At 47.9% G+C, this 60,948-nt stretch overlaps 1 protein-coding gene across 1 annotated transcript; it reads left to right on the forward strand.

The window, feature by feature from the left end:
* Positions 1–23,232: 23,232 nt before the first annotated feature.
* On the forward strand, positions 23,233–59,520 carry LOC122395539 (homeotic protein proboscipedia). The gene is made up of 3 exons (XM_043393188.1): positions 23,233–23,761; positions 57,405–57,547; positions 57,625–59,520. Exons 1-3 carry the CDS (start codon positions 23,233–23,235, stop codon positions 59,509–59,511), a joined length of 2,559 nt encoding a protein of 852 aa, XP_043249123.1. The 3' UTR covers positions 59,512–59,520.
* The last annotated feature ends 1,428 nt before the right edge of the window (positions 59,521–60,948 follow it).

Genomic DNA, 60,948 nt, shown 5'->3' on the forward strand with positions numbered 1-60,948 from the left:
CTACTCGAAATCTAATACAACATTGCAGTGGCGATACATTGCAAGCCCACGTTGCAATTCTCATTTGTAAGTTGAATAAACGTTCGTTAACTCTTTGCAGTAGTCGGCTCCAATGGCCGCCTGGAAAATTTGTTGCACCACTCTGATCGTTTGCTCGAGTCATCCTTGTTAACCACCGTCTTTTAGACCGTTTCTACTGTGCACGAAAGGCAAAAGTCGGAACGGTTTCGATTTCTTGGGCTCGGTGTCCCCGGTTGATTATCGATAATCGCGTAACCGGAAGGGCCAGTTTCCCTCGACGGTTACAAAAGCTTTCCAAAGGACGGGACGGTCTCGAGCGAGAACGGGAGGAACGTAGGGTCGAGAGAGAAACGGAATCGGTCGCATTTGCAAGTAGATTATCATTCCGAGAAGAACCGAGACTTCCTTCTGGCCCGAAAACAACTGGGCAACGTCTTTGCGGCTGACGTTTGACAAATAAGAAACGGGGTCCAGCCGTATCATTACCCATCCTTCGCGGTGGATTCGTCCCTGGACGGGGCCGGAGCATCCTCCAAAAACTCTTTCGGCGATCTAATAACGTCGAGGACGCGCCGCCTCATTAGTCAAGTCCGAGCTGCTCACCCTCCGGCTCTCACCCTATTACAGGCGGCTACATGTAACCGGTACCACGCTACAACCTGTATACCCCCGTCGCACGAGCGAACCTGCCTCTCTTTTTCCCTCTCGGGATCAACGGAAACACCGGAAGGTTCTACTCGATCCGTGTGAAATCCTTCCATAGGCTCGTCCACAACACCGCCATGAACGAAAAACTACCCATTTTCGTTTCTGTTCTCCAGGATCACGAGCGTCTAATCCACCTCCTGAACGCTACGCACAAACTGGTTTAGAACCAGAACTATTACCACCGACGTGCAGGGGTACTTAAGTGAAATCCAAGTACTGTAATCTTCGCGATAAATTTCTTTGGACGCTAAAACCTCGATTCCATGTATCCCAAGCACTCCGATACATCGACACCGGGTGAAGTTGATCGACGAAAAGGATTCGTTACATCGGCCAGAGGCGATTTTATTACATTTATAGAAATATTACGCGAGACAAAGTTATTTTACGTTTCCAGGGTAAGAGCATACATCACGTTTCCTTTGTAACAAATGCTTTCGGACGTGAGAAATCGTCTCCATAGTTTATACCAGGAGAGATTCAGATTAGATTAAAGGGCATTGAGTACACACGGGGTAGTATGACCAAATGCAATCAATCGTATCATTAAATTACACGTTGCTCGACATCCAGAAAACCGCCGGCTGATGTGACTCGCGAACGAATTTAACGCGCGGTCGACCTATTAGAAGAATTTGTTTAAAAACGATAAGTGGGACGCCATTCTTTGATACAGACGCAACAAACACGCAGTCCTCGTGCCGCATGCGAAACGAACCGTCAGATGCTGCTTAATTACTTTATTGTTAGATGCGTTATTTGTTCGGGGCGTTGACCTTTCGATGATGTGGGTTGCAAAGAAAATTAAACACGTTTTGTATTTGTTAAATCGTGGTTAATTCAGGGAACGTTTTAAAAATTCCAATACCGTGCTCAAGAGTTGCCCGGCAATTTTTTAAACGTGGCTATTTGAGTTTCTTCGCGTTTCCGAGACCGCACGAGCGCCGAGTGTGTTCCACGCGATGCAACGCTTCTTGATTTCCTAAGCAATTTCGCGGTTTCAAGTGATTTCGCGATTCCAAACGATTTCAAGCAATTTCATTAAGCGATTTCATCTGAAAATTTTATTAAAGTGATTTCACTGATTTCACACCGATTTCATTGGTAGGTGCTCGAGCGATTCCGCGAGCAGCCTCCGATGCCGCTTGCACGTAAGTGAAAATTTATGTGTGCAAAGAAACTCTCGATAAGAAAAGAGTTGCAGCAGATTAGCGCGGCCTGAAGAGGACCACTAAGGATAATCGAAATTTCACATCACGATAAACGTTTATAAAGAAGAAACATTATCGTAGGCGAGCCATTAATCAACCTAATAATCCCTGCAACCTTTGAAACCGACATTTTGTATCAAAATTTTTTGTCCGACGCATCCTATGATACCCATTTGCTTCCATCTCTACGGTGTACAATACTTCGAAAATATTTTTAACTATTATAAATAGACTGCGGATCTTCGTGCAAATTCATATTTTTATTAATAAAATTAATGTAATTGGAGCTTTGTAGAGGGTTGTCTCAACCCCTAGATATAATAATTCGTACCTTACTTGAAGTATTTCTTATATTCTTGCATATTAACTAAATTCTGTAGCTTTTTGAAAATTAAAATTTCTCATAAATGCATAAACATCCGCTCGAACCCTGCACGATCAGTGGAAAATAGTTTTTCGGTGGTCACGTTCCTCGTTCGATCGTTCGACTACCGAAGAAGTTGACTATAACGATTAAATCGAAGATCAACGGCGACTATGGATGGGTTCGTAGCGAACGTTTTATTTTCGAAGGTCGTTAAATCTCGTCGCCGCGGAGGCAATCGCGCCGAAATATCGAGGACGCTTCGAATCCACATTGGGGTTGCCGAAGGTGGTGCAGAAGTAGGAGGGCGTGGGTGGCGCGGAAAGGGAAAGAAACGAGAGAAAAAGGGAGGAAAAGAGCGGGGTTTGGTAGGTAGGACACGTCCGTGGGACCGACGCCAATGTATGCTACCCGCATAAACTAACAGCCGCATCGGATTTTACATAAAATTCTGGCGAGAGCCGTGATTTCAGGAGATGGACGGGGAGACGTGACGGACCAACGAGCAGTCATCGGTTACAACGGAAACGGTTACCGGGCAGTCGGCTTGAATTATGATTACGGATTACGCGTCGTTGCATTTCCACATCCACTTCCACGTCGTTCCTTTATTTTCCACGGTTTTGTCAAACAACGCGCATCTGTTTCAAAATCAGTCTCCTAAACGCGCTCCTTTGAACAGTCTCGCGAGGGGGTAGAAAGAGAAAACAAGATTTTCGTGATAAAATAAGAGAACAGAGGCCCTCGATGTTGCGGCAATCAGATTCCTTCGAAACGTTAAGAATTCCGCGCAACGAGTGACCGAGATCCCGCGAACTCATAAACGGCCGGAAGCGCAACGCTGCGAGCGATTCCGTATCCCGGAGAACGCGAATTTGCATGAAATTGCCGGCGTCCAAGTACAAATTACGCGATCAGGTCCGATCGAGCGTCACGTAACCGCCGTATTGCAACCACCCCTGGCGCGCTATTTAATTGTAAACCGTTTCGAGAATCCTCTGTTCGACGGCGGGGGGTTGGACAGTCTCGGTTTGAAAAAGAAACGCAAGGAAAACGGAAACTCGTACAGAGTGGAACGCGAAGGGTTAGGAGAAAAAAGAAGTCAGAGAAGGGAGAGGGTCCCGGTTGCCACGATCTCACGGACCAGGGCGAACGGATGGATGGATGTGAATGCGATTGTTTAATTGGGGAAACGGTACGTGGCGCGTATAGACGAAACTGCTGGAGCAGAAGCCCATCCATCACCTACGCGGAGATCGTTGCGACCAGCGACGGCCCCATTCGACGCGGCTTCTTGCAAGTCCCGACCGAATTGAAAATTCGTGAGCCTCGAGTCGCTTCGATTGCTCCAAGGGTGCTTCCAGAGCCCCATCGCGTGCCACCAGAGGGGTAGTTTTAAACATAAGTATATAGAAACAAGCGATCCATGACATAAAGAATTTTTATCGGGGCAAGGAGCTCTGATTAATCATCTTCGAGAGGCTCTTGTTTATCGTAGTCCGTGAACGATTAGTTTTGTACGTGATTGCGAATTGATATCGAAAATGGAGTACAGAATCGGAGGAAGGTGAGAAAAAAAAATATTCGCAAGAGGGGCCGAGATCACGTTGACGTTTGACGTCGCCGCCGGCCACTGACAGTGCTCCTCTCCTGTTCCGATCCTCTGACAGGGCGCCGTTGAAAAATGATGCGCCCGTCGGTGCCTCGGCTAAAAGCACAAAATAGTTTTTCACTCTCGGAAAAACACGGCTTTTTGTCGACATCGACGACCCTGAATCTGCCGGCGAGATCCGTCTCTTCATTTTTCTTCGAATATTCTCGAACCGTGGCGTAATTTCGTCGCCTCGTCGAAAATAAACATACGGAGAAATATCGAGGAGAGAAATGAGAAGAGTATGTAGAGTCCGCGTCGATTATTTTCAGCAGATTTTAAGTCGACTCGGGTCCAGGGACAATGGCGACGACGGAGACGCTCTCCGCGTCGGACTTCTGCCTAGCTCGTGACGCCACAAATGGTACTCGGGGACGAGGAACCCTTCCGGAGAGACATTTAACTCGTTCCCGTTAAATACGCGAAATTAATGCGGCGCCCCGATATGGTTTGGAAACTTTTACGGATGGAGGGTGACGATGCTTGCTGACGCTGTGTACAAAGGGGGTTGGTAAACTTTTTCTAAAACAGTATGGGTCAAAATGTGTTAGCCTTGTAAGCCTAACCCAGGCTCAAAACAATGACGAGCAACTTCGTGCAAGGAAGATCGAAGAAATCCAATGTAAAAGCCATCGATGGCGCAACAGTCGCGGAGAAAAAGCAAATTGAAAACACGGAGAAATCCGCGCGACTAAACGATTCGTTGGAGAGGGCGGAGGGTGGTTTGAGCGTCGTGCGAGGGGATGAAGGACGGAAACGGTCCGTGGAGGTCCGAAAAGGGCGAGAGAGGACCGTGGGACGCAGTATTTCTTGTTGGCCCGCGGTGTATGCTCCCTGGTCAAACAGTGTGTCGCCTTTGGTATTTATCGGGCAAGTTCTCACCTCAGGCTCATTTGTCTTTTCGCCGCGGGGAGTTGTCCAGGAGGGGTTAAACCCGGGAGGTGATCTCGACGGCGTGGAAGGAAAGAGGTCTTCGCGCAGAGCTACCAAAAGCTCGGCAACTGACCTCTCCGGCCCGGATTGTTCCGTTCCGACCGCTCGCTTCGGTGACCGCGTGTCCGCTATTCACACAAGCGCGAGCGCGGCCGAGTTCGACCGGAGTTACAGTCGTCGCCAGGGGTTGGAAACGTACAAGGTGGTTTACGGATCCCTGTTACGGAGCTGTTCGATATTTTCTAGATTTCGTCGTATTCGCAACTTTGACGAACCGTGATTTTTTTCAAGAACGTGCGCTCGAAATATTCGACTCAGGTAGAAGGGTGTCGTGCAAAGGGACGTCTTTTGTTCTATGGTCCGAACAAAAGCTCGACAATCCCGCTCGTAAACGCACTTTACGAAAAACCCCGGGGGTTATTAAATTTATGGCGTAGTAATCTGTACCTGGCGCCAAATCTGGCGCGTTTGTTTCACGATGGTCGACGTTTGGTTCGTTTTTCCCGAACGTTTCGATGAACGCTGGGTCGGAAAAAATCGCGTGATCGGCGCGGGAGCTTATCACATTCCGTCTCACCTTGCCCCGTTATCGAGGCGATCGCGTACACATGCACGCGTCGCATGCAAACCGCGGCTTTCTTTTCCACGGTTTCGATAATAAACGGTACGCGCGTACATAATGCACGTTCAGGCCGAAGGAAAAAAGCAGATCACGCGGTACGGCGCTGGACGTTATTAATGACACGCGCCCCGGCCGCATAATATTCATTACCACAAATAGTTGATTATGTACGTTGGCTCATATTTTACCAGCGGCCGACAAAGGACGCTGCTACGCGGCGGAGGCCATGACGAATTAATCTACTGATTAAAGCAATCCCCCTGACACCACTGGCTGCTACTACACAGTTAATACGTCGCCGGGAATCAAATCTCGTCCGCCCTTTGCCGACTTTTTTTGCGGCCATCCGCGCGCATCGTTCACGCTCGGTACCGCGAATTCCGCTGCGAGATTCGCGCCTGTTCGATCGCGACGCGTGATCTCGTTAGGCTTGCCCCGTAACTGCGTTCCGACGATATCACCGGGGCCGGGCTTTGCTCCAGACGTCGAAACCGCGCCAGAGAACATCGACCCTGAGCTCTGCCCAACCAGACCCATCGCTTTCTACCCACCGACATCGCAAAACCAACGAAAACTCAACGAAACCCCAAAACTCAATCTACAATTTAACAGCAATGCTACCAGATCGAGAGAGGGTTGAAAAAATAAACAAACCATCAGAGGATCGTTAACCCCTTCTCTCGTGATTTAATTTCTGAGTGTTCGACGCAAATGTTTAAACACCGAACACTGAAGTTTCCAAAGCTATCGATGACCCGACTGGTTTCTCGCTACTTTTGCTATCCGCGTCTCGTCATAGATTTATACTATCGTTAAGTTGTTGAAACGTATAATTTGCGCGATTTGCATACGAAGTGGACGGAACGTTTACAAATTACTTTTAAATGAATCAGCGCGTTCGACGCGCAAAGCGGAATTCGCCGGGCCGATTGGTTGCGAAACGTCTGTTTTATTAAGACACGCAGCGGGATAACTTATTACAATTCACGTAACAGATTCCGTCAATGTTTATAGCCAGCGAGATTTCATCCATCACCATTTTTCAGCATATCCGCGATCATCCATCACGAACGCCCCGGAATCCTGGGGTGGGCCTGACGCGAGGCTGCCCTTCCGAGCTAACAACTTGTTCCTGTTGACACTATCGAAAGCGTAACCACTTATGGACGATCATGCACGATTTATCTCGCAAACTGATCGCGATTGTTCGCCGGGGATCGGATAAAAGGATCCTCGAATCGAACCTCGATCCTACGAAACCGACTCTAATCGTTCTGTATACGAATCGTGAAATTATAAACCCATTCGATAATCTATTCAAAGTTTCACTCTAAACTTTCTTCAAATGTTCAACTAAACAAGTACCTCCAGAGGGTAGTTTTCACCCCTGGATGATAGACATAGAAAATTATAAACAGAACTCTTTGCGAGGCAATCCAATGGCGATCAAACTTTTCTAGCCCATTTTCCAGAAGACACAAGGGTAATTTGCGTACAGTGAAACTTCCCCTAATGAAGCTTCCCTAATAACTGCTTACAGGAGCTTCTGCATAATTGATCTTGTAATTTATCGCGGATGATCGACCCGATGTCATGCGAACGAAAGCATTACAATTAACTTCGTTGCCTGATACTTTCCCTGTGTCCATTAAACAGTCAACGAAATTAAAACTACACCGTAATTTCCAGCTCGAAAATTCGTACAAAGTCCTCCTTCGTCGACGTTTCCCTCAACATTTGGACATCAGCTTATTAGCTCTCTTTGCCTAGGATTCCATCCAATTTCTGACCCAACCTATTTCACCCTTATTTTCAAAGAAAAGCGACAGAAATCGAATAAGGGCGACACCCATCGCGGTATCGGGCCCGAGATCTACCAAAAATTTGTCCAGGCGATTACGCAAGGTCGTTAACATGCACGCCGCGTCACGAACGACATTTTCGGCGATCGCTGATCCGTAGGGGTCGAAAGTTCCAAGCGAGTCGGAAGCGGTGTCCTTAAAACTTCAACCGCGAAAGAACGACGCGCACGCGAACGCGTACTTAGCGTCACGAATTGATATCGGGTCACGTGACTGGAAACATCAAAGCTTCTCTATGCACGATGCGTATACGTGTAGCGAAAGTAGCCCCTCGAAGCCGATTGGTCGAGCGGGCTGTACACGTAGCGTTTCGCGGGGCACGCCTTCTGGTCACGCGAGTCGTCTTTCTTTCAACTTCCAAAGGGGTGAAAGTTCCTTGCGTCGTTTCCCCACCCCGCGTTGAAATCCTACTTAAAATTGTACGGGGGTGGTCCCGATGTGTTCGCGAACGGGCTCAAATTCCAATTGGTTCGACCCCAATTGGCCATTTGCTACCCACCCCTTAACTGTTTTACTTGAAATACCGAGTAATGCGCGTAAAAAATTTTTAACAGTGAAAAGGACACTCGATCGTACTATATTCACTCGATAAAAGTAAAATATTTGCTATCGCTCTGCCGTCGGTGGCCTCTACCATTTTGTTGGCTTTGTGCTGTGGATCTATTTAATTTCTGGAACTTGTCCTTTATTCAGAACCGAACTGTGTCAAATTTTTTAAATATTACCTACGCAAAACACGGCGGACGAAGTCAAAAATGAATTTCATACAGAACACATTGATTTGCACGCCAGATTAAAGCTACAAAGGCTATGATAAGTGTCACGTGTGCGGAAGAAGATAGGAAAGTCGAAGTTTGTCCAGAAGTTGGTCGTCCAACCGAAAAACAGGGACCGTAAATCGATAAAAGGACATCGTCGAAGGGCGTTCGTTTGCGTATTTTCCGGGGGTGAGTCCCTCAAGGGCGAGTGTCTTGGAAATATTCTCCCTTCGCCGAGTGCAATATGTTCGGCAAACCTTGTTATTAGTTCGTATCGCTATCTCGTGATCGAGTGTGCGTCGGTTCTCCTCGTGGGCTGAAATTACACGAATAATAAGCAGCGCCGGTCGTTTCCGCGGCCGGCAACGATGGCCCAATAGCCGTCTACCTAACGAAACGACCCCAACGACGATACACGCGTAATTATATAGCAGGTTCCAGGTTCCCACCCTGCTCGCGCGGATGTATTACGCGCACGATGCTTCGAAAAAGAGATACTAGGAACGCGAGTCGTTCCCGATTCCAGATAACGCCGTGGAAAGATAGACTCTAACGAGCAGACACCGTTGACAGCTTGACTTTGTCTGGAAAGGTGTATCCGACGTCCCCATTGTCTAGTTCGATCGATTCCTCCTACGGAAAGCGGGAACAAAACTATCGAGAGATCGTTCCCTCCGACGTTTACCGCCATTTTGTACGAAAAAGAAGAGAAAATCAATCGACGGAATATATTTTATTTAGGGGTTGTTTGTATTTCAGACGACTAGACGTGGACCGTTTAAACTGTACACCACCGTCTGCTCGCAGAGCCGCGTTTAAGGAGTCAATTTTTGCAGGTTTAGCCCCTCAATCATGGCGGATGTCTTCATTTTTCTGGCCCATGGGCTGTGTTTATATCGACGTTACAAGCGCGGATTTTTTTTTCTCATGCGCGCATCTGCCTACTTAATTATATAATTGCACGGTTGTAATCGAGCTCGAACACGTATATTCGCAATTTGAGGGCATCTCGTGGTCGGAAACGATGCCAGGGACAAAAACCTCCGGAGGCATTCCTCGCAGGAAATTCCGATCCTTCGACGTGCACTTTGCGAAAGCTACAGTCTTACGCCACAGACAAAGCGCATTGTCAGTCGTTACGAACGTTGTAAACAGAAACTGTACGTTTTGCGGTGAAAGTTCAGCGCGAGTCGTACGCGTGGGAGATGTTAATGGACGTGTCCCTTATAAATAAGCAAACAAAGATGCCGTGTAAAAAACTCTCGCGCAACAATAAGAGACGACGTTGAAGACGAGAGACGAGATACGTTTCGCGTAGCCGGAGCGGAACTTATCTCTCCACGGGCTAATAGAATAGCGAACTCGTAGAGGCGGAGAGACCGCCTTCGGGGAGAAGTCAGCGTGAAACGCGGCGAAGGACCGGCTGCGGCGGTTCTTCGCGGTAGCTTCCCGTCCCCGTTTCGCGGCATTCGAATTGCAAATACCAGAATGTTTGCATGTTGTTGTCACCGCATCGGTACCCGGAGGGGACACGGAGAAGCGACGAAGAAGAAGAAGAAGAAGAAGAAGAAGCACAGGCTGCGGTGGGAGGATGAGGTGGAGGAAGAACTCCTCAAGAGGAAATGGAGAGGAACCGACTCAAGTCTCAGATAAAGACGAATAAAAATAGGCGAGCGAGCGGAGAGATAGAGGGTGCAGGATGGAGACGGCGTTTCCTGCCCAAGGAACATTAGCGCCCTCGATACTCACCCCCACACCCTTCCTCGGCCACCCTGCCGCCCACCGTTGGGAAAGGGGCCACGTTCCTCTGCCCAACCGTTCACCTTCTCTCTCCGTCTCTATCTCACCCTCTCATCCGCGTGACAGACGCAAGAGCAACCCCCTCGATTCTCTGTTTCTCGTTTGTTTATTTATTTGCTACGTTTCAACAAGACTGAGTCGTCCTCGCGGGGAGTGTGAACGTTTCATCCCTTCGCGGTGACCATATTTGTAAGATTAACCCCCGAATAATATTCACTGCACCCTGGATGCTGAGAGAGTTTCCCTGGTGCACTCGTTGAAACATGAAAATCACGTTTTTGGACAAATAATACGCGGTGACTTATGCTTGAGAATTTGATGTCCATATTATAGGGAGATTAGATTGGCGATGGCTCGAGGAATACGCGTGCGAACACTCGAGGGTGCCGTCTGAGAGGACCGGATGTCTCGCGAGATCCAGTCGCGCGATTTGTCCCGCTGTTGCTCGCGCCAAAGTTATAAAGTTCCCCCTATCTCCCGGAGAAGATACGTCTTTCGACTTTGCCTGGGGAGCGTTTATCGCGCGATCCATATTGAAAACCGTGGATGTCGGAGGAAGAATCCTCCTAGAAGTGCCTTTGAACTCCTTTGTAGCCATTTATTGAGAGATCCAGATCGGCTCCGCAAGATCTCTACATAGTCGTCGACGCTCCTAAATTCGTTTCGACAGAATTCACGGATGGTTAGAAAGTCTAGAAGACTGTACAAACGATACAAGAAACTTCAAACGAAGATAGAATTCTGACCTGGGTCCCCTCCCATCAAGGCATCACGATGCATCAGGAATGCCTTGAACCCAATTATAGAATAAAATTTAACAGAATTACCCAAAAAACAACCGCATAGAACCTTATGATTGTGGAACTATCTTGAATTCAATTTTGTACGAGCAAATGAAACTCGTCCAATTTTCGAAATGATCGGGAAACGAGACGAGTTTGTCACCGTTCGTTAAAAATGGCAGGTTCGAGGAGCGATGGGGAGGATTTCCGCGAGGATCATGGCACGAAGGAGGATGCTGGGAGGTAAACGCCGGATATTCTGGCGTCTGTCCCTATTATGGAAGCCATTTCGCTGGTCCCGGCAAGCGGACATGCTGGACGCCGCATTACGGTAATACACCCTAATAATAGAGTGGCCGTATCAAGAGAGAGAGAGGCAAACGCGTTGTCGTAGAAGAAGAGGGGCCCCGATTGGACGCCCGAGGCCCGTAATTGCGGCCGTACGATGATTATTGGCGGCGGAGGGGGCCGATCACGATCGAGACCCTGGATCTCCGGGCCCAGCCGATCGTTCTACCATTCGTACGTCCCTTTCCACGGGGCTAAACACACCCATTACACTGAAAATGCGACTTTGATGATTGGGTGCGCGCCTACGAACCCCGCGTAGCTTTCTCTCCCATCGTGATGGGCCCTGCTAAATATTTCATCGCCGATCCAACCGGCGATCGTTCGTTGAAACTATTATCCCCTCGCTGATACTCTCAATTAAATTCCTACATAAACCTGAACAGCATACGTTGCTCCGTTGCCGTTTAATTTCAATCTTCGTAACATCTTCGCTGTACACGGTTGGAAACTTCGGGCGACCGGTGTTCAAAAGTAGAACGTTTCCGAATGCGCGAGGAGCTTTGCATCCTGAAGGAGAACGTGCTCGCAAGGAGGCCATTTCTGGAAGCAACCCGGCGTAGAATTAATCCCGGCAACGAGAGGAGGATCCCAACGCGGACTTTCGCGGTCTAAAAGCTGACCCCTGACCGCGAACCACCTGCCAGCGTCATAAAGGGCAATGATATTTTTATAATTGAAATTAATTGCAGGTTGACCGCGCGCTCCCGAGCGACCCGCAATAAAAAAACGGGAAACCGTGCAACTGTCCCACTGGACGAAACAAAAATTGAAACGGTGGCTCCACTTTGGTTTTTTTTTCGCTCTTCGTACGAGCGAAGAACAACGCGATGGGCCCTTTTAATTTATGGAGGAGGAACAACGCTTCCTCTGGAACAATAGGAATGTCGCTAATTGAAACGGCCAATTTCCAGAACCGACCGCGACGAGGTGTCGCTTTATGGTTGTTTTGTTCTCGACCGTGGAACAATACCAGGGTACCTCCGCCACGAACGAGTCCGGTGGTCCTCTTTCGGAAGATTTATTTACGGTATTATTACCGTGTTCTCGCAATAAACCGGGGAAAAAGAAATCGTCGCGCGTAAGATCGCGGTCGAAGAAGTTCCGGGGAGCGAAATCGACGATGGCGGATCAGGGGGTTCGTTATCCGCAATTCTTTTTCGAGTAATCAGTCGGTTATGATTATAAATCTGCATCCGGCCGCGGGGAATCCCCGCAGGGTCACCCTGGGCGAGGTATTATTCAAAATTAGCGGCCCGGCGAAAGTCGGAAATGCCAATTTGGCCGGTGAAGTGAGGAAACTCTGACGCGCGCGGTTTCTCGCCTCCATCTCGCGGCACAAAAGAGCGGTTAATTATGATTCTTTTATGATTCGATTTAACCGATCCCCGGCCAGAGGCGGAGGAGCCACGGACCCGCGGAATACCGCACAATGTACGTCAGGAATTAACGGACTATTAGCAGCAGAACAATGGATCCTTTTTCTTGCCTCGTCCGTCCGTCTTTCGACGACAATGGGATCGATGTTACGCCCGATCGCTGAAAACCCCGCGGTTGTTCCCCGCTCGATTGTAGCAAACAGACTCTGGTTGACCTATCGACACCCTAAGTTCGTCCGTTTCTCGGTCAAAGTATGTCCGACGACTTCAGAAATCCTTCAATGGGGTGGTTTTCTAATTCATATGAAAGATAGTAAAAGTAACGTCGTTTAATTCTCAGCCAAAAAACGGAAGGAACTTCTCTAACGACCTAATAGTTCTGAAAAATGCACAGCTTGGGAACACGAATCAATTTAAAGTATTCCCCGACTAATTATAAGCTCGTTCGTTAATTGACTCGGTCGTCAACCGTTCTTCGCGGCTATTACTCTAATCGTGTACAACTTCCTCGCTAATTATGAATCTAATCAACTTTTGTCCCAGGTGTTAAAGCCTGGTGTCTGTTTCCGTCGAGAAACACGATGTAAAAGATTCGCGCGAATTCCCGGATATGATAACGACAATATTTAAACAGCGACTGGAACTTTGGAATTAGAGGTTCGTTAGACTGTCGATAGCCATTCTAGAGGAAACCTTTTAAAAAGAAGAAATCATGAAATATTTTGATAATTTATATCATCTGTCGAGACAAACTTTCGATGGAATTTCAAAGCACAGATCGAGGAAAGAGTTTGGAGGAGCGGAGGGGAAAGGAGAGGCGACGATCGAAATAAATCCGTGGCGCGTATCGTTGAACCCGCAGCCTCTGTATTTTAAAACAAGTAGAAGAACCGGGGCCCATTTAAATCTGTTGAATGGCTCGGAGGAGCGGAGCAACCTTCTCTTTCAGCGCGGGGATTCGGCAACAAAGGCGGAGGTTTTACTTTTAAATTTAGTACACGGCTGACTCCCCCTCCCACCCTCCGTCGTTGCCCCACCCACGCGACCGGTCGGTAAGTAAAATAGGGATTTAGACGCAGCTCCAGTTTATTGCGAGCTCGGTCTCCGGGCTGGATGCGATAAATCAGCGTTCGGTAAATCGCCTCCAACGACCCGAACGTGAATCAGGATCACGATCGTGCGTGTTCGCGGGTCAGAGGTTAAACAATTAACCGATACGCGAGGACCCAGACCTCGAACGTTCTTAAATCGTCCACAGGGATGTGCAGAAAACAGGGTAAACGTTCAGAAATTCGGATTTCAAACTATATTCTGAAAAATCTAACATCACCCGGATTCCTGAGCACCGTTTCGCTGAAAAAGCTTGCAGTTCAGGTTCTCTTTTGGACCTCCATTGCGCGCGCTGGTTGTTCGAGCGATCCCAAACACATTATCCTAATGAATTGGAAATCGGGCGAGCATTCGAGACGCGGCCGAAGTTCAATTAACTTTAAGAATCAGATGACATATTTAATTTCCTTGGAATAATGAGAGTGGGTTCGGGTGAGGGTGAGCAGGCGAGATATAACCGGTAGGAGTGCCGGAAGGAGGCGCCCGGGTGTTGGGTCGAGAGAGAACGGCTTCAAACTTATCGCCGCGAAGGAAACCGCCCAGGGAGACTTATTTAGAAAATGGAAAACGTCCCCGTTAATCGTCCTCCTCTTGTTAAGCGTTAAACAGTCGTTCCCTCGGTGTTGAACGAGGCTCTCCCGGGCGAGATCGATTTCACGATCGACCCACGCGTCTCAACCTGGTCACGCCGATTTACCCAATAGTTCCCCATTAAATGGATTATCACGTTTCTTTTCGACTACCCTTAACGGAAACCCAATTTACACGAACAATAATTTGTCAACCACGAAAATGGATTTCACGATCCTCCACTTTTAAACAGAGCAATTAACCCCTTAACGTTCATGCCCGAGTCTGACTGATTTGAAAAACAATATTTGTTTAATCCAACGGTTTAAGGGATGATAATATTTGTTTTCCTTCAAATTATACGTTAGATACAACATTGTAATTAAAAAAAAACCATATTTTTAGAAACAAATCCAATAAAGAAAACTGATCATTGTTGGTTAACCCGAAAAATATGAGCGTTAAGGGTTTAAACGAATAACGCTGACTTTCGATCCCGATGGTCAGCCTGTGAAAACGTGGGAGAGCTTTTTACCTACGAAAAGTTCGAGTCGCTGTGTTTTTTCGGCGAGTCGATTAGTCGCGGAGGAAGCAACACGGTCAGAATGGCAGGATACGCTGTCACAGCAGGATTTTGTCAGGAAGCTTTTATCCCTTCGCGAGGAGTAAATCGTGCGGTCGTCGCGTACATCTATTTGTCACTTGGACTACCTCGTGGACGTCCCGGGGAAGACGGTATAAGGGCGTCGTGACGCCCGGCCAGCGCGTCCTGCTCGGACGTACCTTCACCTCCAGGTCGCCATCCCCTCTGGGACCACTCCATCTCTCCTCCTGAGCTCGATCCTCCGAGAGGAATAGGTAACCTTTCGTTAAAGAGGTAATTTCTGCCACGAACGAACCCCCGAAACTTTTCGTCCGTTGTTTCCCATCCGGTCGATTCTCAATATTAAAATAACAACCAATAGTCCAACACGAACCCACGATTATTGACGCAGTCTAGGTCAGATTCTGACGTGGTCTAGGCTGAAAAAGCACGTACTCGTTTCCCCTCGAAGCATCACAGCCGAACACCCCCGGGGCAATGAAGCAATGGTTCGAAGATCGATCGACAGATACGCGCAATCATGGGCCGTGTTCGCGCGCTTAGGTGTATCAAGTTATCCACGCGCAGCCCCAGCAGTGTTCTAACTTTAGTCGTCTCATCATCCCTTCATGGAGGCTGGTGACTTGCACAACCGTGACTCGGCATCTGGGGCAACGTCGATACATCGCCACCCTATCGGACGACGCGTCGCCGGTGCGTTTCATTCTCGACTTCGTTGTCAGTTCGAATCATCTGTCCATTTATCCACGGTTTGCAAAATAAAATCATCGATCGACCATTATTATTTTCCTACGCGATTCTATTAATCCCGAAGACTGTGTGGTTGAAGACCTCGAGTGATCCACGCCACGATAATTCCGTATCACGGTCTAACGAGTACTTCCGCAGTCGAGATACCTCAGGTTTCAGGTTAACTTTTTAATCCCCGAGACTTCGAGGCGAAGGGTATACTTACGATGACGTGTGGGAGGCAGAGACCTCCAAGTAGTACCTTATTATTACGATAATTGCTCGTCGAAACAAGACGAGTACTCCGTGGTTAGATTTAGGTTAAGTTCTAATCGTGAGATTTCCAGAAAAGGGTACGATGACGCGTACCTGGGCAGTTAAAGACCTGGAAATTGTATATCAGGGTTACGATAATTCCACGTCAAAGTCGTCCCCCCTCGATTCGAGGTTGGGGTCCTGAAATGTTTGGGAATAAATTATTTGATCGCGAACAATTCCTAGTTTTTTACTCGTATCGGGGCAATATACGGCGCGGCATAAAGGATTCATCGGATTCGTGGAACGCGTTATCGAGGCCAAGTCCCGCGGGCTGGATATACAAATTTCCGCAATTATTCGTCGACTTACGACGTCATTATATTGCAATCTGGGAACACCAACGTGGATAGACCGGGTAGTGATTTCGCCTAATATCAAGCCCTAACCGCACTCTGCGATACTCCGTGCAGCCGTGTCTCGAATACACTCGCGACGCTGCGATTGATGGAGATCATGACCGCGTTCTTCGCTGTTATATCATGAATCTTTAAGCAGTCCGTACGAATCACGATTTTGAAACGCCTCCAAGCCCCCGGCTGATGAAATTTTCTTTTACCGCTATGGGAGATCGCGAATGATCTCATTGGGGGTGAAATAATAGACACAATAATCCTACGGGAATAAATACAAAATTGCGCGCGGATCGACACCATTAATTAACCCTGCTCATCGCCGGCTATCGAGCTCCATTAGCCGGAGCCTCGTCGACGTAATCGCTCCCAATTTATTTAATCGAATAAAGAAGGGTTTCCGCGGGATCTCAGGTTCCCGGAATGCGACATGGTATTCGCATTACGCAAGACCACCTCCGGGCTTTGGTCTTCCGAGCAGCGAGCGTGCGGACGTTACGGTTAAGGTGACCGGTTAAGGACAAAAGGGTTCGAGGGTTTCGTTGACCACTGGAGAACGCACGCGGGATGAAACTCTGGATAGGGTTGGAGTCCAACTCCAAACTCTTGTTACCGAATGTTCCGAAAACTCCTCGTTCCAAGTTCCCGCATAAAATTCATTTTTCATTTTCGAGGAAGGGGGTGGATACATCGAATGACCAAAGAAAGCTTCGATTAAACATCAATTTCGCATCGAGCCGGGAGGTACAGAGCCAAGATAGGTGAACAAAAAGGGACGAAACTCCCGTTGATCTTCCGTGAAATTTAAGTGAAGACCCAAGATAAGCAAGAAGTATAATTAAAATGACGAAGAAATAGTACGGCGGAGGGTGTGGGTCGGTGTAAAATACGGAAGGCGGCGCGGATGTCCCATCAGATTCCGGCGTTGCAGCCGCAGCGCTTAGGAACGAACGTGGCGCGCGCGCCGGGGGTTGCAGAATACCAAAAAGGTTTTCGGGATGTGCGGCGTGTCGAGGGTTTACGAGAAACGCGGCCACCGCAACACACGCGGTGGCCGAGAGAGCAAACCAAACCAAAGATTAATGCACTACACTTACTGGGGCAATTTGCGCCAAGTGTCGGCCCTAGACCTGTATACCTCCGGCTCCCGGGGGTAGATTTGTTCCAGAGGAACGTTCTACCGGGGTGATCCCTCTCTTTTGTAACAGTCCACCCCCGAAAAGGATCCCGAGGAGCGCGTGGCCCCGGGGGCTACCAAACGAGATACGATAAGACGAGACCTCGAAAAAAAACTCCCGCTTCGATCGGCCCATCTGGACATGTGTTCTTTAAATTTGATATTCGCACGTCGTATGGGGAACTTGGAGCGGGAACATTGATAGCTTTTGTTTTCAACAAGTTCACTGCCACGTGGTTTGTCCATGGCGACCACAAGAATTTCTTTTTTAATGCAATTTTTCCTGGCAGTCAACGTGTTAAATTTTATATTCGTGCAACGTCCAGGGAACTTGCTAGCTTTTGGACGTTATATCTTGGGATTTTTCAGTGAACCTCGTTTTCAAGTTACTTTGTCAGGTCAGTACTCCTGAAACGATGCCCAGCTAGAAATTTCGAAGGCCTAGAGACGCGAGGTAACCGGTGACTCGTGCAGAAACGTCTAGTCGGGGCGCGTGACAGCGCAGGGCAGGATATAAGCAAATTAAACATGCATAATTAAAACGAAATACCGACGTTCCTTCCGTCGCGCTGGCGCAGCCCGGAGGACCTAAGGCAAGGAAGGTCCTCGTAGCAACATCTGGCTGCTATGAAGTATAAAGAGGCATGCGATATCATCCGCAGTGAATGCTTAATTAAAACCTCAGACTCCGGCAGCGAGCTTCCCCTAGTCGCTCGCTAATCGCAAGAACTGCCACCCCCGTTCAAACGGGCCCTTCTACGCCTCTCCGTCTCCGTCTTCGTCCTTCCGTCAGACTCCCTCTTTTACACGATTGTTGTTCCTTGATTCGCCACATATCAACAATTGTCGCTAAATATTTGTCCGATCCTTCGAAATACTGTGTCCAATTCGAATTTTACACGGCGTAATGTTTGTATTGCATCGCTTACAATCGATACGTAAGGGTAGATCCGATACATTTAACATAATATCAAAATCATTCTTCCATCGACTTCGTCGAATTATATGCGAGTTGTTTAGTCCTGAACCTACTAGGATGTGACTTTATACACTATTCTACTATCGTTAGGAATATATAAATCAGATTGCAATAAAGATTGTTGATAAAATGGCAGACGAACCCAAGATCCACATTTCTTTTAGAATCAACGTTTCTGCATCTTTCTGTGGCCAGTGCAATTTCCTATACTGTAGATTCAAAGGGTCGTTCGAAGAATAAGCGAAGCAATGTTCCTCTTGAACCCCCAAAAGAAATCTGAGGACACTCCGCAACATCGAAATCACGACGAGCGCGAGAGACCCTTTTCAGAAGCAATTAAAACGCGTCGATATCGGCTCGTCTCGACGAGGAGGGACGACAATCCCTCCGAGTTCGGACGAAGAGGGCGGATTCGAACGGTTCCCGCGGCCAACGCGGCCAAGGGAGCGATTTTATTTGGAGTCTTTAACGAGTTCCCTTTTACCTCAGACGTCGAAGAGGAAAAAGTTCGGAGAAGGGTCGGCGGGGGGTGTCGTGTTTCGAGAGAACGAAGGGAGAGAGCCTCCCTTGCGGAGACTCGTTTCGGTGATCCGGTGATTGACAGATCGAGCCCCGCTCGCCGAGACCGTGCCATGCTAAAATGGCGACGAAAGATGGTTTATTTTTAATGGCGGATGTGCCCACGCGGGGCCCAGTAAGACGTATTTATTTTTTTTCTCTCGACGACGAAGAAACTCCGAGGACGAGGATCAAGCTCGACGTTTCCGGTTTCGATCTACTTTTACGGAAATGTCTTAGTAAAGAAAGCAAAGACATTCAAAAAATTAAAAAATATTAGAGCTCCGACACACAATTGGACCAGGATGGTTTCTTCTCTGGACTCTTAAGTCGTGTTGAAGCGCGATTTGCTCGTTTCTCGAGCAATATCTTCGGGATCGAAGGGACGAGGCGAGGCAAAAATTCCACGCGGATGATAGAAACGAAATCCCGGGACGGGAAACGGGTCTCGAACGTATTGAAAACGAGTGGTTCGTGGGTGTACACGAGTCTCTTTATGCCACTCGATAGCCTATATATTAGGCATCTTCGCGGGAGGGGTGGCGATGTCAATATATATGCAAACGCCGACATAACGATCTATCGGTACGTAAATATAGAAGGGGCGCGAGGGGAGGGCGGGAGGGGAAAGGGTGGGAGAAAGGCGTCGACAAAAAACGGGGGTGGAGAGGCGGCTGAGAAAGGGAGACGGAGGGACGAACCGGCGCGGAAAAGGAGAGAGGAAACTCGAAGCTTAATATAAAACTTCATTTCGCAATCGGTGGCAGCCGGAGTGGAAAAGGAGAGAACTGACAGACAGAAATTCCAGTATCGTCACGGGGAAAAAGGGACCTCCGGAGGAATCCCATTTTTCTAGTATTAAGCTTAACCGAGATAAGATAAGCACCGCCGAGTCTTACCGATTCGGGCACGCGAAACCGCCAAATGGAGACGTTTTTCCCACTGGAATCGCGCTCACGGAAGAAGAGACCGACCGACGACGCACAGTGGCCCATTTTGCCAGAAAAACTGGCCAAAATGCAATTTTAGTAGAAATCAACAAATCAGCACAATTCCAAACAAAATAAGGAAACAGATTCCTGCCAAAGTTCTAAACATACTATGTCAGAATCCGAATCTGACTAAACGTAAAGGCTGTGATCAGTAAAATAGCAATTTTAATTTCAATTTTAATCGCAATATTACCATTTTTGTCGACATATTCGAACGTCATGGCCTTGTTTTTTTTTTGAAATTTTGCTCTTGGAATACCAATTAAAGAAATTATGATCCATAAGAATGGAAGGTGGAGAGAGGCGGACAAACGGGAGTAAAATTTGATGGAAATTTCGCGAGACGAAAGACGGACGTCCCCGGAGGCGCAGGAAACGCGTCGATCGGGACGCGACGCCCCTCGCGGCCCCGATATATTCTTCCTTGGAAGTTTTCGTTCGTATATTTCGAGCATCCTTCCTATATTCTTCCACGGCGCGGCAGAAAGAAGGGGTCGAAGCGGGAGCAGAACGGTGTGCGCGCGCGATGAAACTTTTAATAAATGGCGGAGTCGATATGAAGTATAGGACTTTGACATATCGTGTGTCTGTAATGTATAGTTAAATCTGGCGGCAGATGTGGCGGCTGCTCTCCTCCCTCTACCGATCTCTCGCTCGCTTGCCTCTGCTCTACGCTTCGAGCCATCCGCGCCCTCGTTCGCGTTGCGAGCCGGTCGCCGCCCTTCCAGCCTCTCTCGAAAATTTTCGCACTAACCCCATGCCCGCGATCGAACACGACCAAATTGATCGCGATCACGCACCGGCTAGTCCGAGAAATTTATTTATTTACGGCGAAACTATTTCACCCCAAACTTGCACCACGTGCTACCCAGACGCGATCCTCCTGCAAAACCTCCCCCACTTGTACTAATTTAAGAACGTCGAGCTTGAATTATACATCTTTCGGTAAAGTCATTACTATATCACGGTATCGTATGATCCTGTACAGAAAGGTTGACGCCATTGACCCTACTCTGAAGACACGTAATTGTCCCTGTTGGTAAATCTCTGGAAAAAATTGCACAATTTTCCCTGGGGCTGGCAAATTTGTAGCGTTTCGATGCGTCGAAGATAAATCGAGGATCGAGACTAGTTTCGTTCTAGGGTACATCGGACGACAAGGGTAGCTGCATGAATTTTTTGTTTCGACAAAACGGTCGGCGAACTTTTCAATCAAACCGGCTGTCTAAATGAGAGCTCCTCCACAAAGCGGATCAGGGTAATCTGTCATCAAAACTGCCCCATGGCAAGTCGTCGTAACACCAGCCGGCGCCCCCAGCGACCGAAACCGTTGCGACGACGTCACATCGGTGCATTCGATGCACATCCCACCGCACTAAACTGCTATCGAACTTACTGCATCGTTCCGTCACTCTCGTAAAATTCCAAACGATTCCCACGGCCGTTATCGTACCAGAGAATATTTCATACGCGCCGAAAACCCCATTACTACTTTGTTCTTACGCTTTCGGACTCGGGGGATGTTTACGCTCGCGGATAAAAATATAGCACGCCATCTTTAATTTCATTCGTCGTGCTGAACGGGGTAAACAGTTCCACAACGATGGGGCAAGTTTTAAAGATTTCTATGGGTGGACAAGGGAGGGATTTGCCTTTTTCTACCCTTGTAATTGCAACTTTTCGTAATTTCTTTCAACGTCGATGAACACACCCTTTTATTACAAAAAGGTAGTGTGCAATATGAGTCATTGGAAAGTTGATTTGATGCCATTGAACTTTTTCTTGCGGGGCCATATTAACCCTTAAACTAACAATTTATGTATCGTTGAGATTGAGAGTTCACTTAAGGGTTAAGTCTCTCATTTACCCCAACAAATCACAAACTGATACAGTGTGATTTACGGTGCCAAAAATTCTAAAAAATCGCCAACATTTTTAGCCCTCAGTGGTTTCCCCCCTCAAACGATATTGTATTTCTCATTGAAAAAGCCTTGTTTTTCCGCTGTTAAACTCCGGCGAGTGTCAGAGACGCGAAGAATCGGATCTAGCCGCAGCCATAAATACGTGGCGCGAGCGGGTCGATTCCGATGGAAGATCGAGAGATAGATTTTTACCTCTTACTCGGCCGTTCCCCCGGAGGAAGTGTGGGACCGCGTGGTCGAGCACGTGAGAAATTCCCCTCCACGTGTCCCGGCCTCGGGAGCGGCGCGCTCGCGCGTCCCGCCCACAACTGCGCCGGAATCCATGACCGCCCAAGTCGGCCTCGTGCTCGGCCAGGGTAGAGGAGAGTCGGCTGGCTGCACTGCCGCGGCGAGCAACGGCTCCGTCGGTGTACCCTGCTGGTTCCGTGCCCTCCGAGCCCTCCGGGGAGCGCCGAGCCAGCCCGCCTACGACGCCGGAGGGTTGTGCCTCCGACGCCGCGATACCGCGGCCCCATTGGTCGCCTCGTTCCGGCAACCGAGCTCACGTGACTCTCCCGCACCCCGTTCCACGAAACGCCGCTGCTCCGCGGTCGAGCAGGACCCTGAGCGGGGCCCCCCTACCCGGCCTGGGAAAAGAGACAGCAGTAACAACAGAGACACGCCACGGAGAACACTGGAGAAGCGAAAAAGAGCGGTGGAACTCGTCAGGGCGCCTCCGTGTGGAAGTCACCGTGCGCGTCTCCTTCTCCTTCTCGTGACCGAGGCCGCCTCTTTCTTCTCTTCCTCTTCGTCCCCGGTGCAATCCTGTTCACCGGTTCCGCCACCACCGCGATCACTCGCCACCACCACCACCCCCCGCCTCACGCCTATCTTTCTCCGCCGTTGCCCTTCTCGAGCCACCACCACCTCCACCTCCGCCTCCGCCTGCCTCCTCCTCCTCCTCCTCCTCCGCGTCACTCGGCAAGCGTACATCGCGATCGCTGGCTCGCCAGCCTGCCTCGCCAGCCTGGGTTCCGGCCGATCGGAACGCTCCTGGTAGCCGCGGTCGACCACTCCGTACGCCGATCTCGCGCGTTTCATCGATCCGCGGATCCTGGTGACAGTGCTTCCGCGTTGTGCTCGATCCGCGAGGGTAACCGTGCACCCTCGGGGTGCGTTTCCCCGAGGCATGTGTGTTCTGTGCACCTAGATCTCCACCGTGACCCCGTGCGTGAGCTCCAGTGAACACTAGGGGAGAGATGACGCGGTGAATGTGGTGAACCGGGTGACTGCGATAGTGACCCGTGTGTAGATGCAACACTAAAGTGCAGGGAACGGGGGTTGGAATGCCCGAGGTGTAACCGTGTTCGCGTGTTTCCTGGACTCTGTCGCGTAACGTAGCAAGAGGAGCAATATACTCGTTCGTCCCCCCCGTGTGAAAGAGGAACGACCTCCGTTCTATCGAATCCGCGCGATTCAACGGAAACGAGCCACCATCTCGTTCCATGCGCGACAAGCAACAACCCTTGGAGCGCCAGCGAGAAGATCCGGAGGAATCCGCGCAGCTGGGAAGCTCGGGCAACGTGCAGCAACCCGGGGGCCACCTGGAGGCGTTGGTCCACGCGGATAAGGAGCTCGCGAGCCTGAAGACGAGGCCGACGACACCCGTCCTGGCGAACGACGGAGGGGGTGGCTTCTGGCTGGCCACGGTGGCCGCGGGGGCAGGTGCCCCGGCCGGGCTGCCCCCGCACGGGACCCATCATCCAGCCATGGACCCGTCATGCGGCACCGCGGAGACCGGGTTCATCAACAGCCAGCCCTCCATGGCCGAATTTATGACCGCGTTGCCTCAGCTGGCCGGCGACGGTAGCCTTCAGCATTCCCCGGGAACCGGGGGATCCATCAGCCCGGGCTCCCATCATCCCGGCTACCACGCGATGATGGACCCTCACGGGGTCGCCGATCCGTCCGTCAACGTGCCCGAGTACCCCTGGATGAAGGAGAAGAAGACCACGCGAAAGAGCAACCAGCAAGGTAAGAGCAAAGTCCCATCCCCCAGTTTCGAGATTCAGAATAATGGGATTTAGGGATCCAGCGGGATTAGGTACACGTTTTCAGCTTTAGTATTGCATCAATTCATACTCGAGTTAGTTGACTTTGGTTAGAGAAGCTGTACACCGATATACTGTCAATATAGACAAGAGAGAAGTAGTATTAAGGACTCTGAGAGTCTCCAGTATGAAGCAGCGGAAAAAATTCGATGGACGAGGCAACTGTGATCAAAGAACAGTTGTTTTTTACTTGTTTCCCCATGCAAAATCATTTACAACCCAGTCGTACCACGATTATTCGGACGCTGTAAGACGTTGTTCGCTCCCAGCGTTGCAGTAGAGCGTTCCCTGCTTTGATCAGCCATTTCGGTGCCAAGACACTGAACCGACGCGACGCGATTTTACACTCTATAATTGAACTGGCAATGATAGAAAAAGTTACACCTAAGGGTGCTTTCGTTCCCTGTACCACCCTTGCCACGAAAAATCGAAAATGTTAGTAAATAAATTATGACGTAGTTGTACACCAGGTCGAACAATGACAATTATCCTCGAAGTCAAGGCTTCCTCCAGGAGTAAAGTCACATCCTAGTAGGTTCAGGACTAAACAACTGGCATATAATCCGACGAAGTCGATGGAAGAATAAATTTGATCTACCCTTATTATTATTTTATTCTATTCGAGCAGCCCCGCGTTAAAAAGCATCGCTGGTCAGCGTAAACAAAACCTCGTCGTCGTTTTCGGATTTGTTAATAGACTCGTCTTGGCGATCCAGCGAAGCGATCAATCTCAATAAAAAGCCGATCAGCCGCGAAGAAACGTACATTGTGCGAGTACACCGGAGAATGGAATCATTAAACGGGGCAGCTACCGCGAACGACGGCCGCGTCCTAATGACCAAAATCAAACACGACCCACAGACGTTTCCAGGAGCCTAATCGAAACCCCCGTGGCAGAACGAATCGCCCGATGGTTTTCTGGTCACGGGCGAAGACGACGGGACTACGGATTCCCCGTGACCGAGAAAGGGGAAACGCGAGGCACCGGCCGATTCATCCCCCGGAAGACAATAATTCATCCTCATTGAAAGGGTTCCGTGAGGGCCCGCATGTGTTGGCCATCGGTCTATCGATTGTCCCGCGTTTCAACGGCGGTCGAAGCCTCCTCGTTCGACGGCGAACGATACATCATAATTTGCCCGGCGAAATGTTTACGAATGCTTTGGGAAACGCGTGGTTTTTCGCACGTGATGAACTCCAGATGACGCGGGTCCCGGGCACTGCGGAGGAAAAGGAGTGGCTGGGGACTGTCATTAGCCGACGGACATCGGCAACCCCGTGGCGAGCCACAATGTGTCCTCGGGATAGCCGATACCTTCCTAGCTTCTGGGACAGCTAATGCTATAAACAGACGCCTCGACTCCTACGCGACGCCGTTAATTGACCACGTTTTCCTCGTTCCACCCCTCGAGCTCGCCTGGACCGAACCTGCCCCCAAATCGTCGCGAGGCGGCTACTAATTCAAAAAGAGCCTCTCTGGGAGCTACGTTAACATAATAATGTTCAGACTAATTCTTGCGATCGAGATTCTAAGCCAAACATGGCAACAAACAACCCTTAAGTGGACTCTCGATCTCAAATGAATTATTTTACCTTTTCTTCCTTTGAAGCATTTAAAAAGCAATGAACTGATGAATACTAGTTTAAACTTGTGAAGGTCCCCATTAATCTACTTAAGGGTTAAATTACGTTAACATAATAACGTTCAGACAAACTCTTGTGATCGAGATTCTAAGCCAAACATGGCAACAAACAACCCTTAAGTGGACTCTCGATCTCAAATGAATTATTTTACCTTTTCTTCCTCTGAAGCATTTAAAAAGCAATGAACTGATGAATACTAGTTTAAACTTGTGGAGGTCCCCATTAATCTACTTAAGGGTTAAATTACGTTAATATAATAACGTTCAGACAAACTCTTGTGATCGAGATTCTAAGCCAAACATGGCAACAAACAACCCTTAAGTGGACTCTCGATCTCAAATAAATTATTTTACTTAACGTTGATTTTTACCAAACGAACTTTCCTTCAAAGCATTTAAAAAGCAATGAACTGATGAGTACTAGTTTAAAATTGTGGAGGTCCCCATTAATCTACTTAAGGGTTAAATTACGTTAATATAATAACGTTCAGACAAACTCTTGTGATCGAGATTCTAAGCCAAACATGGCAACAAACAACCCTTAAGTGGACTCTCGATCTCAAATGAATTATTTTACTTAACGTTGATTTTTACCAAACGAACTTCCCTTCAAAGCATTTAAAAAGCAATGAACTGATGAGTACTAGTTTAAAATTGTGGAGGGCCCCCAATAATCTACTCAAGGGTTAAATTATCTAAATGCAATAACAGATAATTGTTGTCTGGATGTTTTAATTTGTTTCCAACCAATGAACCGGCCAAATGAAATGGCAAACGAGCCCAGGATCCTGTCTTCGCCAGACATAATAATTTTTGTTCAATATTATCGAGCAGTGGAAATCACCACTCCCTGAGAAGTTGAACGCGGGGCAATATTTCTGCGCCTTTCGGTGGCCAGTGCAATTTCCTGCAGAGGCCGTTGCGTAACCGGAAGCGCAGTAGGCAACGCCGGTATCGCGTTACGCCTAAGCATTGATAATATAGACTATAATTATTGACTCGGTGTCGTTACATGACTCCGGTAATTAATCAAATTGCGCGATGCATTCGTCAAAAGTGCAGGGCAACCGTCTCGTAATGTTTTACGCCGCGAAGTGAACGCAACCGTTGACTACTAATTAAATGACCAGGGTAATTTGATACATCTAGCGCGGTTCTGATATTCAGAGCGTAGTATCAACGTTGTGTGGATCGTATATAATAACGCGGAGTGCTGATCAAACAACGTTACGTGCATTAATAAAGTGACACTTCATTAATCCCAACATCTTTGCCGCCGGTACCAAATTGTGCATCGAAAGTAACCGCATCGGGGTACTAATCAAATAACATTAATGACATAATGCGTGACGTACAGTTTATTTTGATTTATTTGCTAGATGGGTTCAACCCGTTCGGCGATTTCGCTGTAAGAAGTGATAATCAAAGACCGTCAACGATCGTATGAATTATTGCTTCCTTGAAATGATGGACCACCTCTGCGAACGATTCGAATATACTAAAAAGTTTATCAATTCGTCGGGACTCGCGGCATCTGCGGCCAACGCGTAAATTTTACTTAGAAATTTCTAATCTCCAGAAGATGTTCATCTATCAGATCATATACCGTTCGATGAAGAAATTTATCGGTTCGGGGTACGTTTGACATTTGAATGAGATATGACAATCTCCGGGGCAATCCTCGGGAAATCTCTCGTATAATTAGTTTAGTAGGCAATCCATTAACTACGAAAGAATGCTGTTCATTTAGCGTAGCGATGCACGGAGATCATAGCAACACGGAGGATCGTTAATTGATCCCTCTGTATATTTTTTCACTTTGTTAAATCGTTATGATGTACGATCTCCAGGATTCAAAATCCTCCGCGCAGCCACGTAGAATTATTCACCGTATCTTTTCTTAGAGAATATTGCACCATTCTTCCTCATATTCTGCTTAATCTGCCTTCAAGGTAGCCGGAGTGATTGTATAGATACGTTCGGCACAATGAAATACGTCATTCTTACAAAGCACGGATAAATCTTCTCGAGGTCGATCGAAGTTACGATCTTCGCGTAACGCTGCTCACCGAACTCACGATCCGTGCATCGACTGCAATTCGTTATGTAATTGGCGTTTCATAGATTGTTGGTAGAATTCGAGCAACGTGCTCTCGTCGGTTGGTAAAAGCTTGTCGAATGGCTTGTCAAATCGTTTTCAGCGCAGGGTGCATCGTGCTCGATTTAATCGTAGCTCGTAACCTTTGACCCCGACTCGCGTGTTCGACCTTGAGTCGTCGAGGAAATCGCATGAACGACTGGTGCGTAGGAGGCGTAGCAGGGCAGGGATCGTTTTCCAGCAACTTGTTGGCTATTGTCGGCCCATCGAGGACCAATAAATCTGGCCGAGAGGTCCGTGGCACGCTCCAGCGACAGAAGGTCGCATGTACGCCGCTCGTGGGTGGCAATACGATCGTAAAGGGTGGGCAAGTTTATGGGCCACTGGGGCCAGCAGCGCCTCTTTCCATTCCTACGACCGTCCGTATCCACGGCCTGTTATCTGGAAAGTCGCGGCCGGGACGGTCGCGGGACACGTCGGAAGATTAAGTGTTTGGCAGGAAGGTTAACCAGCCGTTGGCCAGGCGGTAACACGCGGAATCATCTGTAAATTGAGCCCAGGGCCAATGGGAGAGAGCGTCGGGACGGCCATAACTCACACGGCCTGCTGGCACCGATGCTCCACAGTCCTCTCCGGTCCTCTCTCTGTCCGCGTTTTACCTTCAACCCCGACGCGGTCTCCCTTATCGTCTACACCCCCGCCGCGGTCGCCCGTCCACTCCAAACCGGACAATTTTCAGATTCGAGCCATGGAAGCAGGCTGAAAACGACGATAAAAATGTTGCGTTTAGGCAATTCTACGAGTGGAACGTTCGGGGGATGATTCCATCGAAATGGACGGTGAAACGTGCAGCGATGTTTACTCTATCGTACCGTCGATAGAGCGGTCGAAGTAACTCATCTGCCTTTCTAAATTCCCTGTGTTCTTTAGAGTACGAAGACTACATCGCACCTCTCCGCGAGATCGTAATTACGAATAATTAATGAATTCAAAATCGGCACACCAATGGAAGATTATCGTGTAACTTTCGAAAATGTTTACATAAAAATGGCCATTTTCCTCCCCTTTATTGCAATGAAAACAGTGCTTGTACGGTTAAGATATTAATAGGAAAAGGGACGAACCACGCGATGGCCGCGTAAGAAGGAAGCGTCCTCGTCGGGAGGGTCGAAGAGATAGCAAAGGAGGACGATGATAATCCGGGCCTCTAGCCTAGTCCTATCCCAAGGGATGCAGGGATTAATTGACACATCGGCGTTTTGGAGGAGTCTTCGGGGGCTGGCGCCTCCGGTTTGCTAGCTGGCGACGTGACTGATGAGACGCCTCCAACAACCCGTCGCGAAAAACACTCATGGATTCGTCGGCTTTTTTTGCCCTATCCGGCAAGAATTACCAAACAAACCGTCGGTTCCCTCCCAAATCAAACTAATCAGACGTTGTCCCCCTTTCTTGGAGGCCTGAGACACGCCGCGGCGAGAACACGTTGACGTTACAGATTGGAATTTAATGCGAGCACGTTGACGCACGATCAGACGGTTACGGTTTCCGGGGACACCGGGAGGGTCGTCGCGCGATCTCGAAGATGACGCGCCACGAACGAAGGATCCGGGGTCTGGGTTGTCGAAACTCTGCTAATTGAAATTCTCCAACGAATCCTTAAGGAGACGTGCCCATTCGGAGCCTCCTTTCTCGCGGCAACTTCAAGATTTAGGAATTCGAATCTTGGCATACGTAGACACACCAATTTTCGAGGAATTGTTTCGTGTTTTTATTAAGTACGTGGAATCAAACCTCGCCCCGAGTTTTTCAAAATTGCTTTTCGTTGCCTGGCTGCGGGGAAACAGAATCTGACAAGGAAAAAGAGATCGGACGAAACAGAGTGCTCCCGTCGATCTCGTGATAAAGGTGATTGAACGATTAGGAGTCCGCCCTCGGGAAAGAGAACTCGGTCGCGGAGAAAGGAGCATCTAATTTAAAGATTCATTGGCAAGTAAATCCGCGGCGAATTAGAGATAACTCTCCTAGGAAATCCCGGCCGACGAAGTCCTCAGAAGCCGCAGTGTTTGCTCGTCGAGAGGACGAGGAAAGGAAAAAAGTACGGAGGGGCTCCTCTTAAGACTACGATATCGCCAGGAACGTATTTAACGGGGGATAAAGTACACGCTCGAGGAAAGAACCGTTCGAATTTCGGAGCATACGCGATAAAGAGGGGATTTTATTCCAAGAAGTATACGTCGTGTCTGACTGGATCTAATTAATCGATTTCGTCGTATACCGTCTGGCTCTGTTACGTATTTGTCGTGGAAACTTTTTCACTAAATTTCGAGACCCCGTGGGTGGCTGAATCGTCGAAAACGTCGAATACTAAGAAACTCGTTCGGTCATAAAACCGAAGGATAGTTCAATTCTCTGACGTAAATCCTCGTGAGCCCCTCGCGTCGGTTCCTCCGTGACTAACAAACTCGAATCGAAAAATTTCTTTCGATCCCGCGGGAAAAAGAAACGCCCTATCACGATTACAATATTGTTATTTAAATATTATTCGCAGCGTGTGCGTTACCTTTTTGTTAACAAATAATTCGAGCAGTTCCAGCTGCAAAAATTTAGAAAGTCGTCGGAAAGTTGCACGAGAATTCCGATTGTGTTCCGCGGCGGCGCGAAACCGGAAACCGCGATTGCGTTTCACCGGTGACCCCGTGAAATGCAACGTATTAATACAAAGTGCCAATTAAATAAATCGCTTGACACGTATCGCGATAATTAGCCACGATTAGCAGCGTGTCACAATCGCGACTTCCGTCGAATCGACTGCCATTCAGTCCATCGACGACGAGACGTCGTTTAAAAAATTGTTGATGCACTGTAATTAACGAGCACCAGACGCGACTTTCAGTTTTTCACTTTACTCAAAATTATCATTTTCAAATACTAGTTTTTTACCATTCTTTATTACGAAAGACAGCATTTTACTTTTTCCCAACTTATGAATCTCAAAATGTATTCGATAAAGTTTGTTTTGGGGAGGGGATGGAAACTATTATTCAAATTTCGCGGAGCACCGTGTTATTCTTCGTCGAATTGACGACCCCTCGCGGCCAAACATCTTCATCGTTCCCGGTCGAACGCGTAACAATCGTAACTTCAGCCACTGAAGAAAACTGGTAGCATCGGTGAAAATGCGAACTTATTTCCTAGACACTTTTATCCGCGCGACAGAGCCACGAAAGCTGCGGTTCGAGGAGCAGAGGGCAGCCACGAAATCAGAAAGGAAGAGGGGTGGCAGGAACCCCACGCTTTTATAGCGGCCCATTTGGCGCAACAACGAGCGTGGAAACTTCTTTTAGTGTCGGGCCACAGATTCCGGGGCCGAAATATGCGTACGATTATGGGGTTCCGGATTATCAATTTGTTATGCCCGTGTTTATTATTTGAACGCAGCACGCTCCTGCCACGAGGAAAACCGCGCGTTTCTAACGCGATACGGGGCGATAACGCGGAATCCGTAATGTCGATTCTTCCAGATGCTCGCCAATGGAGCAAATGGAAGATCGAGGAGAGGCTATTTTTTCAGATTCGTTGCTTGTAAATTTAGAGGGAGTCTTTATGAATTTTTTATAACAATACTATCCGTCCGGTAGACACTTTTTAAATACATTAAAAGCATAAACACGTTGAAAATCACCCCGAATTGAATAAATCGTTCCTCCATTTTTGGAGGACGTAGACACGGGAGTTGAGATTAACCGGAAATAAACGATGGAATAAATTAATTTCTATTCCCGCGTTTCTGAAGCTGCATCCGTTATCGAGGAAACTTCGACGGAGGGAATTTTATGGTCGTCGATACGTCGAAAGGGGCGTTGGGATTGTTTCGACCGGTGCGATCGGGCGAACTTTTTTCCTCCGAACGTATGCAAATCGCCGGGAAAGCGAGGCGGGCCACGATTGCCAGCTTTAATAATAATTTCATGGAAATGTTCCAAGGCACCGTCGTGGAACGACGACATCGTCCGCGTCGTCGCTAAGAAGACCGCGGCCATATTTTCACTCTCAGAAGTCGACGACGGTGAATAACTTCGAGGGTTTTTGCATCGGTTACTCTAGTCACTCGTAAAACGAAAATGGCTGTACAGATTCTTCGGGGAGAGCGTAGATTGCGCGTGAAAATAACACCGCGACTCGTTTCCGTCCCAGGACAAAGAAACCGCGTTGCCTTTAACCTTCCGTTAGGCGAGTTGCTTCGTAGAATGCCGTTAGTCGCGATGCGTTCGACCGACGCACACGTTGAAGACCATAAACGAACCGATAAATTGTGTAGACATCATTGTTTATTGTTTGGAATACGAGTAAGTTCGTATTTTGAAACAAAAGTCAAAGTGGAGGATCCATATGGCCGACTTGTATTCTATAAAGGTGTTAGGTTCGCTGTTTTATTTAACTTTCTGTAATGGTTTAAATGGACAGAATGAAGAGGAACTGAACTTTCTTAACCATCAACTTATTTTCACTCGCGATAGAAGACGACTAAACTGCGTACCGCGTCGAAGTGCATAACTTCGCGAGGCTAGATTTACAGATTAAACGGCACTTCATTTTAATTTCTACTCCGCGGATACTTTCATTCCGTTTATTGCTATGATTGCGTTAATCTGTGCGATTGTAACGTCACTTTCACGGAATTTCTCCAATTTTCCTGATTTCTAGGATCACTGTGAGTCATGGTTTCAGAGCCAGATGCATCGTGCGCAATTCTAATTCTAATTTTTATTGAAAAAGTTTCGAATCATGGTGAAAAAATTATTTTCAATCGCGGGGGTGAATTACGATCATTTTTGGTCGATACGTGTACCCCCGAAATCCTACGCTATTTCGAGAAAAAAATTCAAAAAGTGGATACATTTTTCGACAAAATTAGAACATTTCAAATCGTTCTAAAAAAATTATATTTAGCTACGGGGGTCAAATACAATCATTTTTGGTCGATAGACATACCCTCGAATTCCCACCCAATTTCGAAAAAAAAATTCATTACTGCAAATATAATGTCTGACCATGACTGTCCGTTACACTGAAAATTGAAAAGTCTCGAATCATTTTGAAAAAATTCTTTTCGTTTGTGGGGGTCAATTCTAAACATTTTTGGTGAATAGACGTACCCTCGAAATCCTACGCAGTTTCGAGAAAAAAAAATCTTTTCCGAGAATATAATGTGCGGCCAGAAATGTTTCTGTAATTTCATTTTCCGTCTCACTTCCAAATTCTAATAGGGCTCTACGGCCCTAGAAAAATGGACCAAAAAAATAAATTTGATGTAAAATGTACTCTTATACCTTGTCTGTGATTTCGAATCCTGGACATGTCTAGATTCGTCCCTGATTCTGACGTTTCATAAGCTGACACACATTTTTATTTCACGTAGCATTCCGAGGGCGAGTGAAAATAATGTCGTACGCGTTAAAATAAAATAAAGAGAGAAATGCTCGAGGAGTCTGGAGGAAGCGCGAAGGGAAACTCGAACTGAACGCAGTTTCGGGGGCTGGTTCGGGCAACCCTCCGAGCGCCGGCTAATAAATTGCCGGACTGGGACTGTTTATAAACCGTTTAACCGTTGGCAGGTTTCGCGAAGTAGTACAGAAAATGCGAGCGAAAAAACAGGAGAAACGGTGAGTCAGTGGGAAAAGCAAAGGGAACGAGAACTATGATGGATGAGCACGGGCGACTCGCGGAACTCGCGTCCACGCGACAATAGGAGTAAATTATTAATTGTCTACTTAACAACGCTATCTGTCCGCCAATGTTAATTGCCAGATTAAACGTCATTTTCTAACTTCTGGTAATTTTAATTCAATTCTCGCGCGTTTCAAACGCGTCAGATCATCTTTGCTTTCATCCCCATAGCGGGGCCTGCGTTGTTCGAATCAACAAGAATATACGACTGTCCTGATGGAGATGTTTTTGACATTATACACAGTGTGTAGAGAAAATTCTCGACGTGGGCGCGAGTGAATGGTACTGATCGAACGGATCAAGCGATTGCAGGCGCGAATGACGCGTGTTTGTAACGGTGCAATAGAGGATGGGAGTGGATGTTTACGTTTGGGTATCGATGCGGGGGAAGAGTAATGAAGAGTGAATGAACGAATGCACGTGGAGTTTTGGGGCTCGTGGTTACACGCGACTCGAGCACGATGCATGAAAAGCTCAACACCTGACTGACGAGCACACAAATGTTCTTCGAAGAATTTATTTATATTACAGACCGTTTTAAAAATATAACTATGTTACAGAGATATCGCCAGACGAACTCTGTTTGCTCAATATCGAAGAAAAACATTGCCAAGTGCCCGATTACACTGACAGCCACTCTATAGACGTAATGATTCATTCTACTATAATGATAGACGTATAGCAGCACTATACTATCATGTAATATGGCCCCATCGTGCGGTAAATTGTACAATTATGGCTCAAACAGTCCTGTTAACGATGATTGTACAAAGTAGTCGTTTTACAAAAAGTCTCCACGTTTGTTGCCCTTATTAGCTCCTAAAAAAGCTCCATTATAATTCAGTTTAATTTCACCCGCCGAGTATAAATAAACCGTATAACATTAGCTCTGATCGACAATTTCTGTTCGCGAGAACCAGCTTCGAATATTTATATATCATTTCTGCAATCCGTGCAATGCAATCGTTTTTACATGCGAGTAATAAATTGCGTCGCGAATACAAAAAATCCAATTTTTTTAACGAAACGATTTCCCCATTAATATTATCATAAGCTATCGTTTGCGTGCGGAATGAACTTGATCCAATAATAGCACCGATAGATTCTCCGGTTTGTTTATCGGCCGGTATGATTCCAGAGATCCCGTTAAAAATGGCCGACCTCGATGGTACATTTTTCTTGTCGTACAAATATCCTCGCTACGTGAAAGCGTCAAAGTGACAAAGAGTCGAAACGCCGCGGATCCTTTTCGGCCAAAAATCGACGAAAAGAAGCGCGCGAGAGTATACGCCGTAGGAAAAACAATTCCTCGCGCGTCGAGCAGCGAGCCGGTATCGTGCAAATGGCCTCGCGGCCCGAGGAACCGCGCTGGATCGCAATCTCTGTCGAGAATCGGGCTTTTTTCACCGCGCGTTTCCGTGGCTCCGGAGACGGAGCATCGTCGCAAACATCAGCGGCGATATCAGCTCCGTTCTTTTTGTCGTTACGCCCGAGACTCTTCTTTCTTCCTCCTTCGTTCGCCCTCGCTACGCCATTCCACCCCCTCCTCGATTCCTCCTCGAACGTCGTCCTTGCGACTCTCGTTTTATATTAAAAATGAACTGTCGCTTCCACTGACGACACGGACGGGTATTTGACTGTACTACCGCTTTTATTTGATAAATCGCGCGACGACCTTCTCTTTCGGTCATCTGAATTTCTAATGCATTATTTTACCCCGGCAACGACTACGTCGAATCGCGAGGGGCCACACAGGCAACGACAGACGGGTCGAACCCGGAGGGACACCCCCGCAACGATGTCCTATAAACCGTGCGCGATTACGCCACCGTTCGGGGGATGATTTCGAAATCCACGGGTCTTAATTATTGGGCGACGTCATCGATCTGGGAACAGCGGATCGAAGAGCACTCTTTCAGATTGATTATTAAAATAATAATATCGTTGTGTTCCCTCAGAGGGTACATCGAAGTTCTTTGCTGAACGTTCCTTCAGAGGGCACAGAGTGCAAAGTACTATCCATAGAATAATTGGATTTTTTAAAGACGAGGAGTAAACTTTTTCTAACTAAAATTCAAAAGCTTATTCTGCGACGTTATTCGCCATGATCGAAGAACCCAAGAGCACATAACACTTACAAGCGTGAAAAAGAGACTCTAATCTACGAAACAAGTCCGACGCGATGTGATTTTCAGGTTTTGCTCGTCTTCCTTTTGCGAACCTACTTTACCCGTACTTCCGTTACCCGAATGCTCCACCATCGGAACACTCGAACGTCTTTTTTATTCGAAGCGTGTGTTTCTAGAACATCGAGACGTTCCATGACGGTGAAAACTAATTTTGATCGCCGCTATTTAGCCTGAAAACAGCAACGTGTGCATTTGTACTTAATCACGGCATTAAAGCAAGCCTATCTAGCGTAAAGTAAGGATTCGAGACACGAAATAGTCCCGTAAATTGGAAAGTACGGAGAAAGCTGCAATTATCGAAAAGAAGGTATTACGAACACAGTCCAAGATAGAAAAATGGTCGATTCCAGGCAGTTAAAACGCAAAACGACACTTGCGTAATTGAACACGTTGACTGCCAAAGAAATATTCGAAACAAAACTAAACAACATTGTAGCGACGATGAAACTTCCGATGCCAACTGCGACGAATCGTCCTGTTGTTTGCATACGCCCACGTTTTTCTGCCACGATTTACAATGTACGCTTTGCAACGTCTCTCGCCGGGAATTTCCTCCTGACACATTCTCAGACGCGAAGTAGAACGATCCCGAACAACAGTTTGGCAGATCTCGCACGCGACTGGATCGCTGCCAGCGTCGCGAGTATCGCGAACGAAGAGTTTCGAACAAAACCAACGAAAACGTCGAAACGCTTCCTCCGGAGAGGAGGACGCGACTTCTGGAAGAATCGTCGACGTTTGGAAAGACGCGGCCCTGTTTGGAGTTGTACCAAAATCGGTTAATCGGTGCAGGGTGGACAATAGCGTCTTCGTTTAGGGCGTACGAGGTGGATAATTGAGAAACTGGCGTATCCCGGGGATCAGCCAAAACCTGTTGCCCGTGACGGGCCTCACAGGACGATAAAAAAATTTCCGGCTCCACGGGAGCAGCATCCCGCGTTTCTTCGCGGCCAACGGTTTAGCTTCATAATGCAAAAGTCGCCAGTCACTCGGCGATCATAGCGCTAAGCCCTCCCTCTCCTCCGGAGCAGTCGCCGCTCGAGAGCCACGCTTTCAAAAGGACTATTCTGATGGGTCTTTGATTCGCCAACCCGGAGGCGGAGGCAGGACGTTGACACAGGGAAACACGGTCCGCGCGAGGCGACAGGTTCCTGCCCGATAGGCTCCTTTTGTTCGCCCTGAACGGGAGATAAAGGGCTCCGGACCCTTCTTTGAGCGCGACTGGAACTCGAAACGACACGAGAGAAACGACTTTCAGAATCGGGAACTCGCTGGCGGAGATATTATTATTCCTGTAATCTATATCTATGTACGAGTATTATGTCGGACGTCACGAAGCTAATGGATAAGAGCCCCCCCTCGGGATACCTTGTTCATTTTTTTAATTCAATTACTGTTCGATACGAATTTTTCTTGTTCTCGCAGGCTAGTGACTTTACGTTAGGTTAGTCCAAGTGAATTTTCTGAGGCATCGACCTTAAAACATAACCTATCGAGCAGAACAAGGGGATGGCGAGTCTACCGAGTTGCGTGGCAAGAAAAGTTCGAAAAACACTGTTCGAGAGAACAACTTAGTACCGTATTTTCGAAGAAGAATCGACCAACGACCGCCGAACGGTTATTCGACTTTTTATCAATTCGCTGCAACGGCAAAACCTCGATAGGAACGACAGCAGTTTTCAAAGGATGAAGGATAAAAAACTTGGAGAAATATTTCGCGGAACACAGTGTTTCTCTTAGGAATAAAAAAGCTACGGAAGTTAGGGGGGTTGGAATTCGCGAGTTTTCGAAGCGAGGATTTCCCTTGGTTCGGTGGACCGTGTCCAGGAATCCCCGGGTTTAAAATCAATTTAGCAACAATCGGTAGAGTGGTTACGAATGCTCACCGCGAACTAAGCGTTTTACTTTTAAGGGACATTAGCCGCACGACCTACGACCCGTGGAGTTCCCTTCTTACGCGTCTTTTCTTTCGCGGAAACCGCGCCACGCTAGAAGCTGCTGGTTCGCTCGAGGGAGCACGAGAGTCGAGGAAGAGGGTGGACCAGGGGAGGGAGGGACTGTCTGGGGTAATTAGCCGACGGTCGCAACGGTGGCGCGTTGAAAGATTCCCAACTCCCCGGCTCAGTCTGTCGCGACAGCCAAATCCGGAGCCATTCTGTTTAGAAAATGTCAGCCGGCCGATAAAAAAGTCACGCGACATCGAACATCGAGATTAAAAACGAGGGAGGTAAAGTTTCGAAATTTCGTTATTAGCACTGGCAATTACGGTGAATTCTTCGGGGGTCTGGGCGAAGTTTGGATAAGGAGGACCTCGAGAAAGGTCACTCTCTTCCCGAAGGACACATGCTTCACGACAGTGTCTTCCCCAAAGTTCCACCGGGGGATGAAACATCCATATTTTTGTTGCATCGAACGAACCGGGGACGACGGTAGATCGCTAGAAAATCTATACCGCACGCTTCGAACGGTAATATCGCATTAGTCCTCGTCGAGCAGCCCCATACGCGTAGTATGCGAATTGTTGCAGAATCGTGCGAGAAAAGGCGAAATAATTGTCCAGTCACAGGGGCCCGTTAAACATAACTGAACGGCCCCAACTTCCCGGTTTGCAAAGTCGAAAAACGAGGCCGACGCGAGCCCGACCGGCAACGATTAGAGAACAAATGATTATGATAAATGTCGGAGCGTGGAGTAACGCGTAAGAAAAGATCTGGAAATGTTACAGATTGAAGACAGAGCACGGTAACGGTAGCGTAACGCGATCGACACGGTTCTAAATGGCAGAACTGTGACCGAAATTAGTGGTACACGGCGGTTCTTGGAGTGGTTTCGTTTTGCCCCGCGCCCGGGTAAAGAACAATTCGAGAAGTGCTGGTTGGCAGTCAGGGCCGGATCGATTGTCAGGCTCCGGTAGTCGAAGCATGACTCGTGGATTCGTAGGTAGATGCCTTCCGAGCGCGAAACTCGCGTTGGATGTGGCTGACCAGCCGGCCAACCGACGGACGGCTGACTGCCTTTCTGATTGATGATCGCTACTGGACTCTCTGCCGCCATGCATACCCTATCCTCGACCTCCACCTACGTCCTCCATTCCACGAGTCGACCGCCAACCCTTCGAGCAGCCGAGAAAGGCTCGCTCAACGGAATCGAGCCTCCAACCCCGGGATCTCTTTGCACGAGTTTCTCAAGCTTATTTCCACGGCAGCCGTTCGCTAAATGCGCGATCTCGTGTCTCTAATCGACGACGGTTCCTGGGAATCGCGTCGCCGACGACGAAACACCTGTCCGCTATCAAGGATTACCGGGAAACGTGGCTGTTGGAGATTGCTGGCTTTTTAGGGACGATCGTTCAAAAATTTAACCCTCTGTGTCAGCGACGTTTCACCAGCCGACCGTTTTAAACGTTTTATAATTGTTGCCTGGTGCGACTTAGAATGTCCGTTGAAAGACGGTCTATTATTATAGTTGCTCCTCATACGGGGGCCTACGTAATGAAAAATAGATAAATTTCGAGATACCATAGCTCCCCATTTTCCCGTAGAGGTAACTTAAAGTCGTCAGTAAGGCCTTAGACGACTGGGATATTGGGAAGCCAATCGAGGATTTTATATATAGCAACTAAGGAAGTCAATCGGGCGCTTGTGAGAGCGCGACCCCTCTGGTGGCGAGCATGGGAGGCAACGCCGCCACACACTGTTCGACCAGAATAGAAAAGAATGAACTACAATTACTAACTCCTTGATGTACGATTTAATTTTGTTTAAATTTGTTCGTACGAGGAATGGCCACGAAAAAGAACAGATTTGAAATTTGACATCAAGAATAAAAGAAGTTAAAGAATAAAATTGTGATATCGATTCAACGTAGAGGTTTCTCCTATCCCTGATTAATTCAACAGTGGGAAGCTTAAGGGATGCAAAACAAGCAGTCCATTATCGATTATCGCTGGGAATGCCGCGATATCATCGGATCGATGTTAAAATAATGAATTGGAATAAGCGACAGAGGACGGAACAGAGTAGGAAAGTGATGAAACGTGACTGGACGAAACTCGAATTTCCATCGTGTTATTCTCGCGCCACCCCTCCGTAAAAACCACAAAGTAACGTTTCCCACTTTCCATACTCACACCCCTCTGGCACCATTACTAATTAATATTTTTTTAAACCCGTGCACCGTACACTCTCTATACTCGCACCCTTCTATTCGATCCATTTCAAAATAAACTTCATCGATCACGAATGGTTCCAAGCTCTCGAATTTGTTCCCGACTGTACAAAAATTGATCATTTTTTAACGTCCTCCTGTTCCGCCGTTGGATTTCGAAGAACCGACAGAGCGAGGCGTAACGCGAAAGAAAGTGGATCGGAGATGCAAGAGGAACAGAGCGGTATTTAACTCCTAATCGAGCAGAATACGCGTACGGATGACCTGGCACGACCTAACCGAAGGAGCAGTTACAAGCAAAAGGGATTCCCCTACCCCCATCTCCAGTCCAGCGCCACCGTTCCCGATTCAACCCCCGTTCGCCCGCTTCCTTTCATTCGGGGGCGATATTTCTTTTCGCGAGTCCCCTCCGCAGTGTCCTTTATCTAACAAGGAGCAAATCATTTCCCTATTATTTGCTCGCTATCGCGCTCCCGGCTCCTCCACGATTCCTCGCGGCCCGTTTTGCTCGTCGAATGTTCGTGTCGCTGTCTCGTTTCCCTGGTCCCGCTCGCGCGATCCTCTCTCTATCGCTCCGTCCTCGCCTCGCTGTATTTTTTGGATCACGTCCAAAGTCTATTTATCGCGTTCCATGTTCGTTTTCGGGGCCACGAAACGCCCGGCTCTCTCATCGACACTTTTATTTCCGTGGACCTTCTTGGTTCTTCATTTCTCGAGCGAATGCTCCCAGCGAAATGTGCTCCGAAGATGCTCGACGCTTCGAGACTTCCACGTTGTTTCAAATTGTAGAATAAAATACAGAGATATTCGATGATGTTTCAATATTTTATAATATTCCCAATGGCAGTAAGCTTCAACTATTCCTAGCCAAAGATGCTACTTATCCCAGAGGAAGAAGATTGTCTTGGGAGACTTTGGATAGTTCAAGTCTATAAAAATCGCATCGAGGACTTTGCGTACGATTGAATGTTGCAACCCTCTTAATTCCGAGTGCCCCGGGGGTCACGGTGCCCGATCGTGGATCCTCGCGAACGCGTAAATGCGGCGTGCATCGTTTCGAGCGCGTCGTTCCCTCGGGAGCATCGTCTCTTAAGTCGTATCAGAAAGTAGTAAGCGCCACTTGTTCGTCGAAATTACGGGCTGGATCGTAAGTCTTAAAACGTGACCGGATTCCCGATGGAGGGACAGAGAGGGCCGAGAGAGGCCGTGGCGGATCCCCAGAGCGAAGAGACGACGAAAAAATCCCGACCGCCGGCTGGCGGGAGGACGGGAAAGGGTTCCGAGGTTGCAGTTAAATAAAACCGACAAAAATCTTCCCCGGAGGGCGCGAAGGGTCGTTTCGGGTCCGAAGACGCGAGGGCGCTTCGGCCAACGTGCGGAGAGTACTCAGACGGGCGCCATGTGTATAATAATGTTAAAGAATGTTAAACGCGCGAGGGTTTCGAGAGCCCAGCCCGCATACATTAGTTGTTAACAATGCTATAAAGGACACTCGGGCCCCCGACGCCCCTAACCAAACCCGCCAACAGATTTACGACTCATCCTTTCCGCGCGATTCTTATGTAATACTACCCCCGCGACGACCAACGGGTAAACACTATGAATAAAAATATTATTCAAACTACACGAAACATACCTTTACACAGGGCGAGGCACAAACTAAACCCCACCATTTTTCAACCCCTTTCGACACTCTGACAAACAAATGTTTTCGATACAAAATTAAGGTATTTTAGGTATTTTTAACTTCATAGCGCCGTTGGCGACGTCGAGATGAACTCTCAGATGATATTTAAGAAAAAATTGAATCGAATGCAAGGCAAAAACACTGATCACGGTGGGTCAGTTTCGACTCCGTTTTCGGTCTTCCATCGAACTATACAAGTTTATCACTCAAAAGTGAAGCTATCGATCATTTTGTCCAGGGCGAGGCACAAACTAAACCCCACCATTTTTCAACCCCTTTCGACACTCTGACAAACAAATGTTTTCGATACAAAATTAAGGTATTTTAGGTATTTTTAACTTCACAGCACTGTTGACGACGTCGAGATGAACTCTCAGATGATATTTAAGAAAAAATTGAATCGATTGCAAGGCAAAAACACTGATCATGGCTGGTCAGTTTCGACCCCGTTTTCGGTCTTCCATCGAACTATACAAGTACATCGCTTAAAAGTAAAGCGATCCATCATTTTGTCGGAGCGTAGAATTGTGTGAAAGCTGTCTCGCGACAATAAAAAGAAAGTAAATACTCGAAAATGACCAGAGCAGGTTCCTCGAAATTGAACGCGATCGCGAGGCTCCGGAGACTCGATTACGCATAATTTCCCACCGCCCGCTAATTGAACGTTTTTTTACGAGACGCGAACGAGGTCAGCTTTTCGCTGGATTAAATGAAAAGGTAATTTCGGAAGAAACCGTTGCATGCGCGTAATAGATGTAATTCATCGCGGTCGAAGGCACGGAGAGCTCTCGGTCACGCAGCATTTCCTAAGCAACCCCCGCGCGCTATAACTTATCACCCCTGTCAACTCGTGCAAGCTGCAACCCTTGTGATAATTGTTTAAACCGACCACTGGCCACCCCTTTAGTCCGGCTCGACCGCCGCTCGGAGTGGCCCGCGTTCGTGTAAACTTTATGTACTTGGACGCGAACGTGTAGGTACTTAATTACGATTAAATGACTACCCTTAATCCGGCGAAGAACTTGCAAGTCGGAGGTCGGCCAATAATAAATCGCTGGAAGCTGCACGCCGGGATTCTTTCCAACGAAAAATATCACGACTTGGAAACTCGCTATTGGATCGGCACCGTCAAATTTCTTAGTTTATGTCCTCGCGTGAAACTGGAATATTTACTTTCATAAATTGTACAAGCGAGCTTCAATGTCTTCTGTTTACATTCTCCAATGAAAGTGTACTTTCTCTGCTCGTTACTTCGAAACGAAATAAATATAAATACACTTTCACCGAACCAAAAAATGCCACAAGTAAATGGACGAACGTTTCGACGTTAGGAACGATAGAAAATGAAATTGTTGGCGGATTTCTGCCCGCGTGTCCGAAACATGAGCAACGCGGGGTGGAGATTCCGAGCAATCAATAACACCGTGACGAGAGAAAAAGAGAGGCCGGCGGACTCGCGGCGGAATCGGGCCCTAATTAAAGGTAACTCGTGATATTAGTTAATTTATCGTCGCGGCGCATGAACGTCACTTCTCGTTCGGTTGATTCATATTTAGAGTCAACACAACGCGGGGTCCTGCGAGATCGGTTTTCTTCGTTGCTCGCGGCCGACTGGAATAATCGGAAGGATTCCTGTCGATTTATTACGCCCGACGCAATAACTCAGCGTAACGCGATTAATGAACCATGCCGTGGACCTTGTTTTGTGGTTTCAGACGGCGTTTCGGCCGATCAGGAATTGTCGCGACGTTCCAAGAGCCCCGATCGCGAGACTATATGCCAGCGATTGTAAAATACAAGCTGATGAATCAATTCACGCTATTTCCACCGAAAGACAGCTTTCCAAATTTAAAATCTAGTTCCCGAGTTTAGTCATTTTTCTAAACGCGACAATATGGATCCATAGTGAGTTAAAAATTATCCTGTCCGTACCGTGTCAGCCTAATTGCGTGAATATCGATCGATCGCGACGGAACTTCACTTTCTCGTCGACACGTGAGAGCCTCTCGGGTAATAACTCGCGTGCGTGTAATTTCCGCGGGTCGAAGTCATCGTGGGGGAAGAATAGAATGGAACCGGAACTGTATCTCCGCGATGATTACGCACCATCGATGATCACACATCGACGGCGATAATGATCGAGCCAGCTCTATTCAACCTGCGAACTTGGACAGCTCTTAGACTCGGAAAGAATTATTACTATTGCAGGGGGAATGCTGCAGCAAAATGCAAAGTACGAAATAAGAATATTAAAAATAAACCTAGCAGGAGACGTCGAGGTTACGCGTGTCTCGATCAATTTGCATACAAGACGTTACTCGCTATTAATCCTACATTTTTCCTTTATTTCTACGATTCATGCATTAAAATAAACGCCAGTTAAATTGAAAAATCTTCCACCGTTACTCTATTTGTTTCCTCTATAAAGCGAATGTGTGTGTTATTTTAAAGGTACATGCAAATGTAGTATTTATGATATGTTAAGCGTCCAGCGGAAATAATCGAGCGTAAGAGGAGATTTAAATAGACAATAATTAAACAACCTGCGTCCTCGTTGGAAAACGTGTTCGAGGAATTATCATTTTCACGAGGTCGAATAAAACTTCCAGTATCGAACCATAACGCGTCAGGAGGACGCGAGGTTTGCAAGAACGGAGGAGAACCGAGTTAAGGGGAGGAAACGGTCAGGGGGTAGATCTTACTTTCCGTCGCGACACTTTACACCGCCGGTCGGGGTGGGGGGAGGGAACGAACCGCGGAGGATTTAAAATTTGTATAGATTAAAATAAACTTTTTATCCGCCTACGAGTTTCCGATCCCCGAGGTGGGGCCGGAGGAACGGCTAGGGGGAGAAGGAGCAACGTCACCAGACAAGAACACTGGGGGAAATTCGGGGATGATCGCGAGAACGAAATCAGAATGCAACGATTACGCAGGGCGAGGATACGATTCGATCTTGTGGTTCTCGAGTTCATCCAAGACGTGTCTCGAATTTATCTTATCTATTGAATCGTTTGACACAGGAAACTATCGTCTTCGATGGATTTAAAAACCAGAAGGAATCGCAGGTTCTCGAACTGTTTACCCGACAGATGTAACTGCAGCGGATGTAACGGAAGAAAACTGCGTGCAAAACAGTCTGCGTCCGCGAGTGTTGAACTGGGTTACCCGTTATGTACCACTTTTGAAGCAGTATTGTATAAGAAATGTACTACCTTGCGCGATACCTCGACTGTATTGAACCGCTTCTACTCGTTAACTTTCACGAAGATCCTCGAAATAAAAGTCACCGTGCAACCATAAATTGTACGAGAAAAAAGCTTGGGCAAGAAGCTCCGCTGCTAACTGCAACTTTAAAATAATAATAGTACAAATTTCCACGAGTGTAAGCGACTACCTTAATATTTTACACGATAAAAATTTCTAATTCTATAAATTTAAGATATCGTTTGTGGAACAGAAACCCTGGTTAACGTCGTGAAAGGAATCGAACGTCAACGGTTGCAACACCGATTAATAATCAGCTCGAAACGCGCGATTATCCGCTCGTAAGGGAAACCCTTATTTCGCTTTTTATACCGTGGCGTGTCTTAATGGTATTACGGGGGAAAAGTCGTTGGGTCGAAATTGGTCGGCCCTTTGTATTTTGATTATCGCCGGATTATTTTAATCGCATTAGCGCTCGAGGATCGGGATACACCGTCGGCCTGTTACGGGAAGGAGCTCTCGCAAAATCAATCTCGCGTCTAATGGGAAGATGGCGCTTTTCATCCCCCTCCCCCCGGAGACCACTCCCGTTTTGCGTACCGGCCACCCTTCGTCTCGAGTATCGTTTCCACCCTTCGCCCGATTCTTTCCGATACACCGATACTTCCTGAACGTTTAAACAGAATACGCTAAGCGCCGCCAATTACAGAACTGCTCTCCTCCAGCCAACACGACATCCACGTCTCTTCTTACTTTTTTTCAATCATTAAACATTCGCGTTCCCCAACAAACTCGTTCTTTTTAATTGAAACGAAGGTTCTTGCATCTTTGCAATTGTTTTGATATTAAAGTTACAAAAACACTTCTACGAGACCAGAAACGTGTTATAAAATATCTCTATATGGAGATCGAAGAATGTTTAAATTCTGGAGTGAAATTTCAGAAACACATTATTTAGTGAAAATATAATAATGAATAATTTTAAGTTCTTCGATTTTTATGTAGAAGTATTAATAATAGAGCGTAAGGTGGACTTGCACCATTTTTAACTAAAATTTGAAAAATTTTGACTTGCTATGACTTCCGACCCGGCAATTATAAAAACGCATGGAACTTTTCAGTTGACAGTTGTTTAGCCACCGATCGACCAACGCGCTGGCGCAGATCGAGTTGCAGCAACGAGAAAACCGCGTGGACGCATGACCAATCGCGGCCCATTCGTCAGAATTTTTATTATCGCCGGTGAACAAGATGAAAGCGATTGGTAGTGGTTGGCAGCCGCGGATAACACCGCTAGAAACTTCGCGTGCGCTAATTCCAGCGATTTATACGAGTCGTCCCCGGGGCCGGTGTCTAATTACAGGTACACGGTACATTAATTGTGCCTATTAGCGCATATCGAAAGGGAGAACCGGGGAATGCGCGACAATCCATTTTGCTTTCAGTCCCTTTTTTTAAACGCTCGATCTGCCCGCAGTGCAATTCGAACGTCGAGAATCCCTTGTCTGCACGAAACACGACAATTCCACTGTAGCAGTAATTCAGCTACAATCAAGTAAAATCACTATGCTTGGCTTCGATGCTCCTTTACGAAAGAGCAAGTTTCTTTTACTTTTCAACCGACGTGAAGTTAGCTTTCTTCGATGCTCCTCGAGTCATCCAGGAATTTTCTTTCCAATGTCGCTTTCTAGTAGCGCTAGCAGCCATCGATGCCTCAGTTGTACCCTGTCAATTTTCCGTTCTGACTAGATAATAATCGATGGAAGAAACCTTTGATTCGATAAACTACCCCTATGGATCGGCCACCTTCGTTCCTCCTTGCACTCGCGCGATTCCTCGCCGCAATTCGACCAACGCCTATCACCGGGCAAAAAATAACCGTGAATTATTAGGGTAACGGCGGTCGGTTCGCGGCGTTTATCTATCCTCGCGTATAGTAATTTCATAGGCGTCCAGAACCAATCGGGAACCGCGATTCGTAGCAGCAACAGCTGTCGCCGCGGTGGCGTTGCAGCGGTTTTGTGTATCGTTGCGTGTTCGCTGAATCTTCGTGCATAACGTAAGCGACGACGCCGCCGCGCACGGATTTGTTATCGTGACGACGGAGATAGAATCGAAAAATGAACTCGCGTTTGCAACCCGTAATTTTCGTCCCGGCCAGGCAATGAATCAAAACGACGTCGTACGGGGTCCTTTTTGACGCGCGCATTTTTTCCCGATCCCGGCTGAAACCCGCGATCCACGCCGATAAATCCGTTAGGTATAATTAACGCGAGTACCGGGGGGGCACCAAGGTCCGGCCACGCGTTCATACATTTTTATAAGAACGCGACCGAGCACGTCGTTTCTGTTTATCGTCCGCGACTGGGAAAAGAGTTATGGCAGAACCATTCGCGAAACAACGCTTCTCGCGTACTCGTTTGCGTTGGGTGAGACTCTGCCCCCTCCCCCTGCCTCGAACCAGTCGTTTCTCTTCGATTCGAATCAGTTTCAATATGTTAATCGAAGTTATCTGCATGCTCCCGGGGGTCATAGTATCGGACGCGATTGAATTTATCTGGAACGACGCGCGCAAAAAGTTGTTACGATTTATAATAAGTTTCAGCGATGGCGCAACGCGTGGTGCACCTAGTTGTCTCTTTGAAATGTTGCGAGGTCAGGATAGGCGTTGGAAAACATGGAAGTTCTAATAAAATTCTAAATTAGCTAGGTTTTCTATCGAGTGGAGGGGGTCAATAGTAAGGCAGGGCAATTGCAATACATAATTTAACCCTTTAGTGGATTTTTGGGTCCCCTACACAAGTTTCAACTAATATTGGTTCTATTATTTCGTTGTTTTTTTAAAGGGAAGCTTATTTAAGTAAAACAATTTAGGTGAAACTACAATTCAAGTGCATATATCCAAGTCCAAGTTAAGTAGAGGAACTCCCCCTAATACTTTTTTAGTTATCATATTCGAAAATCAAAGCGTTACTATTGTCTTACCTACCACTCTACTAAGAGTTGCAAAATCTGTAAAAATTCACCATCGAGCGAAACAAAGGGTCCGAAAAAACGTGTGGTCGCGGTGTCTGCGTTCGATCGTGGGCTGCGCGCGTATCGTGCACGCACGGCGGGAAAAACGAATTGAAAAAGGCGCAAAGGCGCCGGGGACACGAGAAGGTGGCTCGAAGGTACTCTTGCAAGGCCTCGCGGTGCGCCGAGGATGAACGCACGGGTCGAAGGTGGTCGCTCCACCCCGATGATTGCAGGTTGCATCGGCACGCCTTCGGACTCGGCCTCGGTCGTCCAGTGTGGCCAGTGTGGCCAGTGTGTAGTGTTGTGGCGCGCGCGCGCACACGCGTCCTCACACACGACGACGCCGTCGTCGTCGCCGTCGGTTCTCTCTTTCTTCGGTGCATCCAATTTTCTTGCACGAAGGGCCTCTCCTCCGGTTCGCGGCCACCATAATCGTGTTGCATGTGGCCAACATGGCCGCCGAGGCAGCTGCAGCGCCGCGGTTGCCGTGTCTTCGCGAGTCCGCCGCTGTTGCCGATGATGCTTTTTTCGCGTTTCCTCTGCCCTTTCATTAATTTTTCGTCGCGGTTTTCCTCCTTTTCGACCCACCGTCCCCCCTCCACCTCCTTGTCTCGCCCACCTCCGCCTCGACCCGCACCATCCTCACTTTCCGTTGGTCGCTTTGGCGCCGGTTTTTCCTTTTTTTGCGATTCCTCTTGCCGCGACTTGCTTTCTTCTACGGCGCGCGTGCGCACGCGGACAGAACGAAACGAAACCACGGGAAGTTATGCTAATGCGGCGAGCTTGAATTCTACGAAGAAACCGCCTCGCGAAAAATGCCGAGGGGACACGCGAGGGGTCTGGGGGAGACGCCAGAGACGCGGAGGAAGTCGGTAATAACAAGGTGCGCCATGTCGTTACGCGGTTCTTGCATACAATTTATAGAGGATTATGGCTCCGGAGACATCACGCGTGTGGTATGCTGAACTTGCTCTAACGAACGGAGGGAGGTCCCTAATGAAACCGCCGCGTGGAAGCGGTTGGTTCGAAAGTAGAGACGTTGATCCTCCCCCCTCGATACCGGTTTTCAAGCGATTCTCGCTCATTTCGAACCACTCGAGGCGTGCTGGCGTTTACCGGGAACAGGATTCGCCTGCTCTCGGTGAAAGTAGGATCACCTTTCGACTGGTTTCCGCCGATTTCTGTTACCTAAACCTACCGATAACTGACCAACATACGACTACCGGTATTCTCAGTTCAACCAACGAAAAAGAATACATTCTTTAACTGTCAGCAATATAGCCAAACGCTCAAAAGAAACCCAAATGTAGAACACTCGAGTACCATGATTCCTGGGAAAGTAAAACAACGGACAAGGATACTCGATAAATATCGCGAACAGTAGTTGTCGAACATTTACACAGGCTCGGGGGCATTAATCGTCCGGACGTTTGGGTGTCGGGCGCGATTTGTCGGATAGAAATTTAATGGAACGCGTTCTCGGTGTACAAACCCGACGAGAACGAACCGTTTCTGAAACGCGTGAGATGAAAAGATCTCAGGGAAAGCGAGGTAAACCACCATTACCTGCTTCGAAGGCCGGTTTACACCCGAAGAAAGTAATTCTCTTAGCATATGCTCGGACTGGAACTCCAGTTCAGCTCCTTTCACGAACCAAAAATTAATTCATGCGTACCCAATTAAACGTCCAGCTGATTTCCTTCCACTTAAAGCGACACACCTCGGTGCATGACTATAGCACCACCCAAATTTGTTACTCTTTCTTGATCTCTTTGATCTCTTTTTGAGGGACATTTCGCGTCAGTTATCCTACCGTGGACCAACCTAACGATACAATTGGTTTGCAGGGAAATATTTTGCGGTAGCCGTGAGGTGGGTCGCGGTTCTTGCCTCGGCCGTTAATTGATTATAGCTGGTGAAACGCGTAGAGCAGAGCCCTTTGCAGCCAGCAGGCCGTTTAATTTAGCCCCGTGTCCCTTTCCGTTTCCATTCCGCGTATAAATCAGTAATGAGCCGCAGTTTACGATTCTTCGTTGCCCCCGCGACCGAAGCCTCTTCCGGCGATTTATCCGCCACAAATTACCCAATCACCGGTAGCACGTCATCGCGCGATGAATAATTCTTCGATCGTTACTTGGACCGCGTTGAATTTCTCCGCTCGGGCTATCTGGAACGTCATCAACCGTACGTCGAAGCGTACTAGCAACCAGGTTGCACACGGGTCCACGGTTCTGTACAGTTCCTACGCAATATAGTGATGTTAAGTGGAACGTCAATTATCCGGACACCCGGAGAGTAATGTACCTACGAGTAATACAGCGACTAATCTTTGCAAATGTCTTTATTGTATATCTACTTCTGTTTTTCCTTTTTATCAACGTTACGCGGCCACGTGATTTATGAGTACGGTGAAATTGTCCGAACAAGTGGAAGATTTGACACGATAAAACGGCTGATATTAAACCTTATCTATTAACACGGAGAAATTTGAACGATGGTGTAGAGTTGGTAGTCGAAAGTGGTCGACGAGTTCGAAGAATCGATGTCTGTTCCAGTATTTCTTGTTCTACTAGGATTTTACCTCTTTAGCGCGTTCCATTGTATCATAATTAACCCATTGACATTTCGATCCTTTCGTCCTATTTTTACTCGAAAATGTCCGTCACGTTGCGTAGCCTAACGCGGGTTGATTCATTGCCTACAAAACGATATACAATACATGCCGTAATTTCTTAACAACAAGGCAATCGTAATTGAGAAATAATAATGATATTGAGGCCGTCTGAAAGATAAATGGACCTAACTGTTCCGATCGTCTCTCATGCAGCTGTTGATGGCAATGGGTTAATATTGTATCCTGTTTGTTGCTGCTCGTGGGATTATAAACAGTCGGAGACTTTTGGTTGGCTCTGGACGCGATCGTGCCGTTTTTCCGTCCAAGATTACGCAACGGTACACTCCGAGACAAAATCAAAACCAACGTGCGAAAGAAATCTTAAATGTGGAATAAAAAGAGACCCTGTCTTAATTGCTATTACCACGACTTGAGGATAGCAATTTTGTAGCGTCGTCCAATGGGAGGTGGCGGTGTAATGGTTCTGGTATTGGGTATCACGGTGCAACGAGAATAAAATTTATTACTGACCGAATAAATAGCAGAAAATATCTCAAAGTGATTGATGAACAAATACCTGTGCCTCAAAAATTACCCGGAGAAAATTATACAGCTTCGAGACGAGATGATGCGTACTGCAAACACGATGCAAATTCCTATCCTAATTTCAGATCGAAAATGTCGGCGAATTGAATGGGAGTGTCGATGGGTAACGAGTTTTAATTTTAGAGCGTCGACACTTTAAGAGATACAGATCATATAGAAAGATAAAAAACGATATTAAAACAGTCGCGTGATGAGTGAAAGTTTTGACGCGTGTGATCCAGAGATCATCGAGAACAGATTGACGTTTGAAACTGGCGATCGCGAAAATGCCAGGTGGAGGGATCGAGAATGTCGAAAGTGGCCCCGGAGACGATCGAGGGGTTATCGATTACCCTTGGACGGGACTCTACCTGTACCCGAAACACGGAACCGGGCTGTCCTCTCGTTTGTTTCGAACTCTCGTCACTCATTTTTCATACGTTTACGCCGACAACGGGGCCCCGGTGTCGAGAAGGTGGAGAGAAAACGAGCCGACCAGAAGGGAGAAGGAAGCGGCTCTCTTGTTCGCGTCAGTCGATAGAGAGACCGGCTCTCTTTCCGTCCTTTGTTCTACCCCGCAAGTTTTCTTCCCGCGGGCTAAGACGCGGGGGAAACAAAAGACAAATTACAAAGACGGCCATCATGTGACCCTTCCCACCTGTCTATAGGGAACTGGCCCGCCGAACCAACGCAGACGGCGGAGAACGAACGAGAGAACCTGGACCCCGAGAACGAGGATCGCTCGTGGCGTGGACCACCATCTATCTAACTCCTCTATTAACACGTTGACCGACACACAAAAACCATACGACTACTTTACGGGACCAAAACTTCATGATTGTAAACTAAAATTTGTCTTTGGTACTTATTTTCGGAAACCTCGTCCTATTCAAATTCATTTAACATTTCAATTTCAGAATGAATTGTCTTAGTCCATGTATGAGCGACGTGGCTGTCAAAGTGTTAAGAATCACATCAGATCGTTGCTAATCTCGCATTAAACCGAAAAGTGAAACTCGTTGGTGAAGTATTATTAATAAATACGTCTTCGAAATAAAAAGAATCGAGTAAATAAGTTCTTCTCGGGAGACGTTAATAGTTTAGAATTTTGCTGCCCCGGCGAAGAGAAGCAAAATCTCTTCGGCGCGAGAGGGTTTGATCCTGTTGAATGTACTGATGGACTTTTCATTCACTGTGAAAGTGTTACGCGAAGGGCCGTTGGATTAAGAGGACGTGGAACGTGGAAATCGACGATAATCCTGCGGTACACTGTCCCTCCTGCTCCTTCGATAGGGGCGCGATTATGCCCCGACGACAGGGCTATTATCATAACGCGTAATAACGCAGATTTGCCAGCGGCAGTCTAATTTCAATTTGATCCTAGCGAATCCTCCAATGGGAGCAAATTGATAGTTACAAATTCATGGGAGAAAAATTGTATTACAACAGGCGATGAAGGGGTAAAACCAAAGGATGAGCTTTTCTTACGAATTCTCGAAAGTGAAAGGCAAAAAGAATTGGATGAATCGTAATTTTGTTCTCGTTCCCGAAGGGAAACATATACTGTTATTTCGAAGAGGACATGCCAAGCGACGGCCGACGGCATCGCCACGAGGACAAGACTTTTATCCACTCGATGACTGACGAACCCGTTGCGTTCGACTAACAAGACCACTGTTATTCTAATAATGTTATCCAGCCAGCAACTTTTTCGGCGATTTTTCCCCCGCTGCGACTATTTTGGTCGAACAAGAGCTATTACCCAATTGTTAGTGTATTACATTTACCTAAACTCTTCCCTAGATTTCAAGTTTCTGACCCTTCTCGTTCAGACTCGAGGATTTCGATTGTTTCTGTACCTTAATAAAAACTAAATGAATCATTAATCTTTGAAAAATTAATGAGAATTCTAGCAGGGACTCCGGGGGCCGGTTAAATTATTAAATTTTGCTCGATCAGAGTCCGTCGAAAGTGCATCTGATTAACTATTTTAAGAACTCGTCGAAACTCCGAAAACGCCTAGAAAGGATCTTCCGGGAGAACCAGTTGGACATTGATCAATTAGATAATGGATAATTATTAATATGCCAGGGATAAATAATTGTAGAAAGGACGTTTGATTTATGGACCGGAGAAAAATATGAAAGTCTGTTTAACCGATACGAGAAAAGAACTCTCAGCGCCAGTTAGGTCCGATTAACTATCCGCCTATCAGACGCTCGTTCGCGTCCGTAGGATTCGCTATAGATATTTCGAGTTTTGCAGATTCTAAATCGACTGTTCCATACACTCGTTGCTTAATGGAAACGACAAAGTATAGTTTAAAAATACACTTTATTTGAGGGTTCCCCGTGGCCCTTGGTCTAATCCGGGTCGCAACGGAAGAGTGGCGACTTTTCTTGCAAGGTGTTTTCATCGGGCTAACTAGAGAGGCCGGTGTTACAAGAACACGTGACAATATTCGAAAATACGAATTCTATTTCGGTGTCGCGTGTACCTTAACGCAGACCCTTCACTCCACGACTCTTCGTTCTAGCTCCAGCCTGACAGTTCGTCGCTGATTTATTTTCGCCCCGAATCAAAGAACAAAAGATTCACAAAGCAATTCTTGCAACTATTTCGGTCTACCGCGCGAATAGTCGCACAAAAGGTCCAGTTAGGCTTTAAAGAATTACAGATTTACGCCCATTATTTCCTAGAGACTCTTGCATCATCGATAACTGATATGTTCCTTAGCGATCGCAAGAAGCACGATAAAAAAAAACAATTAAATCGCCAAGGCACAGTTATTATTTGTTTACCAATTTAGGACTCCATTCAGTTTGTTCACCCGTACACAAAAGTCGTATAGAGCGATACGTCTTGCGGGCAGACTTAGCATAGAACATCATTTATTTCTAGTGACTGAAAAAACACACGCAGTGCAAAAGGTTAATGGCTTTCACCTCGGCAGTTTATATCAGGAATTTCTTGTCCATCGTTTCATCATTATCCTCCTTTCTCTCCTTTCAGCGTACAACGTTTCTCGTTTTTTTTTTTTTTTTTTTTTTTTATAATTTTTCGCATGTCCCAACACTGGAAGCCTACACATTAGCGATATTGGGTCCCCTGGCCCCGGAACGTCCACAAAAATTGACTCGTCAATTACATTTTTATACGAGATCCTGATCATTATTCGACGGTAATACGACACTCGACTAATTCCAGTGTATTTCCTTCTAAACATTATCGTTCGGAGCAGCCCGTCTTCGACCCTTTCCCATTACGCAAAATCGATCCTCGACAACCAATTCTATCGAACCTACAGAACCAAGTTCATTTTTTATAGCACCGGCGTCAAGAAATCTTTCCTATTCCCCCGACGTTCGCGTGACTTTGTTCGAAACAGTTCTGCGTCGATAGAGTATAAAGATTCGCAACAGCAGGGCTTTCCTCGCCCTACGCGAGAATCAGCCCTTTGGAAAAGGGACGACAGACTACACCGGTTACGAGACACGACCAATAGGCGTGGAATATCGGCTGATTGACAGGTCCGTCCAGCCAATCGCGAGACCGAAATGCTGATGAGGCCCACGTCAATCACGCGATACTTCCATCTCGTCCCACCCTTCCCCACGAAAACCACCCTTATCCTCTGAAAAGCCCGCGCGCGGGATTTGCCGAGTTTCGAGCACGCCACCCTCTCTCTTCAGCCCCCATCTCCCTCGTCCCTCCAGCGGCCATTCGGTTTCAATAATTATGTTTTGAAATATTACTGTATTCTTAACCACTACGTTCGTACCTATTCTCGTTAACCCGTAGCAAAAGTGGAATTCAAATGGCTTAAACGCATCTCTGGACGGGCTAAAAACATATTACACGGATAAAAATGCATTGTTCGCGAGAGGATTCGGAGTATCGACGGATTCCCGCAGCAAATCCCGAGATAGAAATATCGATAAGGGCCGTGTCGCTCACGCGATGCTTCCACCCCGTCCACTTTTACTCTATGAAAACTCCACGTGCAGACTTTGCCCCGCTTCGCCCACCCTCCCGTCTCCACCTCGTCCCTCTATCGTCCCCCCCTTAAAACCTCCCTTCGTGCTCCGTCTTCGACTCGTCCTTCTTTTTCCGACCCTGCTGCCCCCGTCCGCGTCCCTCTCCTTTAACCCCTGACGACTCATCCCAGTCGTCGAACCAACCCCCGGATCCACTCGCACGCCATGGGGTAGTTTAGCATCTCGACCCTCCGAAACGAAGACACCCTCTCTCTACGGCGCTTTTTTCTCCCCGTCTGATACGGCGAGGCGGTTCGAAATAAACAAAAAAAGAAAAAAAAGAAAAAGTGCAGCAACCCCGTGTACAGGATGTCCAGGTGGCGGACGATCGGTCATGGGCGCTCGAATCGACGGATCGTCCGGGATAATTCGAATTGTTCCTTTTCGAAAGGACACTCCGGCCTCGTCGAAAAGATTTCCACCCTGGGGAAGATTGATCGGTTTCGTTAATGGGAGTCTTTTTCGCCCGGGAAGCAAATTGTCCGCCATTCTTCTTTTTACGTCACAGTGTATTTAGATATTTGGAGAAAAGTGTGGCAACCTTTGCCGGTGTTGTTGGCAACGTTAAACGCTCGTTACAAAATAGAAAATGCGCGGCGGACACGACCGTCGCATTCGTCTTTGTCCGTTTTTGCGAACCGCCTCTGTAACCGCGATAAAACGGACACGGCGTTCCTGAAACAAACGATTCGATTATTCACGACGTCGAACAATCGCAATCAAGGGGGCATTACGTCCAAGGCGAACCGGTCCCGGAGACCGGAGCCGGGATTTAATTTTCCCGCGAACCGTTCGAAACGCTCCGCGGCCGGTTATTACGCGCGTTTTGTCATCGCGTGAATGGGAAACAGAGGATCGCCCGAGCAACGCGGATCTCCGCGCGTGGAAAAATCGATCCTGGATAACCCGCGGGGTTAATTGCGCCGTTATTTTATCGACGATATTTCCCTGGTTTGCGTTCTGCATTAACCGGGCGCCGTATTCGAACCGTTCGCGGTTATCGCGGCTGTGCGGCGCGCGCACACAATCATCGACATTGATTGAAATATTGCCCCGTCCGAGAGCCGCGTAAAATTCCTGTAATTACCGCCGGCCAACTATTAATGATTGTTTACATCGCCTGGACGAAGATTACCGGTGCATCGTGACCACGGAGATATCGTCGGGTTGTTACCTCGAACCTTCGCTCTCTATCGTCCCTTCCTCTTTCGACGCTTCCCTCGTTATCTCGCGACAAGTTTCTTACCAGATAATAATTACGAGACGTTTCGTACATCGACACAGAATACCGACCGGCTGGGAACTTGGGCGAAAGTTTCTAAGGAGCCTAGGAGGTTAGCATCTCGCCCGAACAACGCCGAAACAGGCCCCATCGACGCGTCTACCGCGTCCCTGTATTGTCCCGGGGACACCGGGGACCCTTCGAATTCGCCTAAATGATCATTAATTAAGCGACCGTTCGAGTGGCGTAATCGTGCAAAAACACGGAGACCACGATGCCTCGCCTCCCACGAAAACTGTTCCTGTCGTTCGAGCATTCTGGGTTACTTTTTTCCCTTGTTACGCTATCCAACCCCTTGTTCAAACCCCTTTGTTATCTTTCAATGCATCGAGAAATCTTACTTGGAAACATATTAACGCCAAGCTGAGTATTGGTTAACAAAAGCAAATTAAAAATATCAATAACTCAAGGAAATTCTAAGGAGACTCGAAACGAATTGCCAAGATAGGGTTTATGCTTCCTGCGATATCGCGGAACAAACACACGATTCGTTGTAAATTTAAATCCGCTTTAATTAGTTGACTATTTAATTGTTAGACATAACTGTTACGTCTATTAGTAGACCGTGTCTTTTCCATTCCGAACGGCAGGAGTTTCATCAAGATCTCGTATCAGTGTTCAGCTTCAGCCTACCAGCAAACACTCATTGTGCCTTCTTGAGGCAAACATTCGAAATTCCAGATTCGAGATTCGATAAGGGGTTTCACGCTTCGCGAGGAATTCAGCGAAACAGGAAGAAACGCGGAGATGTAACGAACGTGTTACTGAAATTGCATACATTAAAACATGCGGCCTGTTAAAAGTTCGCGGGATAATTTGGCTTTGCCGCAATACCGACTGTCTCGCCGAAACCATCAGATTATTTTCTAAGTTGACGGAGATATTAAAACGTCCACGTTTTCAGATTGCATCGAAAGTAAACCAGAATATACAGGGTGTTCGGCCACCCCTGGGAAAAATTTTAAAAAATATCAATTTCTTAACTGAGGCTTCGTTAAAAAGTTATTAAAAAATTTCAAATCCTTCTAAAAAAATTATTGTTGATCGTGGGGGCCAATTACAATCATTTCTGGTGAATACACATACCCTCGAAATCCTACCCATTTTCGAGAAAAGTGAAGCTTCAATCATCGAATAGGGTATCCTTGATTTTCGTCCTATTCTGGCCCATTTGCAACAAAGTAAAGTAGAATAATAGCGTTTCCATCGTTTCTATAACGAGAAACGTATCCACGGTAGGCGTGTCAACTGATTTTCCGAGGCGAGCGTATATCATTCGGGAGAAACGAAGAATAACTTGTTCGTTTTCCAGAGAATGGTCTGCCGAGGAGGCTGCGGACGGCCTACACGAACACGCAGCTCCTGGAATTGGAGAAGGAGTTCCACTTCAACAAGTACCTCTGCCGGCCGCGAAGAATAGAGATCGCCGCGTCCCTGGACCTCACGGAAAGGCAGGTGAGAACAACGAGATCGCGCGCGAGAGCACGCCCGTTCTCGCAACTACCACGAGCGGAAACCCGTCTTGATTGCAGGTGAAAGTGTGGTTCCAAAACCGGCGTATGAAGCACAAGAGGCAGACGCTGAGCAAGGAGGACGGCGACGAGAAGGACGGCTCCACGTCCGACGGCATGGAGAAGTCCAAGGCCGAGAAGCTGCTGGCGATCGACGGGGACGAGAAGAAGAGCTGCCACAACTGTGATATATCCGGCGTGAGCGACGTGGGCAGCACCCTGTCCGGCGACGTGACGGAGCTCGGCTCCACCGGTTGCCGCGGCACCAACAACAACAACAACACGCCCAGCGCCACGAACAACAACAACAACAGCAACCCGGGCTTCAACGCGAACAGCAACGGGGCCAGCAGCGTCGGTAGCACGAACAGCGTGTCCAGCTCCTTCGAGAAGATGATAGCGGACGACGACTCGAGGTCTCAGGACGGCAGCGAGGTCACGTCGCCGAGCGTGGCCAGCAAGAAGCTGTCCAGCGATGTTCGGGTGAAGGTGGAGAGCGGCCACAAGAGCCCGAACCCCGGGAAACAGCAGATCTCCGTCAGCAAGAAGTCCCCGTCGGCCAGCACGAAGGAGCTCTGCTCGGTGAACAGCAACGGCGTCCTCCTGGCGATGCCCGACTCCACGGTCAGCACACCTGTCCTGCCTGGCCAGAACTCGACGAGAAGCTTGACACCGTCCTCGACACCAGGCACCCCGGTGTCCGTACAGCTCCAGCAAGGCAGCCCCCTAGGAATCCAGGCCACCCACGCGGCCTACATGCAACGACCCAGGAGCTCCCCGTCGTCGACCAGCTCGGTGGCCGCGCCTATGATGCACGGATCCACGAACGCCGGCACCATGTCGCCCCACGCCGCCAGGAACATCGCCAGCAACCAGCAATCCCATTTCCAGCAGCAGGGCGTCTACCAGACGACGTCCGCCGTCGACTACAGGAACGGAGTGCCCAGCCGACAAGCCGTACCCGCGGCCACCCAGCAAACGCAGTCGCAGAGCACTTACTGTTCCCGGGACAGCTATCAGCAGCCCAGGATCTCCTATCCGGGCGAGGTGCACCCGCTGTACGCGAGGCAGAACCAAGTGCTGGGCTCCAGGGTCGGGCACCACGTTCGCGGGACGGCCAGCAGCGCCTCCAGGACGATGTACAACGCCAACATGCAGTTCCACCAGCAGCAGAACCAGTACCCCAACGCTGGCGGCGAGTACAACGGGTACCCTCAAGCTGGACCACCTTATCATTCCTCCTATCACAGGGGCATGCAAGCCAACAACACCTACGGACCCAGCCAAGGCTACTCCGCTCAACACGATCAGACCACGGAAGGCTACATGGCTCCTGGGAACTACGGATACCCTACCAGCGGGAACTACCACGGAACCAGCGAGAATCTAGCCTCCCACGGCCACGCCGCTGTCTCTGTTCAGACTGGTCAACACTACTACAACGATATCCAGCAGCAACATCAACACCAGCAGCAGCACACAGCGGAGGGCTACGTCGCCCATCAACCGCCCATGCATCCAAGCTCCGGCGATTACAGAGCGGGGAACAAGTGTCATCCGAACGCCTACTACGAGCAGACCAATCAGTTGCACGTCCACCAGGGCGGCGAGGCGTCCAACATTCCCAACAGCTACGTATCCTCACCGGATCCGTTCCCCGCACCCGGGATGACCACGACCGCCACCGCCATCGCGGCTGCAACCGCGGCTGTGATCACTCCGCCAGGTAGCGCGGGCCAAGCCGAGGGCAACGGTGACTCGTACGGAAATTACGGCAACTTTTACGGGGATCCCGTCCACGGTGCCGCCCCACCCCCGTCCGCCGACAACAGCAACAGCTCATCGGACTTCAACTTCCTCACGAATCTGGCGAACGACTTCGCGCCGGAGTACTATCAGCTCAGCTGAGTTCACGAGACGGAGAATCCCTGTCAGCTGGACTGGAGCGACGAGCAGGGTCTGCTCAACGCGCTTTACTGATCCGACCACCCAAGCATTGTGATTTGTGTACATAGTACAGTGAACGATCGAGATTCGCGCTAACGAACCCGGGAAGTCGACGCGAGTGCAACGACTTTACGTTTCGAAACGAGAGAGTTCGATTCCGTGATTCTGGTTACGTTCGAGGATCGCCCTGTTCAGGATGCAGACAGACCTGCATCTTCGACAAAGCAATCTGAACGCAACGAGGAACGCTTGACAAGCGTCTCTTTATGATTATTTTCGGTTTCACGTGTGTTGCGGTACTTGGAAAATTGAATGAATACGTTTACTGCCAGAGCAACTCCTCGAATTGTCCACGAAAAAGAAACATTGCTTTTAGACAACTGGAAACTAGCATACCTATAATTTGTTATTGAAAGTCCTATATAGATTTATTTTCTTTAACATTAAGTGACACGACAGTCAATGTGTTAAAAAGAGTTTTAGAAGTATCCTAACGTGGAGTATCGAACGCTATGTTTCATCCCTTAGAATATAAAAAAAGAAGTGCTATTTGCTCGGTGTTTCGAGTATCGCAACAAATGTGAAACAGAAAAGAATCGAACAGGGATGCCTGTCTATCGTTTCTTGCGAATCGAGTTACTTCGATCGAAACTCTATAAACGTGCGACTCATCGGTTTGGTGCGAAGAGGCTTTCTCGAGTCTTCGAAAAAAAATACGTCCAAGCAACAGCGTCGGTGCAATAATTCCAGTGAACGAGTGACGATAGCCTAGCCGACGCCTCCGTCCGTAAACAATGAATCGTTCGACGTCGCGACGCGCGAGACCGTACAGAAAGTGAGCTCCGATCCGATTGAAACGGAACAGCGCGATCAGAGTGCGTGTAAATAGTTTAGATTTCGAATCCTCGTGATCCAAGGACACGGAGGTGCAAAGTGCAATGTATCCGACGCGAGCGCGATTTCGATGTTCCGGGGTGCGTGTACAGTCGATCGAGGCGCCGTTTCGCGTGACGGCGCCATGTCGTCGCGAGTACGGAGCCGCCGCAAAATGGACACCACGAGTCGGTGGAGAGCATTTGCGTATCGCAAAGCCTGTTACGTCGACGAGGGGTGGCTGTAGATTCGCGAGCAATAATCGATAGCGAGACAACGCGTGTACATAGAACCGATTCGCTTAAACGAGAATTTCCACGAGAACACGGATCGTCGTCGTTCGAGAACACCGAGGCTGAGACGGGCGAGCATAAGGTGCAATGCGTTAGTTTTTAATCACAGGAACAGAAAATAATCGTGTAACTGCCTACTCTGATAAGCCCCCCGGCATTCCCTTGACCCTGACTCGCGTCAGGGACGAGGCGAAGTGCGCTCGTAAAGGTACCATTCGCGAACGTTTCGCGG

Source organism: Colletes gigas, unplaced genomic scaffold (genome assembly GCF_013123115.1).
Source record: "Colletes gigas isolate AHSC1104 unplaced genomic scaffold, ASM1312311v1 Colletes_gigas_Sc00006, whole genome shotgun sequence".
Lineage (NCBI taxonomy): Eukaryota > Metazoa > Arthropoda > Insecta > Hymenoptera > Colletidae > Colletes > Colletes gigas.

What these genes read in the sequence shown, in the direction of transcription:
- LOC122395539 (XM_043393188.1), top strand. Translation starts at nt 23,233, where the DNA reads ATGCGCGACAAGCAACAACCCTTGGAGCGCCAGCGAGAAGATCCGGAG. An exon ending in GCGAAAGAGCAACCAGCAAG is followed by an intron (nt 23,762 to 57,404) that starts GTAAGAGCAAAG and finishes TTCGTTTTCCAG; the next exon opens with AGAATGGTCTGCCGAGGAGG. An exon ending in TGGACCTCACGGAAAGGCAG is followed by an intron (nt 57,548 to 57,624) that starts GTGAGAACAACG and finishes TCTTGATTGCAG; the next exon opens with GTGAAAGTGTGGTTCCAAAA.